The 72,089-nt window shown below is 39.1% G+C and overlaps 1 non-coding gene and 2 pseudogenes across 1 annotated transcript; all 3 read left to right on the top strand.

Moving 5' to 3' along the window:
• The first annotated feature begins 13,965 nt into the window (after nucleotides 1–13,965).
• LOC142428431 (small Cajal body-specific RNA 4) lies at nucleotides 13,966–14,091 on the top strand. The gene has a single exon (XR_012780333.1).
• A 20,406-nt stretch (nucleotides 14,092–34,497) lies between these two features.
• Nucleotides 34,498–34,871, top strand: LOC142427776 (small ribosomal subunit protein eS17-like; annotated as a pseudogene).
• Nucleotides 34,872–43,324: 8,453 nt separating this feature from the next.
• LOC142428069 (disheveled-associated activator of morphogenesis 1 pseudogene) lies at nucleotides 43,325–67,150 on the top strand (annotated as a pseudogene).
• The last annotated feature ends 4,939 nt before the right edge of the window (nucleotides 67,151–72,089 follow it).

Raw genomic sequence — 72,089 nt, 5'->3', positions numbered from 1 at the left:
TGTTGTAATGAAAGTCTATATATTTCAAGTTGTATTGAATTTGAAAAATAAATGAAGACCCCACAGATACCTCCAAAGTACCTAAGCAACCATTCAAAAAAAGACTTATTCAAAAATCATACATATATATAAGTTTGGAGGGTGGGGACAGGTCGACCGTAAGGTCATTGAGATTGGTCTTGGAAAGATGATGCTGATGAGGAGAATATTCCTTCCTCCTTACCTAGCTAGAGGAGGACAGATACCTCCCCACCTCACCCATAATTTCATTATTTTTCATAAACTATGGAAAAATAATGTTGTTATGTCAAGAATGTATTTAAAAGGGAAAGTATTTTCCTTCAATTAGTAATACAATATTCTTTAGGGTCAGTATCTTTAGAATTTGTTATTTGTGAGCAGGAATCTTGATGTTGTCAATATAACGCTAGATTAGGAATCAGTAATTTAAATATCATATTGCACTCTTCTTCAATTATGCCATCTGTAAATCTGACTGCTAGAAAGTAAATGGTAAACTAAAAGATATATCTATATTAGCTCCTACCCATTCCGTCCTGAAGGAGCGAGGATGGCACAGTGGACAAGACCCTAGTGCCCCACTGGTATTGTGGTTGATGAGTTGAGCTGAGAACTACAATATCTATGGCTCAAACACACCAGCTTCTACATGGGAGAAAGAAGAGGCTTTCTGCTTCCATTTATTTAAAAAAATTACAATCTTAGAAATCTACAGGGGCAGTTCTACTCTGTTCTTTAAGGTCACTCTGGTTAGGAATCAACTCGACACTAGTAAATTTTTGTTGCTTTTGTTTTTTGACAAATAATGTCAATTTTTCAGCTTTTAGTAGATTATGCATTGGGCTGCTTATAACAAGGTCAGCAGTTTGGACCCACTATGCTACTTAGAAAGAGAAAGATGAGACTTTCTACTCCTATAAAGAGTTATAATCCTGGAAACCCAGAGGGCAGTTTTCCTTTGTCCCATAGGGTTGCTTTGTGTCAGACTTGACTTGGTGGAATTTGGAGAATCATTCCTTAAGGCAGATGGTTGGTTTTAGGAGGTTAATAGAAGAAATTTTAAGATTTTGATTTTGACAATTCTTTTTTATTTTTTTATAAATCCTTTTAATTGAGGGCTCTTACAGTTCTTATTGCAACCCATGCAATCAATTGTATCAAGCACATTTGTACACATGTTGCCATCATCACTTTCAAAACATTTTTTTCTACTTAAGCCCTTGGTATCAGCCCCTCTTGTTCCCTGCCTCCCCCATCATCAGACCCTCATGACCCCTGGATAATTAGAACTGATTAATATTTTCCTTTCTAATGCCATCAGCTTTCTCCCTTCATCCATGTGTCTGTTGTCCACCCCCTCAGGGGAGGGGGGTTATAAATGTATCATTGTAATCAGTTTTCCCTTTCTCCTCCTTCTCATGCCAACTTCTCCCTACCCGCAAGGTATAGCTACTTCCATTGTGTTCGTGTGAAGGATGCCTGACCTGGATTCCGTGTGTCTAGAGCTCTTATCTTTACCTGTGTACAGTCTAGCCAGAATTGTAAGGTTAAACTGGGATCTTCATAGTGGTGGGGAGGGCATCATTCAAGAACTAGAGGAATGTTGTGTGTTTTGTAGGTGATACACTGAACCCTGCCTGGCATTCTTCACAACAGTTGCTTATACCCCCTTTTTCCTTCTGCAATTGTTTTTTGGGATGGTGAACACCACAGAATACCAGGTTCTTAAAACAAAGTGTTTTTTAGTTTCAGGAGGACTTTAGCAAAGGCCTGATGTATGTCTGCTACCTTGATACTTAACATATCATATGTACTTAACATATGTACTCTACATACATAAACGTATATCCCTATTGTTATATATTAATATATTTACATGTATGCATGTCTATATTTACACCTCTATAAATGTCTTTTGCCTCCTAGTTTTTTCCTCTATTTCCTTTTGCTTTCTACCTGATAATATAAAGACTACAGACAGAGAAAAAGAGGAAAACTTTCAAAAAGACAAGATGGATTGACACAGCAGCTACAACAATGAGCTCGAACCTAAGAACAATTGTGAAGATGCCACAGTATTGGGAGGTGTTTCATGTTGCTGCACTTTAGGTCGCTATGAATTGGAACCCACTTGATGCCACCAAACAACAACAAAATCAACAACAGCACAGCTGCCCCTGAAACAATAGAGTAGGTCGAGGAATGCCGCTATGGCATTAGCGCCTTGGTTAATAACTTCTTGATTCCAGTTTCAAAGTTGTAGCAACCTAATTTGTATTCACATGTGCTAGGGATCCAGTATATATTTACTATTTTGCAACAAGATATTTTAATTCGCCTACCTATTTTCCCAGTTTATAGATAAAGAATTTGAACTTTATAATCATTAGGAATAACTATTTTAAATTGATCATATTAAGAAAACTGACTTCTTAGAAAGTTGGGTAGAAACTAAGACATTCATCCATATGAAGAAGAGAGTCTGGTTAATAAATCCAGTTAAAGTTGAGCCCAATCTCTCATATTCCTTGAATTTTGGCTCTTGTAACCCGGTACATTTTCACACGATGAAAAAGCATTCTGTATATTTTGTAGCTGTTGCGAAAAAAGCAATATATTCAAAAATAGGAGACTATTTTTATCATCTAATAACCTTTGGCTTCAGCATATGATCTTGTTTAATTATTAGGCAAACTCACCCTAGATTACAATAGAAATGACCCAGACTGAAACCCTTATTTATTGAAAGCTTGTGAGACACCTAGTGTGGATGACATAGATGCCCACATGATGGCAGGGATGGATTCTCAGAAGAACAAGGAATAGTAGAGCACATTCCTTAGTCAGATATCCAGGGTGAACTCATGGACTGCTAGAAAGGTGTGTGCTAGAAAGTGTGCTCTGGCCACTCGCTGATGATTAGGATCATGACAGATTTTGTTTTAACTTATAAGAGGGCTAATTTGATAAACTAAATCTAGGGTCGACAGGAAAAAAATAACTTGGAAGTGACTCTGAGTTAAACACCCTGAGAAGTGCCTGTACCCTGCTGGCAAATAGATTATATTGGACAGCTACCAAGGACCCCAGGAAGCTCCAAATGGATGTTAATTAGGATTGTCATCTTTTACATGCCTGGATTCACTTCTCCTATAATAGAAGCAGCGTAAAAACATACAATAAGATGTTTATTAAAATTCATTTGCGATCGATCCAAGCTATCCTTTTTATTTTTTTAATTCTGACCAACGTTGCTTTTTATGGCTATTAATATTTAGAAACGGGCAAGAACACATGGTATTTCAGAATCGCCCTCATTCCATATCTAAGCTAAGTCTGCCCTGAAAACACACATGAATCAAAACAGATAGCAAAAAGGGGAGATTTTAAAAAATGGTTTCATTATTTAAATGACTGTAGCCTTTAATTATGAGAGAACACTTGTGTTATACAGCGTCCTCTAGAAAGACAAAATCAGAGTTTCTGTGGATTTGTTTCTCTAACGTACCCAGACTAACACAATACTACAGGAACATTTTCCAGGATCAGGAAAGAGCATTACACAGTAAATTATTCAAATGCACTATTATATGGCTTTATGAACTCATATATATTTTCTTTCATTTAGTTTAACCTAAGAATAAAATTTAAATTTTTATGTACTCGCAAGCTGTTATGAGTGCACATGAAATCGTATGTCATTATATTTGACTGTAAGAATTCACAAAGTTACTTTGGACTAGATAATAATTTACCTCCCTTACACTGTGGATGTGGCCTCTCAGATGAGTCTTGTCATTCTTTACTAAACTGATTTGATGACATTTTCCTGGAAGGTGATCTAAAAAGGTCAACATTTGGATTAAGTTAAAAAGTAATTAGGCATTATAGTAAATATATGACACCCTCATTAATAAATTCCTGCTCTAGGAGGTGAAACACTCATAGTATTGCTAAGAGATTAGCTACAACGAAGTAAATAATACCCTTGCTCATATATGATACCGATGAACAAATAATATTAGGAGAAATTTACAGACCTGTTTAATGCAGAATGGACATTGGACCCTTGTTATTTGTAGGATCTGGCTGAAAACTTCATCCAGGTACCTTGAAGAAAAGGAGTGGCAGAAAACCCATTAATGACCCAACTTACTACGGGGGCCTAACTGAAGAAAACGTAAGTCACCTACCATTGCCCATGACGAATACATGTTTGGAAGAACAACTATAACTAACAAAAAGAACTACCAGCTTTTTATTAACTGAAACCAAAAATATTGTGACAGGAACATAGAAGCCTTATTAAACAAAATTATCAAAATGTGAACCTATAGTTTCTGTACAAATACTCTTAGGTTCAGCCACTTGTGAAGGTGAAGTTCCCATTTCTCTCACCCTTTTCCAAAGACTTCTGTGTCCTTTGATTTATCCTGGATCAGAAAGGCAGTTTTGGCACCTCCAAGAGACTCAAATCCTGCTCCTTTTAAATATTCTTTGAGGTTTGGAGAACAAAAGGGAGTCATAAGGGACAAAATCGGTATTGTAGACTCGATGAAGTAAGGTTTCCCAGCTAAATTCTTGTAGAAAAGATCTTGTCATACCAAAATAATGAATATACAAATATATAAATAGGTGTATGTATATATAAGCCCTCATGACATAGTGACATTTTATGTATTGGGTTGCAAATCACAAATTCAACAATTTGAAACCACCAGCCACTCTGCTAGAGAATGATGAGGCCTTTTACTTCTGTAAACAGTTACACTTTTGGAAGCCCTGGGGCAGTTCTACGGTGGCATGGGGTGGGCTGGGTGTCAGTGTGACTCAGAATGGAGTGGATGATAGTGAGTTAGGTTTCTGGTTGACATTGACATGTTTCCTTGGTAGTTCTTCCCCAGAGAACCCAGGCTAAGACAGACACCATCTTTACAAGCACATTGCAAAACTTCAAAATGTGGGAAGATGTCCACTTAAATGTTGTTAAAAATGTTATATTAATATCAAAATATTTCTTTCGAAATAATTATGGCAACATATGTACAAATATGCTTGATGCAATTGATGTATAGATTGTTATGGGCTACAAGAGCCCCCAATAAAATGATCTTTTAATAATAATAAATGATTCATTTCTGTGACAAAAATATTCTCTTGTTGAAGGCAGATGGGACATCACGCTTCTCATTTCTATTACAAGCAAACTTGTCCACATCTCACATTTTAAAGTTTTGCAATCTGGTTTTCTTAAAACACACTGTTAAGAAGTTGCTAATCAATGACCTAGTGACTTTGGTTCAGCATTTGTTTCCCTCCCAAATACATCAATTCCTTGGCAGCCTTTCATATTGTCATAAAACTCTCTCACTTTTCTCCACTGCCCTGTCCTGTGTTGACGTGTTTGGATTCTTTCTAATTACTTCTTATTACTTCTATGTGTCATTTACTAAGGTGTCCTCTCAGTTCTTCTGCTATTCTTTGGAATACATGCGCTTTGATTATTTTTTCTCCTTTGACACTCTTTCCATGCAATTGCTTAAAAACTCTTCTTAATAATGAGCAGGGTTTCTTTTAAACCCTAATCTATGGTTGTGTTTTCTCTGAACCCTCCATTTAATTCTAGACACTGCACTGTAAAGAAAGACACCGCGAAAGGATGGAAAATGCATCTAGCGGGGTTAACCTGTAGAAGAGAAGGCTCAATGGAATGTGAAGAGTGTTTGCAATTATTTGGAAACCTATTTTGTGGAAGAAGGATTAAATTTATTTTGTTTCCACTGGGAAACTTTAGCACCAAATCTTAGAAAAAGAAAAGACAGTTTACATTAAACCAGCTCAATTGACTAATATATAATGATAACTTTTTGTTGTAATCTCAGAATAACCCCTATTACTACGACAGGAAATAAAAACTTATATTCATCTGCTCACAGTTTTGGGGAGACAACTCAAGAAATGATACCCAAATAGGTTATTATATGCATGATCTCAATTTATTGATGTGTGTATGTATATAAAATTATGCCACAATTCTAAGGATAGAATTAAGACTGATTTTTTTGATCAGAACAAGAGGTAGATTTAAAAAACCATTAGCTAGATAAAAATATTGACTTGGTAGGGAAAAAAGGAATTTTCCTTCCACCAAGAGAATGTCAAGGGAGCCCTGGTGGAGGACTAGTTCCCCATTGGGCTGCTAACCTCAAGGGCAGCAGTGTGAAACCACCAGCCTCTCCTCTGGAGAAAGCTAGGGTTTCTACTCCTGTGAAGTCTTGCAAACTTGAAAGGGACAATTCTGCCTGGATTGAGTCACTATGAATCAGAATTGACTTCATGGCAGGTAATTTTTTAAGATAATATCAAACAAAGGTTTAATGTTAATCTGTTAGCAATGATGTTTACAGTCATGGGTGCATTACATTAATGTAGAAACTTATATTTCATAAATCCCATTGAAATTTGGAGACAATATTTTACTATAATCGGTTGGGGTTTCCAGTGTTGGCTGAAGCCAAGCATGTCTCAGCATATTTCTTCTATTTATTTTTAAGCTGGCACTCTAGACGGGGCTGGAAGACTTCCTAACTGCCAATAGAACTATCTTCCAAGAGATCATCACACCATTTGAGACCTCAGCAGCATCAGCACCACCTCTAGCTCATTTTTCTCAGTTGTTTCTCCCATCTCACCATTCCTTCAGTCCAGTCACTTGTGCCTCTGTTAATATTCTACATTTCTCCCTTACCTCTGCCACGGTAACTGTTGTAGTTACATAATCTGGTATCAATTTGGGACTTGAGAGGATTAAGAGTGAAGGGATGGAGTCTAGTCTATCAATCGGATCATAGCAAATGAGGCTCCTAGGCGGGCATGGCCTTCTGATGATTCTGGGAACTCTGGTATTTCCTCCTGGTAGGTAGGAGACACACTCTCTCCCTGAGAGAATCGCTACTGACAAGACACATGAAGCAATGTTGAAGTCAGCAGGAGCCCTGGACCTGGAGAACCCCCATGGAAACCCCTGCCAATGCTGAGATGCTTACAACACCAGTGGATCCATGAGACTTCCCACCCACTGGCCTGAGATCTTCCAGCAGTCGACATCATTTCATGAGTTTGTAGAACCTGAAGAGAACTTTATAGATTAGTATTGGACAATATATAGATTTGTATAGATTAGTATTGGTTAATATTGGACTATGGACTTGATCTGGACTGGGATGGGATGTTTTCTCAAAGTTCAATTGCTTTTGTTTATAAAGCTCTTTCCCATACACATATGAGTGGCCATGATTTTGTTTCTCTAGTCTACCTCGACTAACACAGTAACTATTGTGATTGAAGTCTTAAATTTTGTTTAGTCGCATTGCTTATCTATAGAGACTTTGCTTCTATAATTTATTTATTTTTAATCGTTTTATCAGAGGCTCATACACCTACTATCACAATCCATACATACATCAATTGTGTAAAGCACACCTGTATATTCATTGCCCTCATCACTCTCAAAACATTTTCTCTCCACTTAAACCCCTGGTGTCAGGTCCTCATTTTCCTCGTCCCTCCCCGCTTCCCTCTCCCTCATGAGTCCTTGATAATTTATAAATTATTATTTTTTCATATCTTACCCTGTCTGACATCTCCCTTCACCTCCTTTTCTGTTTTTATTATCGAGAACACCACAGTAAACCTAGATCTCTACTTTTCTCTAGTACATAAAAAAGCATTAACAACTACATAAATCGTAATCTCTGGAGCAGTTAGACGTTGGGCTGCAGTTCTCATGGTTGGCAGTCTGAAACGCTGCAGGAGAGAGACTAGGCTTTCTCCTCCCATGAACAGTTAATTTCAGAGACGTACTGAGGCTTTCTGTGAGTCAACCATGACTCACTTGCAGTGAGTTTGGTTTTGGTTATATAAATAAGGCTATATTCCTTTAAATTGAAATTGTACCATAATAACTTATCAACTCACTAAATTCTCATTTAACCAATGCTCCCTTATTTTAACTGCATAATTCTTTTCTTAAACAATGATGGCAATTTTCTTTCTTTCTTTTTTGTGTGCAAATAATTGGCACATTATATTTACATTTATTGTGACAACCAAGATATATCCCCGTAACAAAATTTTTCTATTATCAACATGTGCATTTTAGTGACATTGATTACATTTAAATGATGTCTCATCGTCACTTTATTTTTATTTTTAATTGCCTTTTATAAATAATTTTGGTGTGGGCTCTTGCAGCTCTTATAGGAAACCATACACAAATGTATCAAGCACATTTGTACATATGTTGCCATTGGCGTTTTCAAAACCTTTTTTTTCTTTCTACTTGAGTTGTTAATATTAGCTCCTCTTTTTCCCCTCCCCCATCCTTACACCCTCATGAACCCTTGATAAATTATAAATTATCATTATTTTCTTTATCTTACACTATCTGTAGTCCCCCCTAACCCATGATTCTGATGTTTGTACCCCTAGGGGGAGGGGTGTTTTAAAACAATCATTGTGATAGGTTCTCCCTTTCTCCCCTGAGGGGTTTATCTGTCCTGGATTCCATGTGTCAAGAGCTCTTATCTGTACCAGTATACATGCTTTGGTCTAGTCGGATTCATAAGGTAGAACTGGGTTTATCATAGCATGGGAATGGGGGAGCATTAAAGAAGTAGATGAATGTTGTGTGTTTAGTTGGTACTATATTGCACCCTGGCTTACTTGAATAGTGACCATTTGCTAAAATAATCTGGCCTTTCTATCAATACTCTGTTATGAATAAATCACTCGAATTCTTCAATTCATTCCTTTATTTTCCTTCTTTCCTCCATTTTCCACTTTATTTTCCCTGTGTCAAAATATTTTCCTTTCTCAGCTTTCACTTCTGATTTTTTAATATATATAATTAGAGCACTTAGACATATACTATATTATTTTCTGACACTTCTATTTGATATCCTTGATATATCCTAAATAACTTCCACAAAGTAACATCCTTACTTTTCAACTTAGTGGGAAATACTCAAGACAGGAGAGAAATATTCTTTGTAGCAATTCACTGGCCTATTTCTAATGAAAGCCATTTTCAATCTTCTGAAAACATCATATTATTAAGCTACTGTGTTAATCTTGGTAGAGCAGAAAAACAAATTCATAGACACTCCCAGGTGTATAGGAAATAGCTTTATATAAAGAGTTAATGTACGTTAAGAAAACATCCCAGTCCAGTCCAGATCAAGTCCATAAATCCAATATTAGGCCATATGTCTAATGCCAATCTGTAAAGTTCTTCAGACTCACAAAACACATGCAATGACGCAGAATGCAGGAAGATCACAGACCAGTGAATGAAAGTTGTGTGGATTCAGTGGTGGTGTATCTCAGTGCTGGTGTGGATCTCCACTTGGCTCCTCCAGCTCCAGGGCTCTGGCTGCCATCAGCATAGCTCCATGTGGCTTGTGAAAAGGAATGTCTTTCAAGGACTGAGTGTGTAGTCTGCCTCCAGTGAGCTATTTATCTCAGTAGCGCCTCCAAATGAAGACATCAAGCTTCGACCTGACTGACAGACTAAACTCCACCCCTTCATTCTAAATAATCTCAAAATGGCACCAGATTATATAACTACCACAGCTGTCATAACATTTCTTTGTCCTTCAAAAACAGCTATCCAGTTTATCTCATAGAAATCTCAAAAAATAAAAATAAAAACCTAACCCTGTTGCTGTAACCTTCTGAACTTTCTTCTAGGCCTTAATTGACCCAGCAGATCCTCATAGAAGCTATTGTTTTGATTAGACATTGTTCTCTACACCATATTGATAAATCCAAAACTTGTCCCTCATTATCAACATTTGCTTTCAAATGGAATTAGTTGATTTTCTCCCAATGTGTTCTTGTAATATCCTACTGAAGACACCGGAATGAATCCAGGGCTAGTGTATTACTGAGAAAACTTACCAATAGCCACCCACTGGTTATAGAGACATTTTTAGCATGCTTTATTTGGAATATATCCATGAATGCATGAAATGAATCCTAGTACCATTTTAAAACTGTCCATTATATATGAAAAATTTTAAACTAATAGATACACATCTAGAGACAGTGAGGAAAGGAAAGACTTCTATAGAAGAGGTGCTCCATTGCTATTGAATGAGGCAGACATCGCATATCCATCTCGCTTCAGTCTTTATTTGAGCAGATGTACTTTGAATTCAGTCTAGGAATCAGAGAATCAGGGGCTGTGTGAATCCAGAAAAGGCAGCGAGTGCCCAGTGGAAATGTTAAATTTAGATATTTCTCTGGGAGGATGTTTCTGTTAGGAAAAATATGGGAGAATTGCTGTGTTTGATTAGCCATGTGGTTAAATAACAAACCAAGAATAACAAACAAAAAAGGCAGGCAACCTCAGAAACACATACTTGTATGTAGTGAAAACCAGAAAACTCCAATGAATGGATCTTTTAAAGAGACAAATTTTGGGTATCGGGCATCATCAGAATAAAAAATCATATCATTGTGAGGGGGGGGTGTGTGCACAGTGGAGATCCAAAGCCCATTTGTTGGCTCCTGGACCTCTCCTTACAGAAGAGTCTCGGGGAGGAGACAAGCCAGTCAGGGTGCAGCGTAGCAATGATGAAACATACAACTTTCCTCTAGTTCCTAAATGCTTCCTCCCCCCGCTCTACTATCATGATCCCAATTCTACCTTATAAACTTGGCTAGACCAGAGGATGTGCACTGGTACAGATAGGAACTGGAAACACAGGGAATCCAGGGCGGAAGATCCCTTCAGGACCAGTGGTGTGAGTGGCGATACGGGGAGGGTGGATTGGAAAGGGGGAACCGATTACAAGGATCTACATATAACCTCCTCCCTGGGTGGACAGACAGCAGAAAAGGAGTGAAGAGAGACGTCAGACAGTGCAATATATGAGAAAATAATAATTTATAAATTATCAAGAGTTCATGAGGGAGGTGGGAGGGAAGAGGGGGGAAATGAGGAGCTGATGCCAGGGGCTTAAGTGGAGAGCAAATGTTTTGAGAATGATGAGGTCACTGAATGTACAAATGTGCTTGACACAGATGATGTATGTATGGATTGTGATAAGAGTTGTATGAGGCCCTAATAAAATTATTTTTAAAAGAGAGAGAGAAATTGCCACAGATAATATTTAATCTTCATTGATTCAAAATTTATTTATTTTTGAAAATTCAAATGGTCACACAATTGAACAGTTCTTTTCCATTGTTGAATGGTGAAATACTTAATATTGTCCCCAAATTTATCACTCAATGATGACAAACTCGATGTTTAAAAGACTTAAGTTACTGTTCTTTCTACCCAATTTTTAAAAATTGTAAACATTCCCCAGAAGGTGAAAACATGGGACGTGGGTCACTGTAAGTGCACTCTTCATTGAAATGTGTGGGTTCCAGATTTTCCATCTATGCAATGATGGTATAAGGACCTTGACTGGGCAGTTCTTTGCTCTATTGTGCACAGGGGTGAACTAAGTCTTGAAAAACTCAAAGGCACCTAACAACAATAAGGGGCCATGGATGAATCCGTGTTAAATGTATTAGCTGAAAATGGAAGAGAAAAATGGAATATAATACTCAAACAGATGAATGATGTCTTTAAAATATGTATGTATGTATGCCTACCTGTTTGTATATGCATGTATGCATATATGTATAAATGGATAGACAGAAGTGGTAAGTTCAGTCCTTAAAGTCTTTAAAAGATTGTATATCCGAAAAAATATATATTTTCTTAATAATACTGGCCATATAAATATATAGAAAAAGTTAATGCTTATCGTAGCTGGTTTTTAACAATAAAGTTTTAGATCTAGAATTTTCTATGAGTAAATAGTAATATATATGCTTCTTAATTTACTACCACCTGGGTATTTATAATATGAGCTATATAAGAAAAATACTTATATAAATGAATTAACTATGAATATGAAATAGTCTTTTTTTTGAGTTTAAATATATAGATATAAAATCATAAAGTGAGAAAATTACAATGACTAATGATTTTCTTTCCTTTTAAACCCTTTTTAAAAAGTAGGAAAATAGTAACATACATTCTATGAATGATGGATAGATTGTGAAGCTTTACAGAATCCAGATCTTAACTCCTTTTTCTTTTTTATTGAATATTTTTAATCTCATGAAAAACAAAACCTGTATCTGCAAGCCAGATTCATTTAATTCCTTCATTTACACAGTGGTTTTTAAAGGTCCATGGTGTCCAGAGGTTTCTGTGGGTGCAGAGTAAAAAACTGCTTCTCCTTCCTTCATAGACATTCTTTTTTACACCAGGGCCCTTTCGGGGTTTTTTCCCTCCTTTTCAAAACATTCTCAGAGTTCTCATTTGGTTGTATAATTGTGATGCTGATTAACTTCCCAGCAACAGAACACTAATCCCAGCACATGAATCGTACACTTTGATGTTATGTATGATGATCAGACACCACCCCTTCATTTAAATATCGTAGGAAAAGCTATGGACCTGGGAGAACATGTGAATTTTTTGACTTTATTATAATAGCTAACTTTTGCCTAAAAATCTATTCTTGCGCTTTCACAAAGTGAGTGATTTTCTAGCCTTTCCTGATGAAACAACTTTTCTCCTGAGGAAAACTTTAGGAAAACTTGATTTTCTTTCATAATTTTCCCAAATGTATGGTGATCCTAAGAAAACAGCTTGGTCATCAAGCATAAGTAATATTATAATCAATAGTCCCTAAAAAATCTGCTTTTCATTTCAACCATTTACATTCTACTGCTCCCTCTGGGTGAGCTAGTCTTGTTATAATGAAAAGACTAGTAACAGTCTTTATGAAAACATTTCATTAAAAAAATGCACTGGATAGTGACTATTTGTGATTTGGAAACAGCTAAATCTCCGAAGAGGAATACTTGAAGAAGAATGGGAAAGCTGAAATCTTCTGTCAATCATTTTTGAAAGGAAATATGGGAAATATATTTTCCTGAAACTATAAAAAATCTCGTATCAAGCAATTGGCAATAGTGATATCTTATTAGATCCATGTATGAGGAATACAGAGAAATTTAAACTTACAGTCATTAAACATAAACTACAGTGATGAATGGCAGAGCAACCTTAGTCTCCAGGATCAAGGCAAGCTTGTAGGAATTAGTTGGGATTTGAAATCTTGCTCCTCTCTGTTCTCAGAGAAGAAATATATCTTTTCTGAGAAGTAATTTTCCACCATGGAAAATAGCAACATTCACATCTAGTTTCCCTTCCTTTTGGTGGCAGTTAGTACACTGTAGTTTTTCTTTTTCTATTATTATGATCATATATCTATATATATGATACATATATATATTAAAATAACATGCCTAAGTGAAACACATGACATATGTGTGTGCGTGTGTGTGTTCTGTATACAATGAGCTTTTCTAAGTTGCCTAAGATGTTTCTTCTTATCAGGACCATCTTCAAGATTTTTGAGGTCCAAACTATGAATGAGAAAATCTTTATTCTCTTTATACTATCAAGCCTTTAAAGGAGTGTTGATAGCATAGTTCCTTAAGTACTGAGCTACTAACCACAGGTCAGCAGATCAAAATCACTACCCATTTTCTACTCTCATAAAGATGTAGTCTTGGATATCACAGGGACTGTTCTATCCTGTCCTATAGGGTTATTATGAATCAGATTGACTTGATGGCCATGAAGTTAGTTTTTAAGTCGGAAATTAATTTTATATACCATATATTATTGTTGTCATGTGCCCTTCAATCTGTTCTGACTGAGAAAATCTATGCTTACAATGGAGTAGAACTGCCCTTAGAATATTCTAGACTGTGATCTTAATGAAAGATGATTGCTAGGACACTTCTCCCAGGGAGCTGCTGGTCTCTGTCCTTTATATGATAGCTCATTAAAACCACATACCTACTGGAGGACTAAGAAGGCAGAGTCTGATGAAGCAAGACTCTGCTGATACCCTCCTCCTAGACAAAAGGGGTGGAGAGAGCAGCCCTTATTGAGCATCACAGGGCTGACTGTACTACCCAACATTCTAAAAAAAAAAAAAAAAAACCACATACCGATCACTTTCAAATATCAGATCAAGGAATAACTCCTAACACAATTTTGCATCGAACAGGAAAAGGAGCGAACAAATATGAAAGAATTCTTGTAAAGATTTGGTTCTAAGAAGAAGCCTAAGGTCTACTCTAAATTATTCTATTTTTTCACACCTATGAGTCAGAAAAGGTCCCCTGGTAGCTTAGTCATTTAACACATTTGGCTACTGATCATAAGGTCAATGGTTTGAGCCCATCAGATGTTCCACAGGAGAAAGATGAGGCTTTCTGCTCCTGTAAAGATTTATTGCCTTGAAAACTACTGTGTCCTGTATGGTCAATATGAGTCAGAATTAACTGAAGAACAATGTGTTTGATGATCTGTGCAATGACTTAAAATCAACTCCATGACAGTGAGGGTTTTTGGTTTTGTTTTTTAAAGTTGATTTTGTCATTTTTTCCCTCAACCATTATATTGGCACATAATTTACATATCATACAACTCAATCATTCACTCATATTAAGGAGTACTGAACAGTCACCACCACATCAATATTAGAGCATCCATGCCCCCCCACATTGAATAACTTGCTTTTACCATGAATTGTGTGATCACAGTTAATTCTAGTGGTCCTGCCCCACTACAACTTCATAATTTACTTCTGAAATCCCCTCCCTCCCTATTTCCCATCTCTGCATTCCCTGTAATCCCTATTGTCAGTTATTTTTATTATGAATCCTCTCCTCCTGGGCTTCACTGCTGGCAAACCCAATAGAAAACAAAATAAGAACAAGCCCCAAATCATACTAAGGTAGTATGGCTAAAATCGTAATAGTATTAAAACAAAAACACAAATAACGTGTAAGAAGGAAAAGATACCTATCAATATTCAAAAGGGCAGGGAGGAATTTTCTGTCATGGAATAAATAAGAGCTATTTGCTCCAGTACAAATTCATTTCATGTCTGTAGGGACGTCAACTGCCCAAGTATTGATATCGATCCAGCATGATCACAGTTACAATGTTCTCTACCTGAGAGTGAGTGGTTCAAGACTCTCGCCTTTACGTAGAACAGATATGTCAGGTGCTCAGTCTGACTGGGTACTCTGCAGATGGGATCTGGGCGCCCACCGGCCTCCATAGCTGTGTTAGACAGGGTTCTCTAGAGAAACAAAAGCAGAATATGAATAATTTTATATATTTTATACAGCTATATAAGCATAAGAAATAAACTATATAAGAAATAAGCTATATAACATAAGAAATAAACAGTTAATTAAATTATATAGCAGTACAAATGGCTCATTGAAACTCACTCCCATGAGGCAGCTGTGAGACACTGGCAGTCCTTCAAATCTTGACTGCTGCCAGGTGGTCCTCTGTGGATTAATTCAGGCTATCCAGGGACAGGCAGCAAACAGCAAGGCAGCTCACCAACAGTCAGCCAGATGACAGGGTCTGACAGTCTCCAGCTCAAGCATTGTAAGTTCTAATGGTGTGGCGAAGCAGGTCTTGAAGGAATCAAATTACAGCAACACAGAACCCGAGTTAGGTGTCCCATAAGTACTGTAGCTTGCAAATTGAGGCAAAGAACAAGCCAGGCAGTTGCACACTGATCTGATGACCAAAGTGCAAGAGACAAGAAGGGCAAGGCTCGCTGAGCCATTTATCTCTCAGCCCTTCAATAAATCCTCCATGTGTGTATTGGCCAGGTTGGCACAATAAACTAACTGCCTCAATCGCCTTCTACACATTGGGTGTTCTTAACTTTAACTCTGATACTTTTCTCTCCACCATACTTGAATGCTGTACTTATCATCTTTGTATCACGCAAGCCAGTGCACTTCTTCCACGTGGACTTAGTTGACTCCAAACTTAGATAATGAGTCTTGCAGTGACATCGATCTATTAAGCACTTTACCAAAAAATTCACTTGAACGCCCATTTTGTAAAAATCTCCTAAATGTATATATTCATGCTACTGTTTAAAACAACCCATAAAAGAAAAGCTGCAGTAACAAGAAAACCCTTTCTGTGACCTAATAATTCCTAATCAGCTTGCTTCAGAAGGATATTCAGGTTGCTGCCAATATTAAATTATTTAATTGCATAAAAAGAACATGAATGAGATGTTAAATTCTGTAGAAATACTCACTGTCATCGAGTCAATACTGACTCATAGTAGCCCTGTGGGGCAGGGTAGAACGGCCATTGTGGGTTTTAAAGCTGGGACTCTGTAACAGAGTAGAAAGCCTTCTATTTCTTCCTCAGAGTGGCCGGTACCTTCAAACAGCTGACCACAGCATTAGTAATCCAACATGGTACTCACTACCCCACGGAGACTGGGTAGTGTTTGTTAATGGTAATAGCATACTTCTATACTTTAGGATCTCTACACTCATATATCATAGGCAGTCCCTGGATCTGATGTGTATTTACTCATAAAGTAAGCATATGCTTTGGAGACTTATATTCTTGTCCTAGGGGTCTGGAATCAGTAGGGTCCAAAAAGGGATGGGGAGCAGGAGGCAGGGACAAGCGCTTCTGGATCAGGGATACTTTGGAGGTCATAGATTACTGCTGCCCTGTTACAAAGAACCTATGCTTATTCATACATAAACCAAACCCCAAATCGGTTTCTCTACCTTACTACTGCAAACGTCTTTCTGTATAGGACTTGTTTACAGGAAACAAAATGTGTTCTGAATTTTTTTGCAGATATCAAAATACAAAACTTGCTTGGTGTCGATGTTTTGTTTTTCATTTCTGGTTTATTGATGCATAATTAGAATGTCTAGTCACTTGATGTGGTCTAACCTATGTCCTGTACCCTCAGTGGAGGTTTTGTGTGCCTCCCAGGCAGAAACAACACCTGCAGGTGACAAAGGTTTTCTGCAACAGGGATATAGCATTTTGGAAAGTCAAATACCTGAACTTCTTGGTATCAAAACAGAAATAAAGGCAAAATCAAACTAAGCTCACTGCCTTAGAGTGGATGCAGACTCATAGCAACCCTATAAGTCAGAATAGAACTGCCCCTGGGTTTCCAAGACTGTCACGCTTTACGGGAGTAGAAAGCTCCCACAGAGCAGCTGGTAGTTTTGAACTGCTGTCCTTGCAGTTAGCAGCCTACCACACTATGCAACCACGCAAACAAATCAGAACTAGACATGACTTAAGCTTTTTTTCTTTTTACACAGATGTAAACATTATAACCTTTGGTTCTTTTATTTTAAAGTTTGGATTTTAGTATATTGAAGGAAACTATTGTATATTTAACAAACAAGGAATATTTGAGAAAATGTTCATTCTTTTTTAAATTTTATTTTAAATATTTTTATTGGAGGTTCGTACATCTGTTGTAACAATCCATCCATTCATTCAGTGTATCAAGCACCTTGGTACCCATGCTGCCATCATCATTTTCAAAGTAGTCTCTTCCCACTTGAGCCCCTGATATCAGCTCCCTTTTTCTTCCTCCTCCCTCCCCTGCCTGCACTCCCTCAAGAAGTCTTGATAAGTTATAGCTTATTATTTCCATATCTTTCATTTTCCTCCATTACCCCTCACCTACTTTTCCATTATTCACCTCCCTGGGAGGGGGTTATAGATTGATCCTTGTAATGGATTACCCTTTCCTCCCCCCAACCTCCACTAATCCTCCTGGTATCTCTACTCTCATTGGTGGCCCTGAGGAGTTTATCTATCCTGGATCCCCATGTTGCAGGCTCTTATATGTAGCAGTGTGCATGCTCTGGACTAATCTGATTTGTAAGGTACAATTGAGATCATGATAGTGGGGGGAAGGCAGCACCAAAAAAGCTAGAGGAGAGTTGTGTGTTTTATTGGTGCTATCCTGTACCCTGACTGGCTCATCTCTTCCCTGTGACCCCTCTGTGAGGGGATGTGCAATTCTTTACAGATGGGCATTGAGTCTCCACTCCATGCCATCACTATCACCCCCTCATTCACATTGGGTATGATTTTGTTCTGGATCTTAAATGCCTGATACGTGATCCCATCGACACCTCATGACCACACAGGTTGGTGTGATTTTCCATGTGGGCTTTGTTGCTTTTGAGTTAAATGACCCCTTGTTTATCTTCAAGCCTTTCAGACCCCAGATGCTATATTTTTTGATAGCCATCAGCTTTCTTCACCACATTTTCTTGTGCACCTATTTTGTCTTCAGTGATCGTGTTGGGAAGGTGAGCATCAAAAAATGCTGAATTGTTAGGGCAAAGTTTTCTTGTGTAGAGGGAGTACTTGAGTTGAGGTCCAATGTCCATCTGCTACCTCAATTCTTAACATATAGATATGATTACATAATTCCTTTCCCCTCTCATTATAAATATATTTACATATGCACATGCTGTATTTAGGCCTCTATAAATGTTCTTTGCCTCCCAGTTCTCTCCTCTATTACCTTTTGCTTTTTTCTTTCCCACCACCATGTTTGGCCTTCATTCGGGTTTGCTCATTCCTCACTGCTACATTACCCTTGATTAAGCCCCACTAGACATCCTACAACCTTCCTTCCATTGATTATAGTTCACTTGTTATTTCCTTGTCCCTGGGTTGGTACCCCACTTCCTTTCTCCCACCTCCCCTTCTCCTATAACCCCTGGAACCATTAGTCCCGTTCTTTTCATCTCTGAATTATCTATCCCACCTACCTTATCTAGATAAACCTGTAGATACATTAATAAGTGCAAAAACCAGACAAAACCAAATAAAGCAACCAAGAAAGTAAAAACTAACAAAGCAATAACAACAAAATCCAAAAACAAATAGCAATAACTAAAAGAAAGCCACTGACAAAAATGGATCTGTTTGTTGGCCTTTATGAGTGTTTTCCAGTTGAGTCTGATGGGGTGCCACACTATCTCCAAAGTTTCTTTTTGGTATTCCCCAGGAATTTTATCAGTCTGTTCCCCCTCCTGTTCTGCTGCATGCCCTTGGTGCCTCACCCCAGCGTGCTAGGGCCAGACCATGCGTTATTCCTGCATGTGTCTCCAGTGCTGTCCCTTGCAGCACCATGGTTCAGTGAGGGATGCCGTGTCCCATGATGCAGCTGGCCCTACGGTTCTCTCCATGCGCTGTCTGCTCTGAGCAGGAACATAGTCCTCGGGGCTTGGTGGGTCAGGATGTTCTCTCCTCCCTCTCCATCCCTTTGTGTTTTTCTGATGTGCTGTAATCTGACACGCCTCTCTCCAAAGCTGTAGCCCCAGTGCTGTCCTCTGAAGTGCATTCTTCTGAGGGGGGTGGGGAGTGTCCACATAGTTGAGATAGGGGCCGGTCCCACAGATCTCTCTATTGGTTCCCTGGTACATGCCATTATGTTGTCTTCACGTCTTGGTGCATTGGTTGAAGCCTGGTCTCTCTCCCTCTCCTGTGGAGATACAAGCAATACCCTCCTCTTGGGTGGGTTAGTGTTCCCCCCACCCACGTCTTTCTTTCTTTCTTTAGTGTTTTTTTTTTTTGGCTCTTTTTCTTTCCCCCTCTTATCTAGTTGGCTGCTCTATGTATCCCTGAAATGGTTGCTCGACTTCACCCCTTGGATGTATGTAAAAAGTAGCTTTTCCCCTATGTCTCATTTTTTTGTTTGTTTTAAGCATACCTCAGTGGACTTGTGGACTTTTCCTTTTGTGCTTGGCTTACTTCACTTAGCATGATTTTCTCCAGTCCTCCCCATATGACAATGTGCTTCTTGCATTCATCGCTGCATTTTAGGGATGCGTAGTACTCCACTGTATGTATGTACCACAGTTTTTTGACCCATGCATGTGTTGATTGAAATTTGTGTTGTTTCCAACTTCCTGCAATTGTGAACTGCGTTGTCATGAGCATTGGAGCACAGATGTATGGCTGTGGTTTGTTTCTTGTCTCCTCTGGGGATATGCCCAGTAGGGGAATTGCTGGGTCACATGGTAGATCAATCTCCATCAGTTTTAAATATTGCCAAATCGATTTCCATAATGGCTGAATATACCTACAGGTCTACCAGCAGTGGACAAGAGTTCCTATCTCCTCACAACTCCTCCAACACTTGTTGCTTCCTGAATTTTTGAATTGTGCTATCTTGGATGGTGTTATGTGGTATCTCATAGTTGTTTTCATTTGCACTTCTCTTATGGCTAATGATTGGGAACATTTTCCCATGTGTTTATTGGTCATTCAGATTTCTGCCTCTGTGAAACTTCTGTCCAGGTCCTTTGCCCATCTCCTCAGTGGGAAGTTAGTGATTTTTTTATTGTAATTTTCCAAAGTATTGTAGATTTTACTAGTCAGGCCTTTGTCTAATGTGTTACTGCTAAAGATGTTTTCTCAGTCTATCTGTGGGCTCTCTTATTACTCTCGGTGAATTTTTTTCAATGTACACAGGTGATTTATCTTCAGTATATCCCACTTTTCAACTTGTGACTCCTCTGTATTTGTGTCCTTCCCTATTTCTGATAGCCTATGTATTCACTGTGTCAAGGTTCTCAGGTTTGTCCCAATCCCTCATTAATGGCCCTAATAGTTTGGGGTCTTACCTCAAGGTCTGTGATCCACCTTGAGTTTATTCTTGTGCATAGAGTGAAGTAAGTGTCAGATAGAACAAGCCCTCTCACTCTATCCTTGAAGAGTTCTCTGCTAATTCTGAACTTCTTCCCTCTTTATATGAAGTTGGTAATCATTTCTTTTTCAATTATTTGAAGAAGAATGATGGTATTTGTATTGGGAATAAGTTTTATAGTGCCTTGGCAGAACTGACATCTTTATTGAGTCTTCCAATCCATGAGCATGGAATGTTTTTCCATTTGTTGAGGTTACTCTTGATATCTTGTAGTAGTATTTTATAATTTTCCTCATACAAATCTTTTGTTTTGTTTTGTTTTTAGTCAGGTATATCCCTACATATTTCAATTTGCGCTTGGCTATTATAAAGAGTGCTACCTTTCTAATTGCCTCTTCTGTGATCTTATTTGATGTGCATAGCAGACCAATAGACTTCTGTTTGTTGATCTTGTTTCTGGCTACTTGCCATATTCCTCTTGCTTCCAACACTCCACTTGTGGGGGATTTTCAATATATAAAACCATGTCTTCTGTGAGTAATGATAGTTTTGCCTCTTCCTTCCTCAGGTTGAATACCAGTAATGTCTTTTCTTTGTCTTAGGTTGTTAGCCAGGACCTCCAGTACGTTAAATAGATGTGGGGACAAGGGACATCCTTTTCTGGTCCCCCTTTTCAGCTTTTCTCCATTGATTAACACACTGGCTGTTAGTTTTTCATATATTGCTTGTATAATATTAAGGGTTTTTCCTTCCATTCCTATCTTCTGGAGTGTCTTAAACAGGAATGGGTGTTAGATGTTGTCGAGTGCTTTTTCCGTATCTTTCAATATTATCATGTGGTTATAATTTTTCACGTCAATGTGGCAAATAATACTAATGGTCTTTCGTATGTTGAACCATGCCATCATCCCTCTGAATGAATTCCAATTGCTCATAGTGAATTTTTTTGATATGCTTTTGTATTCTGTTGCCAGTATTTTGTTAAGGATTTTTGCATCAATGTTCATTAGGGATATTGGTCTGCAGTTCTCAATTCTTGTGGGATCCTTGCCCGTTTTAGGTATTACAGTTATTCTAGCTTCATAGAAAGAGTTTGGGAGTTTCCTGTCAATTTATTTGTTTTGGAAGGGTTTATAGAGGATTGCTGTCACTTCTTCCCTGAATGCTTGGAAGAATTTTCCTGTGAAGCCATCTGGCCTGGGGGTTGTTTTGTTGGTAATCCCTTGATAACCTCATCTATTTATTCTATAGCTATGGGTCTGTTTAGGTTCTTGATATTCATCTGGGATAATCTAAGGAGGGATTGTTTTTCCAAGTAATCTGTCCATGTCTTGCAAGTTGTTGAATTCAGTAGAGTACAGGCCTTCATAGTAATGTGTAATTATCATTTTGATTTAATTCAGGTTCATTGTAATGTCCCCTGTTTCCTCCCTCATCATTGCTATTGGAACTTGTTCCTTCCTTTCTTTGGTTCAGTTTGCCAGCAGTCTATAAATTCTGTTAATAGTTTCAAAGAACCAATTTTAGTGGCATTTTTCTCCATAGAGTTTTCTTATTTTCCCTCTCCTGTATCTCAGCTCTGCTTTTTGCTATTTATTTCCTTTTATTATTGGTAAAATTGTCTTCTGTTTCTCCTGCTTTATCGTTGAGGCTGTTGGGGCTGGTTGCTATTTACGTATTGTTTTAGAGGAGCCGGGCACCATCTTCCAGAGTCAAAGAGCACTGGGCTCTCTCTTGAGGAACTTTCATGGGTGTTTCTTCGAACAACCTGTAGGCAGCTGCACTGGGGCTGGGACGGGCCTCAGGCAACTGCTATACCTTCCCGTGGTTTCACTTTTACCCTAGCCAACCAGTATTCCATTATTTGGATGTGAGTTGGATAGTCCTCTCGTGGGATTCTGGTGGGGCGGCAGTGGGCCCACGAGGATGGCATTTCGCTGGGTGATCTCCCAGTAAGTCCTAGTGATGTGTCTCATTGGGCTTGGAGGACCTAGGATGTCATGTGGTGTTTCCCTCTGCAACCGGAGTGCCTCAGAGGGCACGTGGGTGTACTCTCCTTGGTGAGGAGCACTGCAGATGGCAGAAAGAATTACCCTAGTCAGAGAAATCACTGTGGAGGTTGGGTGGAAGTTCCTACTACAGTGTGGAACACTACAGGAGTTCCCCCAGTCACTTATAGGGCCATCCTTGGTGTGTAGGCAGGAGTTCTCCCAGCTGTCTGAAGGGGAGATCATGCAGCTGCTTGGGGTTTGGTGGGGGGTGTGCATGCTTTCCCCAGCTGAGTGTAAAGCCAGCAAGTACTGGCAGGAACTCCCCAAACTGGGTAGTAAGAGCTGCCCTAGGTGGAGGGGAGTGGTCTGGAGGCTGGTAGTGGCTTGGGAAAAGAGCGGGAGAAGAGGAGAGAAAGGAGAAAACAAAGCCAAGAGCAAAAACAACACATACACAAAAAATCCAAGGAGAAAACAAAAATCAAAGTCAAAAAAAGAAAACAATAAAAAAGAAACTCTGAATCTGCTGATTATGTAGAGAGAAAGAGAGATTAGGTAGAAAAAGCAGAAAAAATAAGAAAAAGCAAGAGAAGAAAAATAAAAAGACAAAATATATATTAAGAGATAGCTGAGCCCTGTGCTGTGCCATATGAAGCACTGTCACAGGGAGAAGGTTGGAACTCTCCCCACTGGGTGGTGAGACTTGCCCTAGGCAGAAGGAAGGGACTAGAAACCGACAGTTGCTTGGGGTAGGAAAGAGATGGAGTGGAGAGAAACAGAAATGAAGGGGAAAAAAAGAAGAGAATAAAGAGAGAAAAAGGAGAAATAAAAAGAGAAAAAGAAAGAGAAAGAAGGGGAAAAACACAACTGTGCTCTCTAAGATCGTGTGTGGTGGGAAAAAGAGAAGAATGAGAAAAAAAAGAGTAAAGATAGAGCTGATCCATGATTGCTTGAACGTGAGGCTGGAAGGTATTTAACCCTGACCCAAGATGCCAAGTTGGTCTGCCCCTTTAGTGCAGGTTCCACCGGTGCTGGGCAGAAGTGCCCTTGTTGGTGAGAACACCATACAGGCCAGACTGAGGTTTCCTCTGCAGCTTGAAATGCTGTAGAGGGATCTCACTGCTGCCTTGTGTGGTGTGCAACGCTCCCACAGAAGGCAGACTGGAGTTCCCCCTGCTGTTTGGGTAGAGTTGCCCTAGGCGTAGGGTAGTGGCTTGGAAGCCAGCAGTGGCATATGAAAGGAAGGAGAGAGAGAGAAGAGGAAAAAGAAAGAAAAAGAAGAAAAAAGAAAGACAACGAGAAAAAAAAACTGGGCCCATTGAGACCAACTGAGGTGGGAAGGAAAGATGGGAGAGAAAATAGAGAGAGAAGTGAAAGAACAGTAAGTAAGGAGATAATCGAGGTTCTATCCCCAGACCGTGGGGCTGAAGGAGTTCCAAACCTGCCTCAAGGTAGCATGGTGGTGTGTCTGCTTGTAGGGTCCCATAGACGCTGGGCAGAATTGCCCTTGAAGGCAAGATCACAGTGGAGGCCAGGCAGCAGTTTCTGCAGCCTTGCTGAGTGCTGGAGATCACTGTATAGCTGCCTTGTGCTGCAAGCAGCACTGCGGCGGATGGGGGTGAGGGAGGCAGGTGACAGGACAGGCAGGGCATCCCCCAGTCACACGGAGGACAGGCAGGATCTCCCCAGCTGCATGTAGGATATCTAAAGGTGGACCATAGCCCTCCCCGTTGGGCTTGCGGAGTTGCCCTAGATTGTGCCAAGCCTGTGGATACCCCAAAAGCTAGGGGTTTTTGAGTTTTGTTTTCCCCTCTGGCCAGCTGGAATGGAATTAATATTTTCAGAAACTGAGGCTTGCTCCAGGGGATCTTTGTTATGTTGAAAGCCTCTGGGCTCTGTAACTAACTTCTGGCATTCCTTAGCATGGGATCCTATATCAGGCTAATGTATATTAAAGGACTCGTTCTACCATTTGTCTTGGAGTTAAACAATGAGCCTGGGATTTGCAGGTTTTAGCGAGAAAATACTTTTTTCTCTTTTTAATATTGGGTTTATGGGGTGCATGATTACCTCATTTAGAGGCACTAAAGAGATAAATAGTATTCTAGAGGCATGACACAGACTGACTCCCTGGGAGACATTGCAGCTCACAAGACACATGAAACTATACTAGTGGCCTGAGCTGGAGAAGCCACATGAAAACCCTGCCAGTGCTGAGATGCTTATAACAGTACTGCATCCACAAGACTTCCAACCGACAGGCCTGTGATCTTCCTGCATTTGGCATCACTGTATGTATTTCATGAGTCTGAAGATGTCTTTATAAATTATCAAACATGTGGACTCATATCGAACTTATGGACTTGGTCTGGACTGGAATGTTTTCTTAAAGTACAATTACTCTTTATATAGAGCTCTTTCTTATACACATATGAGTGTCTATGAATTTGTTTCTTTAGTCTACCCAATCTAACACAGACAGGTAACTCTAAAGTCAGAGGTCTGAAACCACCTTTTGCTCTTTGGGAGGAAAAATGAGCCTACTTGTTCCTGTAAAGATTGACAACCTCAGAAATCCTGTCTTGGGTGACTGAGCCAGAATCAACTCAATGGCAATGTGTTATTAAATTATAGTTAAGACCAAACTATAGCTGAAATGCTATAAGAAGATGGTGAAAAGTGAAGGCAGGAAAATCTTACAGTTTTACATGACCATCCTGGCCTCTGCATATTGAATGGGTTTTAAGGTGGGTATAGAAGAGAATATTGTGTTGTGTTGGCAAGTCAATTCTGACTCATAGTCATGGCATTTAACAGAGTTGTACCATTCATATTACTCTTGTTGTTGCTGCAATCTTTGAAATCCCCAGGCTCACTCCCACTGAGTCCTTACCAACTCACAGTGACCCTATAGGGCAGAATAAAACTTCCTCTGTGGGTTTCTGAGAATGTAACTCTTTTTAGAAGTCGAAAGCCTTATCTTTCTCCCTCAGCGTGATCAGTCGTTTTGAACTCCTGAAATTGCAGCTAGCATCCCAACACTTAACCACTATGCCACTAGGTCTTTCTCCTACCTATTGGAAGAGCCCCAGTGTGTTGAATAACAGGATCAAGTATGCCGTCATTTTTTAGTGTTGCTGTAACAGAAATATCACAAGTGGATGACGTTAGCAGATGGAACTTTAGGAAGGTGACTCACTTCCATCGAGTGGGTTTGACCCAACGTGACCCTATAAAAAGTTTCTGATACTGTTGACCTTTCTCCATTGGTGGTGACCTTGTGGTTAGCAGCCTAATGTCTAACTCACAGCCCCTCCATCTAGAAGTCTAATTTTGGAGTGACAACTCTAAGGGAAGCCTTTCTCTCTGGGCTGGCTTTGTCTCCTTTCAACATCTGTGGGACTCTCACTCACTCACTACCGGCTAGTCAGTGCTGACTCATAGTGACCTCCGGTGAGTTCCTGAAATCATAACTGTTGACAGAAGTAAAATGCCCAGTCTTTTTCCTTTAGAGCTGTTGTTGATTTTGAACTCCTGACCATAGGGATCGCAACCCAATGTGTAACCTCTACATCACCAGAACTCCTACTTCTGTGGGCCTAGTGCTGTTTCAAATGTCTCGTGTGTCTTGGCATCAATCTTCTCCTGGGTCTAGGAACTACCAATGGAAAGTTTCTACCCTTGGCTCTTCTTTCTATTTACGATGTTTCTTTATACTTACTCTAAGTTTAAAGGTTCAGCAGGCATATCCTTACCATTGGTCTGGGCTCAGAAATGAATTAGGGTATGACATTCCACCCAAATCTCCTTACAGTTGATTGACTGCTCACATCATGGGATGATTACATTATTCCATAACTGGTGGATCACAATATTGCATAAGTGCCAAACCACTGAGAATGATGGCCTAGACAAGTGGCCACATATGTTAGGGGCACATGATTCATTCTATGTCATATCCCAAACAGGAGACCAGTGCAAATGTCCTGAGATACATTAACTAGAACATTGAACCCTGGTCCTGAGTGATGGGATTGGAGATAACTGCATGTACTGTATTTTGGGAATAGAGGTGATAGAAGTGGATGATGAGATGGCTTGGGTTAGAGACAGGTAAAGACAGCAGTGAGAATCCAGAACAGCTCATAGAATGTGGCTCGTGGGACTGAAAAGAAGCCCATTTATGAGCAGATGGAAACAGTGAAAAAATAGGTTTGAATGGCAGTCATAGTGGGGTGAAGCGGTGATCACCACAAGGGATCCATAGAGAGGAAAAAACTGTTTGGAATCTGTGGCAGCAAATGTAAAATTCTACTGGACTGGGTAGAACTCTGGAGTGAATAGATAGATGTTTTAATCCCAATTGAATAAAAAAAACCAAAAAACAGTATAGGTTTGAGGAAATGCAGATTAAGATATCTGTTTTGCAGTAGACTACGTTTGTGGAGATTTCAGCATGATAACTTATCAATCTTACTAACTCATCGAGAAGATAAGTTTGAAAAATGAGTCTGAAGTATAGGGGAGAAGACCAAATACATTTTAGACCAGAATGAAGACGCTATCTTGTGACTATCTCTGTATATCTCCCTAGCCTGGCATAGGAAAAAAAATACCACCATCTCAAATTTCAACCTTTGAAGTAGAATGATTAAGTTCTGAAGTTTCCAACAACTATGAAGCCATTTAGGATTATCCATGTGTCACAAATACACTGCTATGCACTGCTAGAGCAAGGCAGACAAGAATACAGTCCCTGATGGAAGATAGGCATCTTCTTAAAGAAAATGAATTGTGGAAAGTAAGATAAAATACACGTAAGGGCAAGAAATTATCTTGATCCTATTTGGATGGATCTGTTTTTAGCTGCTAAAGGGATAATTAAATGGCACCTTGAGTTTACAAGAAAGATACAATGTAGATTCTGCACACTGCCTAGAAAGCTTTTAGATTGGCCAGTATTGATTTTTGCTCCTGCCTTGACCAAGCATCCATGTAGAGAGAAGTTTGTTTCTTTTCCCCCATGCATTCAACTCCGTAGAAACTTGTTGGGTTTTAAAGCTCGCAGGTAATGTCTGGATTTAGATGGGAATGCCTGAGGGAGAAAGGCAAATATTTATCACAGATTCAGGGTCACTGAAAGAACCCCTCCCCCCAGCCTCCTCTGCAGGGATGTCTGCTGCTTTTTTGAATCTCTAGGTACTGTTTCAAGTTTAGAAAGTGGAATCCTTAAAGGCAGTGACCAGTGCCATCAAAGACTACTAGTGTTACTACCAAGTGAATGTAGATGCTTAAATTGTATTTGCATTTCAATTTTTAGGTCATAGGGGAAAATACTAATACTTTGGAACAAGTGACTCATGTTTTGACACATTAAGCATGTATTTGGCTTTCTTCCTACTCTTTGGAAGCATGCCTTCCTAAACTTCTGCAAGATTAGGGGCAACAACAGTGCCAACCAAGGGTTGCCATCCTCAGCTTGAACCTGTTGGGAGGGGCCCCAGACATTTCAGGTGATTGGAAATCAGTGATAACAGGAATTCTTTTTGAAGCCAGCTGAAATATAACCTGGACTGAAGCTGCAGGCTGAGTTACATTTCAGCTGAACAGATCCCCCACTGAACTAAAGAGTATTAGGGGAGACAGACTTTTGGTCCCAGTATATGTCAAAGGAAAGATTCCTACTCCCTGAATTTGTATCATAGCTTTAAGGATGTTCAGGCCTAGAGAATGAATTATTGCTGGCTGATGGGATACAGAAAGTAGTAAGATTCGCTTTGCAGGAACATTCCATCGATGTTCTCAGAATCTGTGATGCTCAAATTGAAATATCTATTCAAAAAGACTACCCATGCATATTCGAAAGTATAGATGACTTGGATACATGATCCGACATTTTGAAACTCCTCAGCACTTTCACTGGAGACGCACATTCATGCACACGCACTTCGGGAACTGAGACACCATGCCAAGCCATTGATCACTGGATAGCTCCAATTGGAATAGATCTTTAAGATTCTGAACTCATCTCGCAGGCCTAGAGTGTTTGAAGAAAGGAATGACATGTGCATATACACACATACATGCACACACACACACACACACACACGATATGCACAGACACGCAAATGCTGACTAAACTTCAAAACGAGATCTAAGCGTTACAGGTGCATTGATCAGTGGCTTGCATTCACAGCCTTTCAAATGTGAGTTCTGGCATTCTTTCTTAGCACACAGCAGTCCTGTGCCCAACTCTGGGACAGCGGATCCTCTCTAACCCTGCAAATGGCGAGGCTTCCAACAAAGTACTCCTAGAGGAAGTGAATCCTGATTAGATTTAAAGGCATCCTCGAGAGATTATTTTGAATTACAGAAACGTAGCTGGGTCTGCTTCATTCTCCATGAAGAATAGAGTAAAAACGTGCGCTGTAATACCGAGGACCCTTTCAGGCCTTGCTGCAGCAATGCATGTTTTGGAATTAGACCAAAAGACCTAAATGGCCAGAGAGCTTATCAGAAAGAGAAGGCATCAACTACAAGTTCATTGTACACATACCTGGAGACGTTTTCCAACAGAAGAAAACCGTATTTTTCATAGGCACATCATTCTTATTACAGCAGCATGCCTAACCTAAGGTTAATTGCAGTGTGTGTGTGTGTGTGTGTGTGTGTGTGTGTGTGTGTGTGTGTCAGGGGGAGTTGTTTTGGTTTTTTTAATTTGTTGCCATCCATTTGATAGAAACTCACAGTGTCTTTGGGTGTTTCAGCTAAGAACATTGGGCTTAGGGTTTTCAAAGGCTAACTGTCTGGCAGTAGATCACTAGGCCTTTTCTTACGAAGCACTGAGCACTGGACTCGAACCTCTGTCTCCATGTTAGCAGCCCAGCTCGTTCACTTCTTGCACCACACAGGGACTCCTTGTCCAATGACAGTCGATGGATTTTTGATCGCTGCTTGGAAGCATATCGTACTTAGACTGTGTTTCCCAAGGGTGGTTGCCATAATGGGTCTGGAGCCATGAGACACTGGGATGTCCTCTATGTTTACATGTTACAGCTTTTACCTGAGATGATGACATGCTCTAGAGACATGGGTCTGTGAAGGACACTCATTTAAATTTTGAATGATCATCTTCTACCGATCTGAATAATGTTATTAATTTTCATGCTATCAGCTTCCAAGAACCAATCACACATCAGAATGCAATATTGGCTTGCTTGCTTCAACTCTTTAGTCTGAAAATAGGAAATAAAATGACACCAGAAATCTCAGGAACCACAGAAGTAAAGAGGATTGGGAATGTATTGCAGTAAGGCCCTGATTCATCTGATGCTGCCACAAACTTCCTGTTGCTCTTCAAACAGGGTGCCAGATACCATGACAAAGCACAGTGTTCCTAACACCCTCTGACCCCATCTACGGGTCTTCATATTCATTCACAAATATTTGTTGAGTAGGTTCTGTGCCAGATCTTGCAGCTTGCTTGCATGCTGAGCAAAAGCAATTATGTTATCTGATCACATGGAAATTATTCTTTAATGGAACAAACAACTATTAACCAGTTGATGGCTAAAATGAATGTAAGATGAGCAGTATGAGGGGTTCTCTGGAGAGAGAAGGGTTAAAACATATGCCAGAAGAAGCTAAAATGAGTCAGAAACCAGGGAAGACTTTCCTGAGAAGTTTGAACTTTTTTCTTCTGATAACAGCCATTCTTGTGGGTCAGAAGAGATATCTCTTTGTAGATTGGATTTGCATTGCTTGGTGTCAAAATGAAATTGAATATCTTGCTATGTACTTATTGGCTATTAGTGCTTCTTGCTTTAATACGTATTTAAGACTTTTGCTTTAAAGAATTTTGGATTAAGCTGTCTTTGTATTGCTGAGTTGTCAGTGTTCTTTATGTATTTTGTCAGATGCTGAATCCTAAATATTCCCTCCCACTCTCTTTACGTTGTTGATAAATGTGTTTGATGTACAACTTTTTTACTTTTGAGAAAGCCTAGTAATGTATTTCAAATAATTAAAGTCACCCTTCCATACAGATCTGAACAACGTTTGTGAGCCTTGTGCCTGGGAACTTCTATTAGGTGCTGCCTGTTTTTAAAGCGGTATGCTTTCTATAATTTTTCTAGCTGTGGGTGGTATATAAAATGTAATTAAATTTTCATATTAATCTTTTATTTAGCAACAGTGGTAAAACTTGCTTTGTAATTCAAAAATGTATCCTAGGAAAACCAAAAAGAAAAACAAACTCACAGCCATTTAGTCTATTCAGACTCCTACTGCCCATTAGGACAGAGTCAAGATTCCAATGCTATCATTCTTATGGGCGTAGACCACTGTGTCTACATCCTCCGCAGATCAGCCAGGGGGTTCTAGTTACTGATCTCTCTGTTTGCAGCTTTGTCACTATGGACCTCTCACTTATATTATACTAAAAAAAATGAACCCATCAAGTTCATTTTCACTTGTTATAAGCCTTTCTGGGGTTTTCAAAGCTATACATTGACTGTAACAGAGAGTCTCACCTTTGTTGTTAGGAGTGGCTAGCGGATTTGAACAGGTGAGTTTAGGGTTACAGTTCACCTGTTATTTGATAGTGCTACTAGGACTACTTAATATAGTTGTTAGATGAATATCACTTTAATAGATGTGAATAATGGAGACAGCAGTTGGTGTAAGATATGAAAAATATATAATTTATCAAAAGGTCAATGGGGTGTGTGTGTGTGGAGGGACAAAAGAGGAGCTGATACCAAAGGCTCAATATAAAGTAAATGCCTAGAAAAGAATGGTGGCAATGTATGTACAAATATGCTCGATAAAATTGATGGGTGGTTTATTATAAGAGTCGTAAGAGCCCCAATAAAATGATATTTTAATAAAATAGATGTGAATAATAGAATCTGTTTTCCCCCTTTATGATTTCTGTGGCTTGTTTTTTGTTTTCGTCCACTGTGGCTAACATGTCGTTGTACAGTGGTGAAGGAAAACCAACATTAGCTGCTGTCCTAATCTTCCTACCGGTCTTACATTTCTGGACTAATTTATATTCTTTGATCATTGAACCTTATCAGTATTTGCTGATGTAATAAAGGTATATCAAAATATTTATGGTATGGGTTGTTTAATTTCATTTAATGTAGCCAAAGTATTCACTGGATCCAAATTGTTAGGTATTGTTACACTAACTGCCATAGCTTTGTGAATAGTTTGAAATACACTGTGGCAAGGGCTAAAAATAAATACTAACAGATGGATCATAACTGTTTAGCTACAAAAATCTATGTGGTTCCTAGGTGCCTTAGTGGCACTGTGGGATAAAAATTGGACAACTCTCTCAAAGTTGTTGGTTCAAGTCCAGACACCTCTCTGAGTGAGAAAGAAGACATTGTGCTCCCTTAAAGACTTACAAATTGGGAAACCCTGCATTGGGTCACTACAGGTCAGAATGGAATGTTTGGAAATATTGGGCCCATTAGTATTAATATTTAACATAAGTAAAAGGTACTAAGACACCATGACACATACATTGATATCAAACACTATGACTACATAAAGGCTACAAGTTCTAACTATACTTAAACGTCTTTGTTATTGCAACCCCACAGTCTTTAAGATACCCGCTGTATCTGCATGTGTGCTGTAGACAACATCACACAGAGAAAGGAAGACTAGACTGGGATAGTCCAGCCTGAAGAAGAAGTACACAGCATTTGCAAACCACTAAGCTTACACACAGAGATGACAAGGGAACTAGGTCCCCCTAACTTACTCACATGTATGGATGTCACCAAGTCCCCCATGAAACCAGTAGGAAGACACCCAGGTGTATGGCCATTCTGGGAGAAAGAGAGAACAGAGAATAAAGGATGCAGCATAAGGTTTCACTTTTACTCCATGTATGACCTTTATCTGACATGCTAGGGGTCTAAATATTGTCATCATGATCACCGAATGGAAATTACATGTGGGTGTAGATATCCTCAGACAAGTAGTCTCTGTTGGCAGGATTTCAAAGCGCGATTAGTGGAAGGATTTGAGGAGACAGCCCACTATCCTGGGCCAGTCAGGCCTCACGGGGTTGCAGTATACTTTACCAAGTCAGGGCAGCAGTGACAAAGGCATTTGTCTTGCTTTCCTTGGCTTTATGCAAAGAAATCTATCTTAGTTTTTGGACCTGCTTGTTTCTCTCCCGGGGAACGAACAGTTCTGGTAAACACACTACCTCTCTGCTTCTCTAGCTCTCTGATTTCAGCGGTATCACTTTCCCAGTCATGTCCAGAGAGGATTATGGTATTGAAATAATACAATTATATAAGTATCCCCTGATGACCTGGCCTACTCATTCTGAAGTGAATTAGAATGACATTTAGAATGGCTGACTGTTCAAATTTCACAGAATAACCAAGAGTCGGCAAAAATAACAATCTAAAATCCATCTATTTCAGTAAATTGCAGGGGGAAAGGAACATATCCTTCAATTTTGCAATTATTTGCAGGTCCGTGTGCATGCACATGCCTGTACCTTCCTCACTACTCATATAGGACAACATCCTCCAAAACATTTGCTTCCTGGTGTTGTTGCTAAGTCTTATTGAGCTGCTTCTGACTCGTGCGATTCTATCTGTGTCAAGGCGAGGGAACCCTGCTGGGTCCTGCGCCTTGTCGTCCTCATCACTGTGATGGCTGCGCCCAAGGCTGCAGCCACTGTGTTCTTCCACCCTGCAAGGGTCTTCCTGTTCTCCCACTGACCTGCTCCGTTGCCAGCCTGGTACCCCTCACCAGGGACTGGTCTCTTTGGATTAGATGGCCAAAGTGTGAGATTCAAAGTCCAACCATCCTCACTTGTAAAGAGTAATCTGGCTGTATTTCCTGGAAGTCGGGTTGTTTGTTTATAACACTTGTTCTTCAGCAACCTCAGAATTCAAATGCACCAATCCCTCTATGAGCTTCTGTAGGTAACGTCCAACTTTCCCATCCATCAGGTGAGCAAGAAAAGACCACGACTTGGGGAAGAAGACACCCCTTAGTCCTCCAAGGTATATCTTGGGTTCTTAGCACTTTTAATACATATATTGCTGCAGGTTTGTCCAAGGTAGTAAGTTCTATGACTTCTTGGCAGCTGCTTGGGAAACCAAGTAAAATGAAAATCGTGACAATTTCAATATTTTCTCCATTTATGCTGCCTACTGGTCTAATTTTCTAGTATTCTAAAAGATATATTCTTTGAGATTTTTGCACTCCATCTTTTATGAGCTAGGAAAATAAGCCACACAAAGATCTTCTTGATCTATTCAATTCCAGTGAAGTGGTACTAAAAATAGTACATTGTTGTGTTGAAACTCAAAACATTCTACTTGAGACTCAGACTCTTGCTTTATAAGTAAGGACACAATAAAATAAATCATCTGGGAAAAATAGTTTCAATAAGAATGGCTCATGTTCTTTTCTCTGCATTGCCCTTGTCACTTTTTTTGTGGTTCTTGAAATCTTATACAAGCTATAGAAGAAACATGACTTGTGAATATTGTGCTCCTTTCAAAATTCATCTAAGTGAGATGAAACAATCACCATTTATTGTAAAGCCAATGGAAACTGGATTATTAGAAATAGAATAACCAGAAAGAAAATAAGAAGAAAGCTGACAGATAGGGAGAAATGTTGCCAATGCTACTGAACAAATTACGCAGCAATTGATAAGCAGGGATATAACTTGCTGCAGAACATTCCAACACAATAAAATAAAATAAACAAACAAAAATCTTACTCATACAGAAGACCACCCTGAAATGATCCCCCATATATAAAGCAATAGTCACTTCCTCTTTTATCATGGGCCCACCAACATGGGCTGCATTCGCACCCAAACCATGAAGAAGGCGTCCTGGGTTATCACTGAGAAATACTACACACGACTTCCACACCAACAAGCGCGTGCGCGAGGAGATCACCATTATTCCCAGGAAGAAGCTCCGCGACAAGCTAGCGGGCCTTGTCCCGCACGTGATGGAGAGGCTTCAGAGGCCCTGTGAGAGGGAGAGGAGAGAGAAAGGCGAGAGAATTATATTCCTGAGGTCTCAGCCTTGGACCAGGAGATCATTGAAGTGGATCCAGACACTAAGACAATGTGGAAGCTTTGGGATTTGGCAGTCTGTCCAACCTGCAGGTCACTCAGCTCACAGTTGGAATGAATTTCAAAACACCATACAGAGCCATTTGAATCTTTTCCACGATGCTGCAATATTTTCAATAAACCTGGAACACACCAAAACAAAACAAAAAATTAAAAACTCACAATCATCTTTCATGTAGATCCATTATTGGCAACTTTAGATTAACGTCTTCTCAAGTCTTGCATTCCTAATTGTTTTTATAACCACTTAATACTTTGTTGAAAAACTGCAAGAGTTCAAAAATTTTGTTACAATGGGTGGACTTTAAAATTTTTTTCATAAAATATTTATAGAACATATGCTATAAGCCAGATTGTTTCATTGACTTAAAAGGCCAAACACTGCCATCAAGTTGAAGCCTACTCATAGGAACTCTATAAGACACGTGCGTGGAACTAGCCTCTGAGTTTCCAAGACTCTAATTCTTTAGGAGTGTAGAAACCCCCACCTTTGTCCTCAGGAGCAGCTGGCGGTTTCTAACAGTGGACCTAGCTGTTCCCAGCCGGATGAATAACGACTATGGCCACCGGGGAAGTACATACATGCATCATCTCAGGTATAACACATATATAGGAAGTTAAAATACTCAACCATGAAGGGTGGGATGAATTCCATGTAAGGGGCTGTGGAATCAAATTGGATAGCCGAGCATCAAGGGACTGTGGTGGTGAAGTCTCAAGCGGAACTGAAAGTGTAATTAGAATCAGTCTCCTAGGTGTGTGGGAGGGCACGGCAAGGCGTGCTCCTATTTTGAGAAGTGTCGAAAGGCATTTCAAACAGAGGGAATGAAAGGAGAACAGGAACACACCTAAGCAGGAGGAAGACTGGAAGCTTCTGGAAATGGGCTAGAACAAACCCACTAAAATATACGTGTCAGGGAGATAAGACCAGGGGGCTTTAAAAAGTTTGTGGAGAAGGCAAACTTGAAAGATAATAAAACTTTTCCATGAAAATTTTGAAACTCCCTTGTATTAGTGAGTAAACTGACAGGATTAAAGACAATTGAGACAGGTGAGGACTATGTGTAACTGGAGAGCATCTTTTTTTCCTACTAAAAATGTATATATATTTTACAAGTATTGGTGTCTGAGGAAAACACATCTGAAGCACGTGGGTGTAATCATGAACCATGAGCATGATCATGAGTGGCCTACCAAACCAGTCATGTGACAGCATTTGAACTGGAGACCTCTGAATCGATGTGTTATTCTCTCTTCCGTGTTTACAGTATAACAGTTCTATCCTATGTTGGTATTTTCATAACATTTATGCTCTTTAAAGTCCTCTGCGTTTGTTTTCTTTGTTTTTGCTTACTTTTGCTAAACCCAGCTCATCTTGACAACTGATCACCTTCAAATCATACTCCTCATTAGGAGAGCTAAGTTTGGGAAAAATGTCTCAGTGTCATACATGTCCATGTGTTTTTGTTCTATTTGTTTGGAACTTCTCATGAGAAAGCACCTCAAGAGGTTGAAACTAACATGTTATGTTCACGTTCATACATGTCTATTCTTTTCATTATTCTGTGTTTACATACCAGCACTTCAGACCTCCAGATAAGGCCCAAATTGTTTGGTAGGCTCAGTCATGCAGTAATTAACGTCACAAAAAATGATTCATGCTGGGCATGGCTCACTGGAAGTCCTGCGCCTCTATAGAAGCATCCTCCTAAGCTGCTTCTCCAGTGAAATGGCATCTGACAATGTTCAGTCTTGTCAAGAAGACAGCCCCTGACAGGCAGATGGGTTTTGTCACCCAGAGGATGCAAGCCGCTGTGAGATTCATTTCTAAGGGCATGCTGCTTTGCCATCTCCTGGAGGCATCTCTACCTTCTTCAGCTTTTTGAAAGGCCTCATGTAGTCACTTGAGTGTTCCGCCCCACACTTCTGTGAAATTTGGGGAAATGATTCCATATTCCCTTTTAGGTTTATTTGACTCAGGCAATGAAATAGGGATCTTAAATGTGTGCTTCATTGCCATCACGTCAAGCCCTGCCGACCCCTCAGTTAATGGTCTGAATTACTAGGGGGAAGATTTGTGGTTTATAAAAGGCTGTATTTTTAACACGCATAATTGATAAACCACACAATGCATGGGTGCCGATATCATGTCAAAAATGCAGAGCAAATAAAAATGTCAATGTTTTCAGAATAAGCCTCTTTTGAATTGCTTCTAACCAAAGTCTGGACGGTGAACAGTCTTGTTATCAGGCAGAGTGCATTGTAAAGTCAATTAGGGCACACACAGTTGGATTAAAACATAACACCTTATCATTTGATATTGCTTTTGACCATGTTAGAGTTATTTCACTTTCTAATGTTTCCTGCTTTCTTTTCTTTTTCCTGCTGTGTTTTGCCATTGTTGTTGTTTCTGTTTGTATCTTTTTTGTGTTTTGTGCGATTTTCTGTGTATAAAATCCAGGATAGGTAAACCTATGGAGACAGAACATGGATTACTAATTGCATAGGGGCCTAGCAGCAGAGGCTTGGAGATGGGGAAAATGAAGAGGTCACAATAATGAGTATGGGAAAGAAGAAAATGTTCTGAAATTGATTGTGGTGATAATTGCACAGTTCTTCTTGCTATGATTGCACTATTAAATTGTTTGATATGTGAAATATATATATATTCAAAACCTCACCAGCATTTATTACAGAATGGATTCTGAATTTCATGATACACCTAAGCGGTGATTTATGATCTTCATTGACTATGTAAGTAAGAACTAAACATAACTGGCTTGCTATTTAATGTATATGTTCATATGAATGTGTGTGCAGGTGCAAGTGGTGCAGGCATAATACAGCCTCATTTTTTAAATGTCTGTGTTTTATCTAGTTCTATAAACACTAATCTCATCAATATGCATATAACAGAACTCAATTTCTTCCTTGGTCAATAAGGGCACGTGCATGTGTTTCAAACTTGTTCACTCTGTTAACTTTCCTACCAACTCATCAGCAGGGAGTGGAAAACACTATATTTTGAGCCCTTTATGGGCAGGTGGCTGGTTCTAATTTTTCCCTCAGTCCCTGAAGCGCTTTACATTCTGTTTCACATACAATACATCTTTCATATAATGTCTGATGAATAAACAAATACACTTTCTGTGAGAAGCACCCCCCAGGCCCCACAGCATCCTAGAAGACATTGAAGTGTGAGAAATCATGATGTTGGGAAAGGCCTTCTGAAAATGGTAATTGCAAACATTTGAACGCAAGTATGACTGGTACATTATCAGAAAACCCCAAAACACCAAGTTGAATGTTAAAATATTATGAAGACTTGGGAATAACCATCAACCTAACATATCTTGTGTTAATTACATTCCTCAATACTCTTCATAAGATACACCCCACTGTGTCTTATAATTATAATGATAAAAGTTATTATCAAATGTTTCCTACTGCCAGGAAAAATATTAAAAAGACATTAACTTTCCTTTTCTTCTTTTTAATACTGAGATTATTTTCTACAATTAACTGTAAATTTGAGAGGGCCCAGTAAGTGATAATGCATTTTATTCTCAGCAACTTTCCCATGAGGTTTCATAGAAATCATAATTTAAAATGGCAGTTTTAAGGAGCTGTTCACATCTTCAATTACTTCAGATTATTGTAAAATATAACAAAAACAATAATGCCAATACTAGATTTATCTACCAATACCAGGGAATATTAGCTGGGTATAAAGGAAGTTATTCAGAAGGACGATTGAAGAAGAATAGATGCATTTGAATTGTGATACTCAAGAAGAATATTGAAGACACCTTGGAGGGCTGAAAGGACAAATGAAGCTGTCTTGAATGAAGTTCTCCACAGAGGCTAGGATGGAGAGACTTCATCTCACGTGCTTTGGAGGTGCTGTCAGGAGAGACCAGTCCCTGGAGAAGGACATCATGCTCGGTGCACCAAAGGGGCCGTAAAAACAGAGCAAGAACTTCCCGGAGATGGCTTGACACCATTGCTGCAGGAGTAGGCTCACACACAGGAACAATTGTGAGGATGGCACAGGACCGGGGAGAGTTTCTTTCTCTTGTGCAGAGGGCCCTATAGGCCAGAGCCATGTCAATGGCATCCAACAACAAAATAAGGGAAGTTAAGGCACCCTGGTGGTACAGTGATTAAGCATTTGGATCAGTGGTAGAAGAGGCCTGACCATCTATTCCCTTGTAGATTAGAGTGTAGAAAATCCTATGGGGGAAGTTCATAACCAAATTCATTCCATCCGACAACTATAGGAGTCCTGGTTTTGTAGTGGGTAAATGGTTGGCTGAGTGGGCGATAGTTGTGGCAGTCTAATTTTGTAAAGAAGTTGGTTCCCAACCTTCCGCAGGCCGTGAGCCTTTCATACACGTCCTCATGTTGTGGTCACCCCCCCCCCCCAACCATAAAATTATTTTCGTTGCTACTTCATAACTGTCATGTTGCTACAGTTATGAATCAGGTGCCTTGCCCCATATGAAAAGGTCGTTCAACAACCAAAGGGGTTGCGACCCCACAGGGTTAGAACCGCTGCTCTAGGGAGTCCTGTGGGATGATTCTAATCTGTCCTTTAGGGTTGCAGTGGGTTGGAATTGACTAGACGATGTAGGTTTGGAGACTGGGTTTTTGACAATGAGAGAAATCGGCACACACACACGCGCGCGCACACACACACATGCATATCTGAAACAGCCGTCTCCTCTTCAGGAAACTTCCTTCTCTCTTTGGTTTGCAACCCTCTCTGACATGTTTGGAAGAGTGTTTATTGAAGAAATTTGCACCTATTCTCGTATGTGATTGCATCTTTTAAAAAACGCAACCTGCTCACTCTTTCGTATCTTCTGTTTGAAATGCAATGTTTCAAATGGCCCCATTTATTCCCTGGACTCATTCATAAACTTAAGCATTAAATGTTTGCAATGTCGAGTAAGGGGTAAGAATAGAGTGCAGTATTTCTGAATGGAGAGGTATTGTTAACTGAAACACTGCTGAAACTGCAGCAATTCAACACCACCCTCGCCACCAAAACACAGGGAAAAAATGCCCTGGTTTCTGAAATTTGTCTTTGAATGGAAGATGAGCCATGTCAGGGGAAAAAAATCCCCAAAAGTGATGTAACTATTCTGTTTGATGGTATAAATTATGAATTAGTCATATACTGTGAGAAGCTAGGAAATAGGTTGGTTTCTAGGCCATTGGCTGCTGAGTTCTTAGAGGGGGGAAAGATATGCACGTCCCTTGCACAGGAGCAAAAGCATCTGCTCTGTTGAAGTGATTGCTTTCCCTTGGACTCTGACAAAGATAGTTTGCATTCTGACAGCAATGTTACTTTCCTTCCTCATGCTTTCGAAATGCACGCAGCCTGCATTGAACCCCTTGCTTTTCGTCCCATAATGATTATATGATGAGCAGAAGGCACCTGACACAGAAACAGAGCTGGCTGGGCTTCCTCAATGCAAGACTCACTTCAATTTGTTATTTGAATGACTAATTTTGTTTTGAACATTCTTATTTGCCTCAATTATTTATGTATCCAAAACTAAGGACTAGAAGAGTATTCATTTAAAATTTAGGAAGTCAGAGAAAAATCATAGAAAACCCTTGTATTTGGGATTTGTCTTCAACAAAGAACCGATGCTTGCTCTTCCCAGTAAGCACCGAGAGGAGAGAGCCTACCGGGTTGGTGATAAGAAAGAGCTGCACTTCTTTCTATCACCTGCACTCTGAAAACACAGATAAACAGATTCCTTCTTTTATTTTTAATTAGAGGAATTTTTATTATCTCACACATTTTTCTATTCAAAGATAGGCAAAGGTATTAAGCACTGACGCATGTGAGGATGCATCCCCTACACTCATAACTATAAGGGCATTTCTGTTGCGGTCCTTGTCTCTTCTTAGAGCACGAGCCCCTCTTATGCTTTCCCTTGACCTCCATTTTTAAGTACCTGACATAACAACCCATTGTTAATATGCTCTGTGTACATGGTGATTAAAGTGAAGGCAGGGGCTGGATTTGTTCCCAGGACTGCCAGAGCTCATCATGATGGAGCTTGTGAGGATGTAGGCTTTTTGACATGAGTAATGGAAGGGTAAGGAAGTGCCAGGACTTAATTTGAAGCCACACATTCTTTCATTTTTCATATTCTTGCATGGAAGAAATCCAAAATATTAAACATCTACACCGTATTTCTTAAAAACCTTTATTTCAGTAGTCAACTCAAAGACAAATAAAGGAGAGAACTATTCTCAAACTCTGTAGATGCTGAAGGTAGCAATTGGTACTCTGAGCAAGGAGCACATGGCAGTTTCATTCATATTTTTGGTTTTGGCCTCCCTGTAACCCAAGATCTAAAATAGAAAATATTTGGGGATGTGCTTTGCAGGAATGAAATTCTCTGGGATAATCTTGATGTTCGTTATGATGTTTAAAGGCAGAATTTGAATTCTGTTTTCTTTACCCTCTTAATTTGATGGGATAATAACATCAATGAGAGTGGAGTATTAAATGCACTTTCCACGATCTGTATCCACCGAACAATTTAGTAATATATTATTATACTTAATGCTAACAGACTGAGAATCTGCCTCCTCAAATTAGGAACAAATGAAAATTTCAGTTTTTCAATTTCTATTCAAAAATTACTGGGTGTTCTGCCCAGGAATATTAGATGAGAAAAATTACTAAAACATATCCTTATTTTAAAGGAAAACAGTAAAGCAATATTTTTTCACAGGTGACACCATTTTGTATATGAAAATCTCCAAGGAATATACTAAAACATACTAGAACTAGTAAGTTCAGCAGTGTGGTGGGCTACAAGATCAAGACACAAACGTACTTATCCTTTGAGACACTTAAAATGAATGCTACAAAACTGATTTTCAGAAAACAACTTCATTTACCATAGAACAATTAGGGAAAAAATGCGTAGGTAAAAATTTAACTATAATACACCATGAAAGAAGCACACCACCCTGTGTGACAATAACAACACTGAATATGATGGCGAATAACAGGTCAGAGCTTAAGTGGTGAACATCCAGTGTGTAGAAAGCTGTGGAGGACAGTGCGAGCCCAGGATCCACCTGCAAATGTCCGATTGAATCGGACCTCTGACAGAGTCCCTCGCTCTAGTCAATGGGTAAGGGGCTTGGACAGCTTTGCTACCAAACAGAAATTATTGTCAACTTGATTATGTCGAATCAAACCATGATATAATATGATACTTGGAATTTGGTCTATCATTAAATATTTCTAGATTTTTCCAAGAAAGAAACTTCTTCTCTGGCTTATTAAATGTTGTTGTTGACTTTTCTTTCTTACTCTTTATTTTCTATTCTGTTTTTTATGTTTGTTTTTATTGTTTCTGTTTTGAGAATGATGGTGGCAGCAAATGTACAAATGTGCTCGACATAATGGATGGGTATATAGATTGTGATAAGAGTTGTACAAGCCCCCAATAAAATGATGGAGAAAAAAACAATTATAGTCTAAGAAATTCACAATGGAAATTCAACTCTGCCCTATCAGGTTGATATGAGTCTCCATGGACTGGATGGAGGTGAATGAGTGAGTGAGTAGATGTGGACGTAATGAGGGAGGGTAAATCCTTTTTCTTTCAATTGCTTCTGACCTGTAGGGGCCTAAAGAATACGGCAGAATTTCCCCCAGGGCTTCCATAATTGGAAATGATTGCAGAAGCTGACTGTCCCATTGTTCTCCTGTGAAACAGCTACTGGGTTCAAACCAGTGACCTTTCTATCTGCAGCTGAGTGTCTACTGATATGCCACCAGTTGTCGTCGTTAGTGCCACACTGAGTCAGCCTATGCACAACAGAAGGGAACACAGCCTGGCCACAGAACCTCCTCACAATTGTTGCTGTGCTTTGGCCCATTGCCAAAGCCATTGTGTCAGCCTAGCTCCTGAATGGTCTACCGTTATTTCTCTGCTCCTCCATTTTACCAAGCATGATGTCCTTTTTTGGGGACTGGTCTCTCTTGATGACATGCCCAGACTACTTGAAAGGCATTCTCCCCATCTTTGTTTCAAAGGAGCACTTTGGCTTTACTTCTTCCCAGCTGTGCGTGTTTGTTACTTTGTCGGTGCATGGACCTTTCCATATGCTTCTCCTGCAACAGAATTCAATGCATTGATTCTTCTTCACTGTTCCTTATTCAACATCCAACTTTCACATGCATTTTGAAAATACCATGTCTTCCATCCTGGGCACTCTAGTCTTCATGAATGCCAAAGCAAGCTACCCAAACTTGATTTGTGATTCAGACGTGTAGGGGCCCAGTGGACAAAGCAGAAGTACTTCCATCAAGTTTCCTGGCTATAATCTTTACAGCAGCAGCTGCTAGTTGATTTCAAACCACTAAGCGTTGGACTCACAGTCAGGTATTTAACCACTGTGCTGCCTGCCAGGGTTTCTCATAATCCTAGAGTGTCACCCGAAATCTAGACCCATTTTTGCACCTAATAAATTGGAAAAGAGACTCATGGACAAACATGGCACACTATGGGAAGATGGTGACAGATGCATCTATCATCTCAGGAGTGTCAAGGTTTGTAGGTTGCAGCTACTAGAAATGAAAGGCCTCAGTAAGTGCCTTCCTCTAGAGCAGCGATTCTCAGCCTTACTCATGCCGTGACCCTTTAATACAGTTCCTCATGTTGTAGTGACCCCCAACGATAAAATTATTATCATTAATACTTCATCACTGTCATTTTGCAACTACTATGAATCAGGAGACTCCTGTGAAAGAGTCATTCGACCCCCCAAAGGGGTCAAGACCCACAGGTTGAGAACCACTGCTCAAGATCCAATATTCTTATTGTTATTTCTAGCCTCAGAAACAGTAGACAATACATTTCTGATCTTTGTAGCCAACCACTGGCTACATTTTGTTAGGGACGTCCCATCCCACTAAGACAGACGGCCCCAATGGCGAAGACTCCTGCTGTGGTGTTCCAGACATGCTACAATGCTTTCTGCCCTCCACTCTTCAGAGTAGCTCCTGTGCATGTTTATGTAATTGCAAATCTGAATCTGTGAGCCCTACGACTGCTACAGCGGGATGAGTGTTATAAAGAGCTAGGCATGTTTGCTGTACAGTAGAATAAGTGCTTGCTATTCCTCCTTACATTGTTTAAAACTTTCATACTCTGTCTCCATTTCAAGTAAGCCTCACTCCTCACCTCCCCAAACAACATCTACACACACACACACACACACACACACACACACACACACACACACACATTCTGCAGTGCCAATGTAACTTCAGGCTGGCTTAAAACTATGTCTTGAGCCTTCTCTGATCTGTTTCATTATCAACAAAATTGGACAACTTTTTCTGTTGGAATTGAATGGCTCCCACAATCAACAGGAATGGTTTTTGAAAGTTCACCCGATGACTTCATCAATATCCTACTCAGTGGCTTTTGAGCAAGCACCATGAAGCTGGCTGAGAAATGCTTCCTGGCATTCTCTGATGAAGTAGAAAATGTATGACCATTCTTATTTATTGTGTTTTAGTTATTCTTTTTGTGTGGAACTTTGTTAGGACTGGGAAAAACAAAACAATGCAAAGCAAGCAAAGAACTAAAACTGAACCAAAATTCTGACATGAATAATCCCCACTTTTCCTGAGATGCCCGCTGGGAGTGGGTGACATGACAATGAGGATGTCTATACAGAAGAATTTTACAACACCTTTTTCGGGTTTGAGGCAAAGCTGATAAATGTGATATGTAAAGGTAGAATGATTGTTTTTCAGACACATTCATCTACTAAAACCATGTGTGTAAATAGAAGTATATGACTTTAGAAACACCTGAACTTACTGTCATAGAGAAAATGTTATCTTCAAAGTTACTCTCATGATGCTGCAGATTAGAAGACGGGCTTCTAAACACCAGCATGGTAGCTGAAAATCCTCCAGCCACTCTGTGGAAGGACAATGTGGCTACCCGCTTCCTTAAAGATGTATACACTTATATTAGGTCATGATAAATCAGAATCAAATCGATGGCAGTGGGTGTGTTAATATATATATATATGTATGCATGTGTATGTGTGTATTAATTGTCCAAGATCATTCATATATATATGAATGATCTTGGACAATTAATGTCAATGGGTTTCCCAGTGTATGTGTTATGTGAATTATAATGCCATAATTAGTTATGATTTCTCTATTTTTTGTCTCTTGATTCTAATATCCATTGCAATTGCTCACTGAAACTCCCAGGGAAAAAAGTCATGATTAATGCGGTTTTTAAATAAGTTAACAAGTTATAATACCAATGATAAATTTTCAGGGTAGTTGCTTACCAAGACATGTTACAGCCTAAACCCAAAGGCATTCAGTTTACGCTCATGAGTCAAGAAAATTCAGATCCCTGCAATAAGTGCCTAGTGTCACCCCATTCTAGAGACCTTCTGCCTGAGCCCAAAGACACTGCTCCACTTCTGTGGGTGGCCAAATCCATCTTCCTCCAATTAAATGACCAGACGCACCTCACTCTGAGAGCCAAACCCCTAGAGAAAAACACCCCTCCTAACTTGCTACATGGTCTGCTAAGTCCATTTTCCTTTCCAGGTTATGGCTCCTGGTCGTGCTGCTGCTCCTCTGATGCTATAGCTGTCATCTGCATCCAGGGTGTTCACTGAACAGGAATCTCAGGCCCAGAGGACACACTTCACTCATGGCTCTCGCTAGTCTTGAGACCCCCCCCCCCTCCTGCAGCTAAGAAGGCTCATTTTCTCCACACAGGACACTACCCCAGGGAATTCTGTTCAAAATAACTCATAGGTGAATCCAATCAGTATCTTCCCACACCTTCTTTTCATGCATGAAAAAGTCATTTGGTGGGAGTTAGAGAGTCCAGTTAGAAGAGCCATATTAAATAATGCACTGCCCTGGCAATTATTCTCAAAAGAAATGTCAGATAAAGACCACTACACAATGGGAGATGCTTGAACAGAGACCCACAGACTGATCAACGTAGACTCCTGCACTGAGCATAAAAAGATGTGTTGTTGTTCGGTGCCATACGGTCAATTCTGACGGATATCAACCTGGTGTACAGTGGAAGGAAACAATGCTCACCCCATCCCATCCTCACAATGTCATTTGGCTTGAGCCCACTGCTACAGCCACTGCTTCGACCCTATTTTTGTGGGCCTTCTTTTTTTTATGCTGCCCCTCTACTAAACCAAGCCTGATGTCCTTCTCCAGGGATTGATCTGTCATGGAAAAAATGTGGCCAGGGTTCTCCTGAGAGACAAGGATGGTGGGACCCGGCCAAGCCCTCAAAGAAAAATGGCCATCACACATGAAATGCTCACACGAATGCTAAAATGATTAACCAGCCATTTTTACTCCACAGGATCTGATTGTGTCAAGGTTGGATGCATGGCTGCTAACTGAAAGATGAGGGATTCAAATCCCGGAGCAACTCTGATGTTGGGAAGACTTGGCGATCTGCTCACATCAAGGCCACAACCTAGAATACCCTCCAGATAAGGCCCCTGTGTGCGACAGGGATGTTAAGGGTCACTGAAACAAAACACACACTCAATCCGAGGATCCATTTAAAATGAGAAGCATTCTTTCCTGAGTTCTATACATAGAGTGAGAGCCCCTGGGCCATGCAAACTGTTAATATATTAACCAATAGATTGGTGTTGCAAGCCTATCCAGGATTACTTCAGATGAAAGGCCATGTGAAAGTCCTATGGAACATGCTTCTAACACACATGGTATTGCCATAGCCTGCATCTATTCTACTGTGACAGATTAGTTTTTAAATACATACATTGGGAGGTAACTTAGATCCACCAAATCCAAACAGTGGTGTAACATAGAGAATAATATAATAATAAAGCTGAATATTCAGAAATGGAGCCCTAAAGGCACAGTGGACTATGGCTATTACAGGGCAAGGCTAGTGGCTTGAAACCACCAGCCGTGCTGTGGAAGCGAGATGAAACTTTCCACTCCCTACAGTGACCACAGCGTCAGACACCCACAGACAGGTCTTACTCTGTCCTATAGGGTTATCACGAGTTCATCTCCCTTAAACGTACATAAAAGTACATAAAACACCTAAAATGTGAAAACACAACAGTCTCTCATCTCTACTGTAAAATTAGGGACACATACAAAGAATCTCAGTCCCATACTTTACATTAGAGAAGACACACACACACACAAACACACACACACACACCTTCTATCGAGTTGATTTTTGACTCACTACAACCATACATAGTGGTTCTGAGGCTATAAATCTGTATAGGAGTAGATAGCCACAATTTTTTCCCAATAAAAGCAGCTGGTGGTGTTAATTGTGTTGCTTGTGGTTAGCAGTTCAATATTTGCCCCTGAAACTCTAAAACCTCTCTGTAGCCTTCTTGGAATATCCACAAATGGAGGTGCCCTTTAGACTATTGAAGCCCTGGTGGTGTAGTGGTTATGCATTGGGCTGCCATTCAAATAGGTCAGCAGTTTGAAACCATCAGTGGCTTTGAAGGAACAAGCCTGGGCTTTAGACAATTCTTGTTCAGGGAAACCACAGGGCAGTGCTTGCTTTGGTTTATCCAAGACCAGGCAGAGATTTATTTCTGGTGGAAAAGGAGAGGCCATTCTTTGGGCAAGAATCAGGAAGTACTCTACTGATAACATTAAAGATGACAGTCGAGCATAATTTGAGGACAAACTCCCTTTTGCCTATCACTTAAATCACCTGCATTCCTAGGAACTGCTGAAACGTGAGAACCTTGGCATCTGACTGAGGAATGGTTTACAGAACTAATTTATCTTCTTGAAGTGAAGGGGAGGCCAGTGTCTTTCTTTTTATTAATCAGCATCTTCTGTCACCATGTCCTGGTCCTGCAGTGACCTCCTTCAGGGTTTTGCTTTCTCCCATGGATCTCTGTTGCCAGGCACTGAATCAACAAGATTCAAGATCCTTGACTATGTTAACCAGGGCCCTCTGCAAAGTCACATTGGAGCAACAAAAAAAAAGTCTTTTTTTTCTTTATTATGGGTTGAAAAGCAAATTCAGGCACATTTGTATAAAATACGGTTTTAATTAGACCCAGAGAGGAACACAGTCTTGGTTTTTTCTCAACTTCCTTAATTATGAATATTAATTCTAGAAGCCAGAATAACTTTTGCTTTATGGACACAGACCTGCTTGTGGAATTATTCTGCACTGTCCATCAGGAAACAAGTCACGGGTGAAATTCTGTTTTCTTCATTAATGTTTGATCAGTCAACAAACTCTGAATGAAAGAGGAGAATATTTTCAGAGATGCTTCCAATTAAAGCAAAACAAAACAATAAAACAAAGAAAAAAAATTCACATTTAAAGGCACGTGTAGTTTCCAAAAGTCAGGAAGGGCAGCCAGCCTTGATGGTTATGGAACTACATGCATCTCTAGCACCACAGAGGCACACCCTTAGAGAAGTATTTCCATTTGCTCGGGCTCTTTTTACAGTTGTGTTTAATGCTAGGCATACTTTCAAAATGACAAGTATCATCAGCAAACATTCAATAATAGTCAAACACATTGCTAAACAGTCTGAATATGTCACATCTCTGCAGATGCTGAGATCAATGATCATTAAAAGCCTCATTTTCCCTGTTGAGATCCGTGAATGGGTATAATGCTTTGTGTGTGTACAGACTTAGTCTTTCTCATCCCAACATTATAGACCCACATGTTTAGAAGTTGGGAAATAAAAGTAAAGTGACACCACAATTTTCTTTTTTTTTTGTCACCATAATATTAAGATGACAAACATCAGGTATCTGGAATATCTTCATCAACATATCTTGATGGAACCTATATTTTTATTTTACTCTCTGAAATTTTGACTCAGAACTTGGCATGTGAGTTTATGACAAGACCTGTACAGAGCATGTGAGGTGAAAATAGTGCGTGGGCAGATTGTTGTTGAATGCATTTTATGCCACTGATCTAGAGAAAAGCACTTTGTCTCCTTTTCATAAATCCATATCCATTTCTGTGCTTAATGCCGCAGCAATATAATAGTCTATGTCACTTAAATGACATCTATATTGGTTTTGTAGGTCTGCCTTTACAAAAAAAAAAGTAAACACTGTGCTATTGCATTTTCTAAATCCTCACTTTGAAGAAAATATTTTCTGAGTAACATTCTCCAGGGGTGTACTTTGTGGGGAGGGCAGGGGTGGCAGGACTAAGCTATATATTCACAGATATAAACAAAAATAATCATAGAAAGGCTATTGAGAGATTGAAAATCTCTTCGGTATACACAGTGAAAACAATACTGCCACTCCTTTGTTGTTACCAGAGGAACAACACAGATCATTTACAAACCACCAGCAGGATGGCATTGGATACAATCTATGTGTTTGGCTGCTTTCATGGTACAGAGGGTAGAGGAGAGCAAACAGCCAGGGAAGGCTTTTACAGAATATGTAACATTCATAATGAGTTAGTTTAAGGTTCATTTGAACTTAGTCCAATAAGAGATAGCTTTAACACTGAAAAAAATGGAAAAGTTCCTTAAACATTTAAGAATTACACATTTTCAATGCTAAGCAGAAGGTCAAGACACATCAGCATGTGTATATCTGTGTATACATATTAATTGCTTGGGGATATGTTGTCATAATACTACATACTTATATTAGCCAACTGAAGTGGAAAATTGAGATAATTCTCACAATAGGACTTGTATTTGCTTCAATGATGTGGATATTTAAGATGAAAATAAATTTGTGTGTTATAATTGCCTCCATCTTTCAACATTCCTTTGTATGTTGACACAATATTTTGATGCCAGTCCCAGTAGTAAGGAGTGATTTTTAATCTTAACATTGAGCCTTATGAAGACTTATGTCATAAATTAAACCTGAAAATGCTAAGTATCAAAATCTTTTGAAGAAATGAGATAACAATTTTACAATCGTTGCAGCAAAATATTAACCAGTAATGACTTATGTACAAATAAAGTACCTGAAACATCATCTGTCTAAACATGAATTCTTTTAAAGGTCATTGCTTAATGTGTCTAAAGCAGCCAGATTCAATTTGGGGAGTAAACAAGAGCAGTTACTTGCCACATGTGGGTTAAAGATTTCTTACACAAGGCAACTATGTCGCACAGTTTTACAAGGGTGTAAATATAATTTAACACTCAGTGGTCTAAACCCCAACCTTATTTGTGCCTGCTGACAGTGCCCAAGCCGAAAAAATGAAGGGCACTGCGGTTTCCCCAGTGGTGACAAGGCTTACTATTGATTGTCTGAGCATGGGTACATGTTTTCCCCTGTTTCAAAGGTAAGAGTTCCAGCGATTCTCGTCCAATTTTCTCGACATCACATTTACATGACATGGCCATTTGAGGCATATTACCCTAACTTGCTTTTTCATGACTGGATAATGGACACATTTTACCCAAACATTGGGAGACTGGTTTCACACTCCTGCCAAGTGAAGGATGCTTACAGAAAGAGAGGCGTCAGGATGTTCACGGCTCTGCTTCTTCTCCTTTTGGAATTCAAAGAATTCAGGACCAGTTTCAAAGTGCAATTGCTATAAATAATGCACTGCGATTTGGAAGACAATACACACACATACAATCAGGTGCACATATAATTACATATTCTTAATATTTACACATATATTTATATATACATGTGCGTGCATATATATGTATGTGTTAAGAATATTCAGTATTTACTCAATATGTATTCTTTGATTATTAGACTGCAGAGCACAGGAAATATTACTATATCAATCAGGTCACCAAAGAGACTTACAATATTAACATTCATTAATTTTGTAACAGATAACTTAATTGTACAAATAACCCAAAGCTATGCAATTAGGATGTGATTATATTCCCATTTCTTTATGACAAAATGAACTTATAGTTCAAGCAACTGGTGCAAACAAAAAAGGAAACTATGAAATTAGGTTACAAATCAACTTTTAAATACCTATTCTCCTTTGCTACTGACTAAGTATGAAGGGATTGTTTAATTCTTCATGTTTTATAACAATTTCTTATTAAATGACTTTGCTGGAATTGAGCCCAATAATATTCTTGCTTTTCTCATTATAGCCAAAGTGTCCTACATTATGTTGGGATGATGGGACCATTTCTTTGTTGCTTTTGGTTATGTTGATGCTCACAGACTGAAATAAATAACATTTAAGCCACGGTGTGTATTGTCTCCTTCTTTGGTTTTCCAATCTTCGTTATAAATTACATTTTTAAAGGGAAAGGAATCACTTAGGAAGGCCTAACGAGTCCTAATTTTCACCTCCAAAAAGATGGTGATGATATCACAATTTGACTAACGCTGATGAAGGTCTTAGTCTTAAGGGAAGGGCTTGTCCTAATGTTCGTGATAATATTGATAGCCACACATTTTTATATTAATGAAGAATTTTACTGGAGATATTGTAGCTCATTTTAGTTTACTTGATTTTTTTAAGTTAGTGTGGCAGATAATTTGTTTTGCTTCCAAAATGATATATGAAAGCATTTTAGAATGTCTTTATTTGAAAAGAAAGAAGTATTTTGACCAATAAAATGTAACCCCCATTTATGATATGTAGTGCAAAAGGGAGATCGGAAAACTACCAGGTTTCTAAATTATTATGTGTGAAAGCAGCCATGCAAGCTCACACTTATTCGTGGTGTGTTTTGTACTTAGGTGCCTTTGAGTTGGCTCCAGTGCATCGCAACACTTTGTACACATGAAGGAAATGCTTTCAGGCCCTGTGCTTTCTCTATAGATGTAGATATACCCACTGAATTGATCCATATCATTGAGGCTCTATTTTTTTAATGAACCTCTACTTTTCCAAGAATTGTGTCCACTGGGATGATTCCTGGGACAGAATCATCCTCTTATGTTGTCTCTCATTCACAGTCTTTACGTAGATCATAAATGTTGCTCAGCACAAATGAACTCATTTGAAATTCAAACAAAGTCAACTCCTAAATCCACCAACTCTGAGGACCAGCCAGATGGCTTGCATTCCATTTGATTCGTTGTATTGGGGAAAAACAATATTTCCTAAGATTAAAAAAACAAAATATTCTAACTTCAAAATTTTAGAATTTTAACTAATCTATACTGATTTCATTCATATCCAGAGATTTTTGGCATGAGGTAACTCACAAAATTTAGATAAAAATACATGTTCGGTGGAAGTTATTCTTTTAGGAAATTCGATGACTTGTACATACCAATTATGACACAAAGTGGGGTCTTCAGGTCCAAGGCCACTTTGGTGGATGCATACATTTGACAGCATGGTGGACACAGTGACTGGACAATAGATATTATGAAGTCCAGATAACTAGATGAGGACTCCCAAGATATCTGAAAATTAATCTAATGGTTTACAGTAATAATAATGGGGACTTTAAGAAACAAACTGTCTGGATAGACTAGATTAAAAAAAATCCACAGAAATGCATCTGTATATAAGACACAGTTTTATATAAAGGGTAATTGTACATTAAGAAAGCATCCCAAACCTGTGCAGTCCAAGCCCATAAGTATGATATTAGCTCATATGTTTGATATCACTCTATAAAGTCCTCTTCAGACTCACAAAACACATGTAATTACACCGAATGCAGGACAATCACGGGCCAGTGGGTAGAAAATCTTTGAATTCAGTGGTGTTGTAAGCATCTCACCTCTGGCAGGGGTCACTATGTGGCTTCCCTGACTCCAGAGGCCTGGGTGCATCAGGGTAAGTCCATGTGCCTTCTCCAGCTGAAGGCACTTTTGTAGTCCGTGTCTTGTCAGCTGCAATGTCTCCCAGGGAGTGTCTTCTTCTCGGAGATGTCTCGCATGAAGTGAGCAGACAGCAAGTCTGCCCCACCTCCAAGGAGGAAATACACGTATTCCCAGAATTCTTAGGAGAAGGCCATGCCCACACAGAGGCCTCATTGGCTATAACCCAATTGACAGACCAGACTCCACCCCTTCACTCTTAATCCTCTGAAATCCCAAATTGGCACCAGATTATGTAACTACCACCCAAAAGATCGCTTTCCAAAAACTACATTTTAGAGTTTGGTATTAATTCCTAAACAATAACTATAGACTTCAATGTCAAGAATTATTTGCTCAACTTTATTATGCCTGCTATTCTTGCATAAATAGAGTAACCATAAATATAGAGTAATACCATGACCACAAATTAAGCCAAACGGAATTTCTTTTATTTTCTTTTTTTTAAATCATTTTCTTAGGGGTTCATACAACTCTTTTCAAAATCCGTACATACATCATTTGTGTCCAGCACATTCGTACATATGTTTCCATCATCATCATTCTCAAAACACCTGATTTCTACTTGAGCCCTTTGTATCAGCTCCTCATTTTCCCCTCCCTCCCAACTCACCCTTTCCCCCAAACCCTTGATAATTTATAAATAATTTTAATTTTATTCTATCTTACACCATCCGATGTTTCCTTCACCCAGTTCTCTTCTGTTGGTCTTCCAGGGAGGAGGTTATATGTAGACCTTGTCATCTGTTCCCCCCTTTCTCCCTCACCCTCTCTCCACGTTCTGGATATCGCCACTTTAACCACTGATCCTGAGGGGTTCATCTGTTCTGGATTCTCTGTTTTTCCAGTTCCTGTCTGTGCCGGTGTACATCCTCCTGTCCATCTGGATATATAAGGTAGAATTGGGATCATGATAGTGTGGAGAAGGAAGCATTTAAGAACTAGAGGAAAATTGTATGTTTCATCGTTGCTACACTGCAGTCTGACTGGCTCGTCACCTCCCTACAGCCCTTCGGCAAGGGATGTCCAATTTCCCCCAGATCGGCCCTGGGTACCCACTCTGCACTTCCCCTCATTCACAATGCTATGATTTTTTTTTGGGGGGGGTGGTATTTTGTGCCTGATCAATGATCCCTTCGATGCCTTGTCATCTCACAGGCTGGTGTGCATTTTCCATGTGGGCTTTGTTCTTGCTCAGTTAGATGGCCCCTTGTTTATCTTCCAGCCCATGTAACCCCAGATTCTATACAGTTTGACAACTGGGCACCGTCAGCTTTCTTCACCGCATTTGCCTATGCATCTGTTTTGTCTTCAGCGTTCATGTCGGGGTAGGCTGGTGTGCTTCTTCCGTGAGGGTTTTGTTGTTTCTTAGCTAGATGACCGCCTGATTGTCTTCAAGCCTTTAAGACCCCAGATACTATATCATTTGACAGCCGGGCACCATCAGCTTCTTTCACAACTTTTGTTTATGCACCCACTTTGTCCTCAGCGATCAAGTCGGGACAGGCTGGTGTGCTTCTTCCATGTGGGTTTTGTTGTCTCTCAGGTAGATGGCTGCTTGTTTGTCTTCAGGTCTTTAAGACTTCAGGTGCTCTATCTTTTGGTAGCCAGGCACCATCAACTTTCTTCACTACATTTGCTTATGCACCCATTGTCATCAGCGATCATGCCAGGCAGGTGAGCATCTCAGACTGCCGAATTGTTAGAACAAAGTGTTCTTGTGTTGAGGGAGTACTTGAGCAGGGGCCCACTGTCCATATGTTTCCTTAATACTATTCCTCTAAATATATGTACATTTAAATAGCTCTATTTCCCCCTCGTGGTATATAAATATATTTACATCTTTATATGCCTGTATTTAAATCTCTATGACTCCCCTTTCCCTCCTAGTTCTTTCCTCTGTTTCTTTGTACTTTCCTCTTGTTCCACTATCATGTTCTGCCTTCATTTAGGTTTTAGGAATTCCTCTTGGTTACATGGCCTTTGATCCAGCCCTTCCAGGCTTCTCACACTCTCCTTGCCACTGATTTTGGATCACTTGTTATCCCTTGTCCTTAGGCTTGTTAGCATCCTCTTACTTTCCCTCACCTCCCCAACCCCATGTCTCCCAGAATTGTCATCCCGTTGTTCTCTCTTCTAGCTTGTTTATTCCACCTATCCCTTCCAGGTAGACATGCTATATACTATCACAAGATTGATTACCACGAAGTAACAACAGAAAGAAAAACAATAACAACAACAACAACACACACATACACACAGAAACATATAAATTGTTCAGGGTCTGTTTGTTTTCCTTCACGGGTGCTTTACAGTCAAGTCTGATGGGGTGCCATGCCCTGGCACCACCTCTATCCCTGGGAACTTCATTGCTCTGCTTCCCCCGCTGCTCTGCTGCATGCCCCCAGGGGCTGGCTTTGGCGTGGTGAGCTCATGGCGGGCACAATTCCCACTCTGTGTCTCTAGTGTTGTCCCCAATGGTGCTATGGTTTAATGGAAAATGCTGTGTCCCATGGTGGGGCTGGCCCTGTGGTCATCTCTGTGCATTGCTTTTCTGAGCAATAACATTGTCCTCAGGGCTTGGTGAGCCAAGATGTGCTTCATTCTTTTATTTTTTCCACTATGCAAACTTGTTGGCTCCTGTGTGCTCTGACCAGACCAGTCCCTCTTCCCCTCTTCTTGAGCTGTAGCGCCAGTTCTGTCCTCTGAAGTGAATTTTTCTTGGGGAGAGGGTGGTGCTGTCCACTTAGTTGGTAATGGGGCTGACCCCTCAGGCCTCTCTATCAGTTACCTGCTTCATGTCAGTGTGTTGGATCCTTGTCTTGGAGCTCCGGGTTGAAGTCTGGTCTCTCTTTCCCCGTGGAAACATAATCAACACCCTCCCCCTGTGTGGGTTAGTGCCCTGTTCCACCAGCTACCCATAGCCAAATGGATTTTCAATGGATGCATAAATAGAAAGTAAATTACAGAAGGCTAGAAAATCTATTGTCAATGAGAATAAATGTATAATACGTCCTCTAAATGGATTTTTTTCTTGCCCTTGAATAGCAAGGACAACAGCTTTGCAGGTAATGGCAACAGGCTATACATTGCCTCCATAACCAACATTTTTGCTTCATTTCATGAAGCAATTTTATGATATTCTGTGATGGGGAAATGCTGTAAGGGGTCCATTGGTCTCCCAACCATGTATTGGTTTCTTTTCTTGATTTACTACTTTGGGTGTCTTTTTCTGACGTCAGTGTTTTCCATTATGTGAAGTCACTTGGAAAGGAAAACCATGGTTGCTTTACTTGGTGGATTCTTTTTCCTCTACCCCTAAATTTTCAGACTACGTTTTTCACACATTTGTGGCAAAGAGTCTGACAGAATTCTGGTGCTTTGTTTTAATGTATAATTCCTCTTTAACTCCTAAACAAAATATACATATATAACTAAATTAATAGGACTTTCTAGGGGCATTTAAAAGTCCTCTTCTATTCTTTATAGTTCCACTACATTGACCTTGTTTCCAGTCTTCATTCATTTTCATAGTGTTCTGCTTGAACATTTGATTAACATAACCTCCATTTACCAGTGCTTGAAATTCCTTTGCCTTCACCTTTCTCACCTACCTTTTCATATTCTCTATTTTCTTCACCTTTACACAATGAAAACCTTCCTGGGGAATTATGCTTTGTACTCCATGTAACCCTCTTGAACGATGATCTTCTCTTTGAACAACTTGAAGACATGTAATTTTCTCTACAATATCCTATGTTTCTTTGTCCTCAAAGAAGTCTTGCATTCAGTAATTGGTGCCACAACTTTGGACCATAAGCAGAGGCCTTTTCTATCCTAACTCACCTAGTATACTCTCTGAAATATAGTGAGGTTCAGAAAATAGCTGTGTACATCTTTTCATTAAACAACATTTCTCAGAGTTTTGGTGAAAGGTTTCTGATCCAATTAGGTTTAGATTTAATCCTCTGTACCCATATATTTGCTCACATTGGTTCTGTTTCCCAAGTTCAATCAACCTTATTTCTGTTTAGGTTGTTTCATTGCCATGATTTTTGTTCCCCTCCTTTCCTGGTCTTGCAATTTTTGGTAAAAGTTGACCAGTGCCCTCCATTCATGATGATTTGTTTTGTTATTAAATAAAAGGAACATAATATTCATAGGTGTTATTACTTATGGTAGGAATCAATTTTTATTTAGTTGAACATATAGGATTAATTTCAGTTTAAAACGTATCTCATCGCAATAGACTTCGGAGCCTCCCAGGTATCTCTGTTGATGCAATGCATCTTACTTTGTTGTTGTTGTTGTTGAAGATTTTTGAATCTCATTCTACAAACACCCTGCATGTTATGCCATGAGGCATTCGTCTTTGTTTCACTTCATAACATCTCTGAACTCCAGCTTCTTCGTTTTCATCATTATTTACTTTCTGATATTGAAAAGCATCTTGAAGTCATAGTGGCTAAGGGACAGGTGTGAAGCAGCCGCACTGATGCCATTACATCTGCATATGAGGACTTGCTGAAATCTGTTCTTATTGTCAGTACTTCACTCAAGTTATATGCATTATTGTCACTTTGTGTGTTGATGTCAGTTGCCCTTTATAAGCTTCTTAAGATTGAAAATATGCTTCAGCAACACTCAAGTTAGAGACAAAAATGTTATGGTGTTCACAGATGGGAAAGAGCGAGCAGTGGGGTGCAACATTTATAGCAATGAAGACTTCAAAGGGAGAGTCACAGCTATTCGATCTTGTCTGGCAAGGCATCATCCAAGTTCTCTATGTATCTATGAAAGAAAAACAGATTAGATTATATGTAACTTTTTCCTGATATGTGTGCAAGGCCATTGCAAATCTCATCGAAGGGATGGAAACAGCAGAAGGGAGAAATAGCTAAATTCTTATGAATTGATGAAAGAACGTCTTGAGTGATGAGATGAAGGTGTTACTGATACATACACTGTAAATAATTAGTGTCATTTTTTATGTCTGTTTATAATTTACAGGTTTTTATTTCTTATCAATGATTCAACAAATAATGGTGTATCTTATTAAGTGAGGTTTATTTAACGTCAAAGGTGAAGGAGAAAATGTTAAGTATATGGGAGAAAACGAAGAGATGTATGGCTAAATTATAAAATCTCATCTGGCTACGGCAATTCAAAATTATATTGTTGCAATTGCATGATGTGATTGAGGTTTGACCTTCTCAGATGTGCAAAGGGTGTTGTTTTTGTTAGGGGCCACCCAGTCAGCTCCAACCCCTCGGGCGGCCGAGTGCCAGAGAAGGAAGCGCTGTCCAGCCCGTCGCCATCGTCACATCGTTTTTATTTCTTTTGTTTTTTGGCTTGAGTTACAGCCACTGTGTCAATCCATTTAGAGTATTGTTCATTTTCCCTGATACTGTATTTAATCCAATATATTGTCCTTTTTTCAAAGACTGGTCTCTCCTGATAACATGTCCAACATATGTGAGGCAAGAAGGCCTCTATTCTAAGAAGCATACCGGCTATATTTCTTCATCGACAGATTGTTTTGTTCTCTGGCAGCTCATGGGACTTTCAGTGTTCTTGGGCAATAATCAAAGTGCATCAATCCTATAGGCTTCCTTATCTACCGTTCAGTGTTCCCGTGCAGATGAGGTGATTGAAGATATCATGGCTTTGGTTAGCTGCACCATAGTACTCACTGTGGCTTCTTTGTGGGCTCACACTGAAACTTCCCGTCGATCCCATGCAGCATATCTGCCAATGCAAAACATCTTTCCATCACTGACTCCTGTTTCTGCGACCTCTGATTGTGGATCCAAGTAAAGTGAAATATTTGACAATTTCAGTCTCTGTCTAGCAAGATGTCCAGTTGGAAAAATTGTAGAAAATAAAAACCATAGGGATAAACCCTATAAAGATAAAATTTATTGTGAAATATAGTGTTCCAGTCATGTAAAAACAGGGGCTTCAAAAAGTTTGTGGAAGTATTCTGTTATCTTTCATTTCTTTTCCTTGGCTGATTTGCAGTCCCCTGGCTGCTAAGAGTTACAGTCTTAGAAAGCCACAAAGGCAGTTCTATCATGTCCATAAGACCACTATGACTTGGAATAGCCATGGAAGTTGATTTGCTCTGTTTTGTTTGGGGTTTGGTGTATATACACATGCATGCTGGTGTGAGCTCATGGATGTTTTGGGTATATAATTAATTTTCCAGCACTTTATGAAATTGAAGAATCTCTTTCCCCCTCTATATAACAACATAGGAGTCAGGCAATAGTTCTGTAAAAATCATATCTCTTGTCACACTGCTCTGGGTCTTCATAGAAGCCCCGGTGACATTGTGGCTTAGCAGCAAGGTCAGCAGCTTTATCCCACTAACTGCTGGAACAGGAGCATTGTCCACTTCATAAGGATTTGTGGGCTCATGAATTCTATAAAAGGGTTGCTCTGACCCAGAATCAACACTCCAGCAGTGGGTTTTTGTTCAGCTTGATTTCTTGGCTGTATAAGGAGTCCTTGTGAGGCAGCAGTTCAGTGCTTAGTTATTAACCAGAAGGTCTACAGTTCAAACCCACTAGAGGCTAGTCTGGAGAAAGATGGGGCAATCCACTTCCCTAAACATTTACAATCTTGCAAACTCTTTAGGGAAAAAACTTCTCTGGCTTGTAGGATCCCTGTGAGTTGGAACCCAGGAACCATCACTTCCGTGTTGAAGGCGACTGCTGAAAACCCCATCACTGTATTGTGACTTCCACTTGCATTTGAGACTCACATTATCTTCAGGTTCATTTCCGATTGTTTTATTATAATACCTTTCTGGATTCAGTGGTATCTTTAAACATAAAAACTCAACTTCCCCTGCGGGATTTTGAGACTGTAATTCGTTATCAGAATAACAAGTCTCATCTTCAGTCCACAGAGCTGCTGATGGTTTCTAAATACTGAACTTGGGGTTAGGAGGCGAATGTGAAACCACTGCCTCACCAGGGCTCCATCAGTAATTAAACACATCATGAGTCTGAGATGTAATCCTTAGCATTGTTTTCTATAATAACTTCGTTGCATCATCACGATTATTTGTGTTTGAGTCATGGTGGCAGTAATTGTTTCATCCAAATCGGTACGAGATTCGTCCAGAATTACATTTAGCAATGTTCCATTGTGATGCATAGGTTTTCCATTGGCTTATTTTTCAGGAGTCGATTCCTAGACGTTTGTTCCTGGTTCATTCTAGCTGAGTCTGGAAGCTTCATTGGAACGTGTCCAACAGAGGCAACTTTGTTGTATAGCGTCCTGTACCAGCCACAGCTAGTCACCACAATAGGACAAATGGACAGAGAAGTGGGGATCTCAGTGTCAGTCCTTTTAACAATGCACTAAACTGTATTTTAAGGCGCTGTAGTGGCTAAGACATAGTAAGTACTCAGTTGGTAACCAAAAGATTGGGGGAGCAAATTCACCCAATAGCATCAGGTGAGACAAGTCTGGCAACTTGTTCTCAGGAAATCACAGCAGTGAAACCCCCACAGTTGGTTCTACCCAGGTCATATATGGTCCCTAGAGCATAAAATCAAGAGCATCTAACAAGAGGGTGTGAGTGGTGGAAAGCAAATATATAAACCAATTGACCTAAACTTATTGTAAATGGTTTCATTTTGGAATGAAAACTCGTAAGGAGGAAGGAAGGATGTCAGGACAAGTGGTATTGGGCCTTAAAGACATTTAAGACTTCACGTGGCTGAAGGCAGCAGAAGTACGCCACCACTCTCTACTTTCCTCAAAACTTCAAATGCTTATGGAATACATTTTCACTGTGTTTTAAATTTTATGGTTTGCATTTTTAGACACTAGCTAAGACAGTTTTAGGGCACATGGGGAAGTAAATGGATGGCTCTGGCAGCCAATGAGATTGATGTGTCGAAATAATGGATTATCTCCATGGAGGCAGTTTACTCAGAATATCTTAATTGATTTGAGATTGACTGACAGGATGGAGGGTCCTCTGCCTGCCTGTGATTCAGAGACTTATTTCAGAATTGCATTATTCACTTAATCTCTCGGCAGCACCATTGAACTTGGTCAAAATGCCATGTTTGACTTCATATATGAAATTAGTGTCCTTATTTAGTATGCAATCAATTGATAGAGATACACAGATGTTACATTTTCAGTGGTCCCCATAGACCTTGAACCAACTCAGAGTTAGTATAGAGTCAATTATTTTCATGGTTTTGGAAAGTTGAGTTAATTGGATGATTGGCCTTTTTCATAATTCAGTGCTATTTTAAGTACCCTCTTCATGAAATTAACATTGATTTTTAAAATTCAAAAATAAAGATGAACAACTGTTAAAGGAAACAATTAACATTATTTTAAAAGTAATTTGAAGTCATAAACTTCATTAAGAAACCAATTTACACATCCTAATTTCTTTCAAATACTATGTGGTCAAACTTCCGGACCTTATGAAATGGCTGTAAGTTAAGTTACTATTATTTGCTCCTTTGTGTGTGCATGTATTCGAATACACACTCATTCGAGTATAAACTGATCCGACTACCAGCCGAAGCACCTAATTTTAACACAAGAACTGCATAAAGAATATGTGTACACACACACACCACACACACACCTCATTGGAGCCTCACTGTCCTATTATCTCAAGAACATGCTGAGGTCTCAGCATCTTATTTCCTCTGTCCTTCTGCAGGATAGAGCAATAACACCATGGTCAACTAGAGAATTGTAGGAGACCTAGCAATACACTGAACACAGACAAATGTGTGCTAAGTGTTGATATCTTCCATTAAACACATGAATTATTTTATTCCTCCCAGGGAACCACAAAGTACAAAATCTTCTTTACTCCTTGGAAGACATAACAGGTAATTACCCAAATTAGCAGGAAATGTAATATTTTAATAGCCCTGCTGTATCCTCTCCATGATACATTATCAGTATATTACAATTTAGGTCTGAAAAAGAAACTATAATGAAACTCATGATTGGAAAGTGATAATGTATTAAAATATTAATATCTTAATGGGAGATGTAATTTGAACCAGATAATGTTACTGTGATAGAAGATGTAAGAATAGAAAAACAAATCTTCTAGAACCCGATGAACTCAGTACACACTTAAAAAATAGAACTTTATGTAAACATGTTGGCTGACAAGGTAATAATGAGCATGTTTGGAAAGATTCACTGAAAAAATAAGAGGTAAAATGAAATGTTTAGAAGTAATGCACCTAGTTAGTTCAGTATAAAAGTATTTTCCTTAGTCTTAAAAAATGTTTGATATGGTGAAGCTGTGTTTTAGAAGTGGTTTAGCTTGTCTTCCTTAAATAAACACTTTCGGTAAAAAGTAAAAAAAATAAACATATATATAGTAACAAAGCAATTGTATTGAATTAATAATGTCCTCATTTCTACAATTTTTATTCTGCTTGAAGACATGGTATACAAACCCTATTATAAATAAAGAATTGCTGTACTCTGATATTAACATTTAAAACATGTACCCTCATTTAAAGAAACCAGGGGGATTAAAAGGCACTATTAAAAATCATAGAACACTTTATTAACCAAAAATAGAAAAATATGAGGTCATTGTTCCTGAATTGTCTCCCTCTAGGTCTAGAGACCTCAGAGGTCAAGTTTCTACACTTTTGATCTTTTCCCAAATAATCCGGTGTCCTTCCATTTACACCATGCATGGCACAAAAAGTAGCATTTTAAAAAATCACCTTAAAAAGATTAAGATAAGTGAATTTTTGAAAGCCCTTGTCTGCAGATATCCATTCATTATATGCATATTAAAACACGTTTGGGCTGAGTTAACCTGTACAGGTATGAATTGGACCTCTAATAGCAATACGTTTACACTTTTATAAAATTCATCCAAACGACAGATATAACGCTCTTGATTGATTTTCATCAAGATACTGAGATTAGTCTCTTTAAATGTATGAGTACACTTCTACAAATGTAGGAATAAGTAAATTAATTGTCTTTAAGAAGAAAGAGGATGTTTCAGTATATTCATTCAAATCTGGACACTTTTAAAAGTACTGTTTTCCACTTAACAATAGCTTAATGAATCTGATCACTTTAGTGTTTCTTGAACATAATAATATAATGCATTTTTAATAAGTGATTCTACTACAATGATGAGAGATAATACAAAAATGCAATGTCCTCGAATAGAAACTTCGTTCATACACCTCAGCAGAGAATTTGCCATTGTTATTAAAGATAAACGAAGAAAGTTTCAATGAATTCAAGCATATCTTTAAAAGAAATCAAACATAGCAATTACTTTCACATGGAAATATTTTTAGAAATGTATAAATGTAAAATTCACATAAAATGACATTAACTATTTGAAAGTGAAACTTGCAGTAGTCTTTAGTATATTTAATATATCATAAAGCCATCATTCTCACTAGTATGGTTTTCCCAAAATGAAGCCAAATACCTTTAACGGTTAAAGTTTAATGTGAACCAGGTTAGGCCCAGTATCTCAATAGCATGGTAGTGATTCCCCAGGATGTGCTCTAACAGACAGGGTCATCAGATTCATAATGGGATGTGCTATGAGCAGCCAGTCCGTTGTAAGATTAGAGTAGAATGCAATATCCTATGCAAAGCACAGCTCTAAATTCAGTTGAAAGAAATTTCAGTGTGTCTGCTTCTCATAGGAGTAGAATGTGTAGAGATGGTTGTTTATATTTTGCTGAGTCTGGATTCGGCATCTGGGTCATGTTCTGACCTGTGGTTCTTGAGATTTAAGCCAGAAGGATGCCATATTGCCTGCCTGTCCTGGGAGTAGTCACCTTGCTTTCCATCTTTGGATTAATTCACCTCAACATACACCAGACTGTCCTCTTCCTAACAATCTTGGGTTCATTACCCCCCAACTGTTACCTACTCTGGAGAAATTTCCATCTGAACACTTCACCCTAGCACATGGAACTGGTCAATTCTTTAACCAGGAGCCATTTTCTTGATTTAAAAAATGTTTTTACATATATAAGTATCAATATTTTGATCTCTCAAGAAAACCCACTCTAAAACAATGTTTATTAAGCAAGTTTTTTTCAACTCCTTCCAACAACCACCAATTTTTTTTTCTGTCTCTGTGGATTCACCAATTCTGGATATTTTGTATATCTATTTGGCAGCTCTCCAAGAAGTTAAGCACACACCTTCTTTATGACCCAACAATTTTGTTCCATTTTTTTGGTATAGCAAAATATTTTAAAATGCTTTTTGATGATATAAAAGAAATATGTGTACGTGCATGTTACTAACAGTATTATTCACAATAACTAAAAAGTAGAAATGGCATGCAATAGTTTTTTGTGCCAACATGGCACTTGTAAGTTGATATGGGTGCAGTTTAGCTTGTCAATCAGGTTGCAACTTGAAAACTTCATCTGGAGATGCCACCAATATAAATAGCTCTCTAGAAGTGGGTCTCTCTCTCTGCCTTCACCTCCCTGCTGGTGAGCCACACTGAAACCTGCTTCCACCACCATTAGATCCAAAAGACTTTGCATCTATTAGCCTGTGATCATTCTGTGTCTTGCATCATTGCATGTGGCTAAGTTAGTCTAATGAGGGACTACTATTGGACCTATGAACTTGATCTGGACTAGGCTGGGACATTTTCCTGATACACAATTACATCTTGCTATAAAGCTCTTACTTACACATTTGTGAGTGTCACTGGATTTGTTTCCTAGTCAGTCTACTCCAACCAAACACACAGCACAAAACCACCACGAGAAGATAATTGGCTGAGGTAGAGTGTGTCCATTCAGTGGACTATCACGATGCTGCCACATGCATGAACCTCAACACGTAGGCTAAGTGAAAGATTCCAGCTATACAGTGATTTTAAACAATGTCTATGGAAGTCAACGTCAAATTTCTGTGAATGCTGGATAACTTGATGCCTCTTGACGTTATTGTCTACGCATTGAGTTGTAAGCTCTGTGACATTGTGGTGATTGGCTTCAGAATGAAAGCTTTATACCAAAACATACATTTCATATGAGAAAAATAAAAAACACTTTATACACAAATAATATTCAACTTGGCATTTTATTACTACTTAAAACGTGTTTTGAACCTGCTAAGAATAAGATTGTGTTATATCATGGAGCTAAGATAAACCTCTGTGTTCTATCTGGCCCAAATGTTCTACATTATATGAAAAAGTCTTAAATACAAATGTTCTCATTGTATCTGCAATTCATCACGTTGTTGGCTTATACAATTAGTTGAAATTTAAATTTGTTAATAGAGGGGAGATATTTAGAACAATATTAGTTGCCTGACCTCATGCTGTAGTGGAGTTACACATTGCACTGCTAACCACATGATCCGCATTTTGAAACCACTAGCTGCTCTGTGAGAGAAAGGCATGGCATTCTACTCCCCTCAAGAATTGCACTTTCAGAAACCCAGAGGGCAGTTCTACTCGGTCCTATAGAATCCCCACGAGTCACATTTGAGTCAGTGGTCCTTTATCTCACCTATGCAAGGGATTGCCCTTCCTCCTCCAACTCTCCCACCTCTGTCTGTTGGAATACATTCTCCCCCATCACCACAACCTCCCTCCAGTGCCCCTCTGCACCCCACACCCCGTGACCACAGTGTCCTTTCCCCTCAGGGAAATAATAACTCTTCCTGATGCTTCACTGAGTCTTGCACTTAAGGTGTAAAGCATTCCTCAGCTCACAATTGTCTTGAAAGCCATCAACTGGTTTAAGTTGCCTGAGAACAAACTGGAAGGAACAATATGAACTAAAAGCGATGATATGAAAATCATTAAAATTCTAGATATTGAAGACCTAGAAAAACTTTCAGTGCCTACCAAGGACAGCAGAAAAACAGATACCATTAATGACACGCAGATTCCAAGATCAAAGTCAATGAGCTTTCAGTGATTGACGGTCAAAGAGCTCAGAATTTCAATGTCCTTCTCTGGAGCTTAAACTGTCCAATGACAGTAGGGAGTGAGGAAGGCTTTAGGACTGCCTATCACTGTGGTCTAGACGGGAACAGGCACACAGGTACAGGGAAGAGATAAGAGTCATGACACACAGAATCCAGGAACAGGAATGAGAGTAGTGATACCAAAAGGCTAGGGGGGATGTGGGGAGAAGAGGGGAGCAAAGGGGAACCGATCACAATGATAGACACATAGCAACTCACGCCCCTTCCAGGTGGACAAACAATAGAAACTGTGAGGGAACAGAGCTAGTGGTCAGCATAAGATATGAAAATAATATTTTTTAATTTATAAAGGGGTCACGAGGGTGGGTGGGAGAGGAGCTGATATCAAGGGCTCAATAGAAAGTAAATGTCTAGGGAATAATTTTACCAACATCAGTGCACATGTGCTTGATACAATTTATGTATGGATTTTTATAAGAGATGTAAGAGCCCCCAATAAATTGATATTTTAATACAAATATTTTTAGGAGTATCCAATGATGAGATAAATCAAGGAAATCTAACCATGAACAAGCTGGTAGATCTGCCTGAGGATATGTTGGGGTAGCTCTTGAAATTTCTTCCTGCACTATTATCAGCAAAGGTTCCAAATGCTATACTGCAAAAAGGCATTTGCAGGGTGCTTGACAGTGGTCAGACCTGAAGTGGAATCAATTACTAGAGGCTCAGAAGAGGTGTCCAGGAGCAGTGCCCAGAGGCAGTGGTTAGAAGTGATCGTGGCTTTGGGAAATTACATTAAACAAGGTTAAGGAGGAAATGCATATGGAGTCAAGATACCCAGCCTAATGAAGATCGTGGATGCATAATCCAGTGTAGACACTTACATTGCCCTTTTGCACCAACTCTTAACAATTGTGGAAAAGAAATACCTCAAGTTTCTCAATCTACATGAAGAATTGTGGGAGTTCCCCGAAGAAGCACAAGTAAACATGACTGAACTGGACAAAGAAACAAGTACCCCCCCAAAAGTGGCTTGAAAACAGAAGAGACCAAGCTAGACTATCAGCAATCCCAGGTCATGCAGCCCAGAGACAAGTTTGTGTCTTTGGTCAGCCAACTCCAGCTTGTCTGATGTTGAAGATTTTCTACTTGAAGCTGAATATTTGTTCATGAGAGCAGGGAGCACTTTGGGGAAGAGGCTGGCAAAATACAGCCAGCTGAGTTCTTGGGTGTTTTTGATTTGTTTCTTTAAGCTGTGTCCAAACAAGAAAATGAAAACATAAGAAGAAGGAAGGAGAGCTCCGAGCTCCCACGGAAACTCAGCTAGCTCACAGAACTATGGGAAAGGACACTTGAAATGAGAAAGCAAAAGAATGTGAAGGTGGCAAGTTCGAGGATCTAGTTTCAGCTTTGCACACAGGAGAAGTCTTTAACAAAGACCTTTCTAAACTGAAACGGAAACACAAGTGCATTACCAGCCAGCCGAAGGAGAGCAGCCTGGAGAGACCAGTTGTTACAAAACTCGATTTCTCATTTTCCTTGTAAACTTTTAAAGAAAACTCATCAGCAGCTCTTTAAAGTAATTAGAATGTTGGATTAAACTGCATTCCTGGTTTATAGTGGCAACTTCTTATTATTCGTCTGGTTCTTCTTTCTCTATCTCTCTCTCCTCCCCCCTCTCATGTCTGTGTGTGTGTGTGTGTGTGTGTGTGTGTGTGTGTGTGTGTGGTACATATCAAGCTAAGTGTCATCTGGAGAATTCCATGGATGATTAAATCAACAACAAAACTTATATTAATGTATGTGATCAAAAGCCCTCTATATGCATTCATTTTGACTGTGACTCATTTTCTTTCCCTAAACACCAGGACTGTTGAGAAGCACAGCTCTACCTCCTGAAAGAGTTGACAGAGACATTCACAGAGATAATTAAAAAAGTAAAACTCTTGTGATATTATACGCTTTCCAAGCTTTACATACTTAGAAATAATTTCCATTGGTGAAATTAGTGTTGGGAAAATAGAGATTAACATGGATACTTATTACTAACAAGGGGATGCTGGGACTTCCCCTGGGTAATGGAAGGGACATCAAAGACTCTGTGACTTTGGTGGGGGGTTAGAGTCTGTCAACATTTCTTAACACTATCAACACAAAATCTCAATTATGCAGAATGTCAATCAAGATTGTCTACATATTTAAAATTTGAGCATCTTTTTTTTTCTGTCCCCAATCTCACTGACTTCTCTGCCAAGTGCCCCTGATTTCTTCAAATTGCTTTTGCAAAGACCACGGCTTATCTCAACATAGTCCACACTGCTTGGAAAGAACAGGGTCTTCAGAATGTGCTTGTGGTTCTAATAACAGAGATATATAATCTGTAAAAATAAAATTTCCACATAGGACCTAAGAGGAGAAGTTCTCAGAATGAATGAAGATTATAAAAAATGATAATATATTTGTGTATGTATATAAATGTACACATATAATTTGGTAGTTCGAGATTATGTCAAGTATGCACTAAGAAAGAAGTCAAACTTCCTAGTCCAGTCATAGCCTGATGCTATCTCCTTGGTGTCATAAACCATTTGTGTAGGAGCCAGATGAACAGAGATGATTACTCTCTCACTGCTCTTTGTCTTCTTCCTAGCTGAGACTTCACTGGTACCCTGTTTCTGCCACCATGACAGCCTCATGTGGATGTGTGACCCTGAGATCGGTGAGTAGCCTGCCATGCTTCCACTGGCCTTGGATCTGTATGACCTTGAACTCCCAGGCCAACTATGATCTTCCTGCTTCCTGCTCCATTACTCTGTGTCACCAACCTGAAGCTATGTGAATCTGAAGAGGGCCCTGGCTTGGATTGGATGTCCTTGGGTTGGACAGGGTAAGGATGCCAATCTTTTGATTTAAAATACCTCTTGATACAAAGCTCTTTCTTATACATATATGAGTGTCATTGGATCTGTTCTTCTGGGCAATGAAGCCTCAAACATAGTATGTAATTTTAAACCTTACTTATGTTTTGAATCTGTGCATTTTTGAATTTGTTCTCTCATTTCTTTTCCATTAGCTTCCTTTACAATTGTTACAAGTTTATCCTCCTTTTAAACTAGCAACTTCACTCAATGTTATCTAATTAATGAGCTGTGCAGAGCAGATTGTAACCCATACAGTTGGGAGGATGAACTTACTCAACACATATTCATTTATGTAAAAATAATTTTTTCATGGCTTATATTATCTGAAACCTTAAATAATATAACTGTATATGCTGTAGTTTTCTGTAAGTCATTTGTATACAATAAATAAAAGGAAATAGTTACTTGATAAGTTAATTTCCATGTTCAAATGAAACCAGTTTTTACAATAAGTGAAATGTTGAATTTCCTCCAATTTGCTTAACAAACATCTATTGAAGGTGAGGTACGTATCAAGGTTTGTCCGAATTACAGGCATAGAAATGAATGTAAAAGAAAAGCTCGGTGGATTGTACAGCACATGCCCTTGTGAGGAGACCGATAGTCATCATGATTGGTCATCATGCAATGTGTTGAGTAATGCTGAGTGTAGAAGTGAAAGTAAGTCTGTGGAAGTATCCAGGAATGTAGACATTATGACAAATATACTATATTTAAATAAATGGAAAAGCAAACAAGAACGGTGTTAAATGCTCCTCTTGAATTCACTCATCTGTGTGTTTATCTACAAGTTAAAAGATAGCTGCTCAACAACTGCATTGATGTCAAATACGGAATGTAATCTGTTTATCCCCAAATTTGACGTGTCCGTCAATCTCTCTGATCTTAAAAGGAATCTTCAGACACAAATTCTACTTCATGTTTTTAACATCATTATCTTAGCTCTCCTTGACCTTGAAAAAATACTAAATTTTCTTTCTGATTACCAAATGAGAGATTTTATTGATTTTTTTAAGTCAGACTCGCACTGAGGGTGATGAACATGAAATAATTTGCAGATGTGATTAGCAAGAAGTCAGCTCTTAGCCTGAACTAGCAAATGGCCATTATTTCATACTAACTATGACAAACTGCATACCTTTTCAAAAGTACATGTTCATTCACCAAGAATGTGTATGGATTTGAACTCTAATGACTTCTTTTAAATTTGCTTCTTACTTGATAGAATTTTGTAGGATTTCTTTTATAACACAAACATATACATTACAAAGAAAGGTTAATAGAGTCATTCTAAAAATAATATTATGATTTTGGGAAAAAAATAATTATAGCTAACAAAATTTTGACAAAACAGATTTTAAATAAGCAGATCAAAGCCATGCTCCCCTTTCCTCACATGACACTCACAGGGAAAGAGAGTGTAGCTAATGGCAACATAACAAGAAAATACATTTTCAAGGTGTGTTGATTGAGACTGAATGACACCTCTTTCAGTCCTGATTTTTATCTCCTCCAGTTTCCTTAGACAGCTAAGGGATCTTGGGTGTAATTTTTACTTATCTCGAACTTCATAGAAGCAGCAAAACCTTTCAGAGTTTCCTCAAAACCCAAGCATTCAGCTAGGGTCCCTCTGATCACACTTTAATCTGGAAAATTTACATATCATAACTTTTCCCAAAAAGTTTCCAACAAAATTTCCTAACAAAAATTTGTGTGCCTGCATCTACCTCTTCATTGGTTTGATGCAATAATTCAAAGCACTACAAATTGTTTGATAAAATATTTTAATGTTTCACTTTATCACCAAAAGACAAGAGATTATTTATACTTTTAGCTACAAATGATACATTTAGATGAACTTTGAGTAACCCAGAGACAGCTTATTTTAAAAATACAAAAGGACTTATAGTATTATCTTAACAGTTCTTCAAGAAAATAAAGTATAAGAAAAAGAACATGACAATGGAAACATATATACAAGTTTGCTTGACATAATTGATGCATGGATTGTTATAATATCTGTAAGAGCCCCCAATAAAATTATTTAAATATTTAAATATATATATATCCAAATAATTTGGTGGCAAAATTTCCATACCAATGAAATAAATGAAGAACATCAAAAGTCAATGTAGTTCTACCAATGATAAACCTAGTGGACAACAGAAGTGTGAAGTAGGACTGGAGGACGAGTTATTAACAAATTTAATATTCAGATACCAATTTTTTTTTTTGCTGAAAGCAAAGCAGACTTGGAGCCCCTTTTGCTGAAACTCTCAGTCTAGACTTCAGCACGGATTGCACTTAAACATAAAGAATATACATAATATCAAGCTCCCAATAAGCAATATCATGATAAATGGAATAAGGATTGAAGTTGTAAAGAATTTAAGCTAACTTGGAACCACAACCATTGCCTATGGAAATATAAGTTAAAAAAATTATGTAAAGGGTTTCTTTATAGTGTAAGAAAGCAACATGTCTAACATGTATATAAAACGATTAAGGTAGATTAAGCAAAGATTAAGATCTTTGGCCTTTTGGACTGAGGAATAATCACGATTTTGGATTATGGGGTTGGTGAAGAATATCAAATAATCCATGGACTTCCAGAAGTAATAAATCTGCCTGTATAAAGGTTCAACCCCCATTGTCCTTAGCAGCACACGTGGCAAGACTTGGTCTCATGTACTCTGGGTTTGCTATTCGGAAGGCCAGTTCTTGGAGGACATCATGCTTGGTAGAGTCGAGGGTCAGTGAAAAACTGGGAGATCCTCTATGAGATGGACAGAGTGACACACCAGGTGCAACAATGGACTCAAATTTCGCAACTGTTTTCAGTCTGGCATAGGGCCTGCCAGTGTTTCATTCCGCTGTGCATGGTCCTCATGAGTCAGAACTGACTCAAGATCGCCTCAAATCAATGCATGTCTGTGAATATGAGCAACTGCCAAATACTTTACTACGTTCTCTCCACATCTAATTATCTTTGTATAATGCCGTAATCAAATAAAAAATGTCTTCTATATTTACTCAGCTATTTAACCTTTTAGTATTTTTTATTCTTTCCTGAAACAAGAAATCCATTTTAATTTCAGTTAGTAAGATTTTCTTCTGCCTTTATTTTAGTGACTATATGTTGGGATAAATCTGTCCAGTTTTTGCTTTCCTAGATACATACACAATTCCTCTTGAGTTCAATTTTTCTAGTATCTATAATTTCTAATGGGAAGTCCTTCATAATTCTTATTAGTCTTCTATGATGATGTTCTCCTTCATGTGCTTTCAAGATATTTATGTGTACCTTAATTTTTAAATGTAATTTTAATTTTATATTTATTTGCTTGCATCAGTTTTTAGCATATGGATATATATATATATATATATATTGCTTTCAAATAATTGCAGTCAATATTTCTTCAATGTTCCGCTGATGGCCTTTCTTTTTCCCTACTGTGACTCCAATTATATCTACATTGGGTATGTTATAGTAGTCTACAGTTCATTGAGTTTGTGTTTATTGTTACTCTCTTTACTCTGTGTGCTGGATAATTACTCTCTAC

Source organism: Tenrec ecaudatus, chromosome 15 (assembly GCF_050624435.1).
Source record: "Tenrec ecaudatus isolate mTenEca1 chromosome 15, mTenEca1.hap1, whole genome shotgun sequence".
Lineage (NCBI taxonomy): Eukaryota > Metazoa > Chordata > Mammalia > Afrosoricida > Tenrecidae > Tenrec > Tenrec ecaudatus.
The sequence above is the reverse complement of the archived record's forward strand: the minus strand, read 5'-3'. Positions and strand labels throughout refer to the sequence as shown.